This window comes from Lactuca sativa, chromosome 2 (assembly GCF_002870075.4).
Source record: "Lactuca sativa cultivar Salinas chromosome 2, Lsat_Salinas_v11, whole genome shotgun sequence".
In the NCBI taxonomy this organism is placed as follows: Eukaryota; Viridiplantae; Streptophyta; class Magnoliopsida; order Asterales; family Asteraceae; genus Lactuca; species Lactuca sativa.
Genome location: NC_056624.2, coordinates 222,490,345 through 222,562,433, shown reverse-complemented (window position 1 = coordinate 222,562,433; position 72,089 = coordinate 222,490,345). Strand labels below are relative to the sequence as shown.

The 72,089-nt window shown below is 33.7% G+C and overlaps 4 protein-coding genes across 7 annotated transcripts; 2 read left to right on the top strand and 2 right to left on the bottom strand.

The window, feature by feature from the left end:
- The first annotated feature begins 12,210 nt into the window (after positions 1 to 12,210).
- On the top strand, positions 12,211 to 17,462 carry LOC111883998 (potassium transporter 2). 4 transcript variants are annotated; one of them, XM_023880323.3, is made up of 10 exons: positions 12,211 to 12,644; positions 13,887 to 13,948; positions 14,053 to 14,287; positions 14,386 to 14,631; positions 14,722 to 14,775; positions 15,232 to 15,492; positions 15,622 to 15,674; positions 15,769 to 15,886; positions 15,967 to 16,221; positions 16,304 to 17,462. In XM_023880323.3, the coding sequence occupies exons 2-10, from the start codon at positions 13,910 to 13,912 to the stop codon at positions 17,386 to 17,388; spliced, it is 2,346 nt and encodes a 781-aa protein (XP_023736091.1). In that variant the 5' UTR covers positions 12,211 to 12,644; positions 13,887 to 13,909; the 3' UTR covers positions 17,389 to 17,462. The 4 variants fall into 4 exon arrangements, with proteins under 4 accessions (XP_023736091.1, XP_023736094.1, XP_042755529.1 ...); XM_023880326.3 differs by lacking the exon at positions 12,211 to 12,644 and adding an exon at positions 13,197 to 13,504; XM_042899595.2 differs by lacking the exon at positions 12,211 to 12,644 and adding an exon at positions 13,598 to 13,620.
- A 125-nt stretch (positions 17,463 to 17,587) lies between these two features.
- Positions 17,588 to 19,464, bottom strand: LOC111883999 (phosphoglucan phosphatase LSF2, chloroplastic). Its single transcript, XM_023880327.3, has 4 exons — positions 19,085 to 19,464; positions 18,293 to 18,498; positions 18,036 to 18,206; positions 17,588 to 17,919 (listed from the first exon to the last, which is right to left on the bottom strand). Exons 1-4 carry the CDS (start codon positions 19,377 to 19,379, stop codon positions 17,716 to 17,718), a joined length of 876 nt encoding a protein of 291 aa, XP_023736095.1. The 5' UTR covers positions 19,380 to 19,464; the 3' UTR covers positions 17,588 to 17,715.
- Positions 19,465 to 24,178: 4,714 nt separating this feature from the next.
- On the top strand, positions 24,179 to 25,063 carry LOC122196652 (uncharacterized). The gene has a single exon (XM_042899801.1). It carries the CDS (start codon positions 24,179 to 24,181, stop codon positions 25,061 to 25,063), a length of 885 nt encoding a protein of 294 aa, XP_042755735.1.
- Positions 25,064 to 55,909: 30,846 nt separating this feature from the next.
- On the bottom strand, positions 55,910 to 58,110 carry LOC111883988 (adenine/guanine permease AZG1). Its single transcript, XM_052768708.1, has one exon. It carries the CDS (start codon positions 57,767 to 57,769, stop codon positions 56,033 to 56,035), a length of 1,737 nt encoding a protein of 578 aa, XP_052624668.1. The 5' UTR covers positions 57,770 to 58,110; the 3' UTR covers positions 55,910 to 56,032.
- Positions 58,111 to 72,089: the final 13,979 nt, after the last annotated feature.

Here is a 72,089-nt window from a genome sequence, read left to right as displayed (position 1 = left end):
TTTAAAAGTCTATTTATTTATTTTACTTTTTGTCGCATTAGTTTTCAACAATTTTTTTTTAATAAAAACATTTTGTCAAAAGCTCATTTCAATTGTTAACTTTTCCTAAAAGTGTTTTTTAATAAATTAACTAATTTACTATTTATCTATTTTATCAAAAACCTTCTCCAATGGTTAAAATTGACAAAAACTATGTGAGTACGTGTTATTTTACTTCCAAAGGTAGTTATTAATTTAGTCATATCGGTGAGCAAAAACCGAACCGAAAACCGAAAAAGCCGGAAAAACCACAACTGAAAAACTGAAACAGGAAAAAAAAAAAAAAAACCGATGATGCGGTTTAGTTTTGCAAAAACCGTCAAAAACTGAACCACACCGTATATATATATATATATATATATATATATATATATATATATATATATATATATATATATATATATATATATATATATATATATATATATATATATATATATATATATATATATATATATATATATATATATATATATATATATATATTTGCCCAAAGTTCAAATTTATGTCCGTTTTTACCCAAACATTTTCGAAAAAATGTTCGGTTTTACCTTTTTACCGGTGATAACAGATTTTTCAGGTTACCATTATATTAAATTCGCAAAAAACTCTTAAGTTTACCATTTTTTTTTACGTTTTTACCCTTAAGTTTATAATTTTTTTTTACAATTTTACCATAAATATATTTTTTTTTCATAATATACATGTTCATGTAGAAAAATCGTATTTATATACGAAAAAATATTTAACTAAATATTGTATTTATATTTTTTTTAATGTTATATATATATATATATATATATATATATATATATATATATATATATATATATATTTGTTTGTTTGTGCGTGTGTGTGTGTTTTTGCATGGTTATACCATTTAAAAAGATAAATAATATTTTTAGAATTATGAATATGTGTTTTATAGATATAGTTTTTAGAAGTATAAATACATATTTTTACATTTTTATATATTAATATGTATTTATACTTCTAAAAATATATTTATACTTAAAAAAACATATATCAAAATACATATTTACACTTCTAAAAGTATATGTATATACTTATATAAACATGTTTATGAATGAACACGTTTTTATTGATATATAAATTTTTAAATACATAAAAATACGTATTTATATTTCTAAAAACATATTAATTTGTTTTTTTTTACATCTTAAATGGTTTATCCAAGAAAAAAAAAACTCATACACACACACACACACACACACACACATATATATATATATATATATATATATATATATATATAACGAAATAACATTAAAAAAATGTAAATACAATATTTAATTAAATTTTTTTCATTTATAAATATGTTTTTTCTGCTTGAATACGTATAATATGAAGAAAAAAAATGCAGAGGGTAAAAATGTAAAAAAATTATAAATTTAAGGGTAAAACGTAAAAAAAACTGTAAGTTTAAGGGTTTTTTTTGCGAAGTTAATATAATGGTAACTTGTTATCACCGGTAAAAGGGTAAAACTGAACATTTTTTGGAAAATGTTAAGGTAAAAACGGACATAAAATTCAACGTTGGACAAAACCGACAAAACCCTGAAAACTTTGAGGGTTTATATATATATATATATATATATATATATATATATATATATATATATATATGTTCAAATGTTTATAACAACTATTATGTTTTTAATGCACCAATCAAAATTTAGCAAAAAATTAAATAATCAATTTAACTAATATGAGTATTTTCGGGGTTTTGCATTTACAATTATGAGTATTTTTGGGGTTTTGCATTTACAATTAATGATATCATTAAATTGTAAATGCAAAACCCCAAAAATACTCATATTAGTTCAATTAAGGAAAGAAAATAAAGACCTAAACTTTCTCTTATAAACGTTTGTATTGTAACCCTTTCGTTCTCATCGGCAAAAATTTACAACTTTCATAATGTTCATTAACCCTACACACCCACGATTGAAGAAGACAACCACCAACGATCGAAGAGGACAGGAGGGTCAGAGTTGGACCCTTTTGCTGGCCAACACCATCAAACACCACCGAGCCACCATCGCCACCTAACATCGAGAAAGGCTTCAACGATATTTTACAAAATATGATTGTTCACTGTCGACTTGTTTATCTGCAAATTCTAATATAAGACCTTCATCGATGGCCACCAACATCAAAAGACCCTTCAATCAGGCAAACACTTCTTCCTCCTCATCTCCGTCACCGGTTGTCTTCCTCCTTGTATCCATTGCCCACTTCTGGTCCTGTTAATCTAGTTCAGGTTTGTTGTTTACAATATCAACTTAATGAGATGTGATTTTATATTGCAATTGAATATAAATAATAAATCTCTTTTTTTTCTATGCATGCTAAAACAATTGTTGCTACAATAACACCAAAAAAAGATTGATGTGTCATGTGTGTATGTGTGTTTAAACATAGATTGGTTCAAGAAAATTGTTTAAAAATATAATTAATTTGTCTGCGTATTATCTTGGTTCAATTTGTGATTTTAAATTCCAATTTCAACTCTTATTGTAATTGGTTTTTTGTGTGAAATTTAGTATAAAATACAAAATTTAGGTAGAATATATAATAGCTATTGTTATGTAAATAATGATCCGGTAGAATATATATATATATATATATATATATATATATATATATATATATATATATATATATATATATATATATATATATATATATATATATATATATATATATATATTCGTTCTTATAGAATAAAGTATATGTATTTTTATAGAATAATTTTATATGTATTTGTTTTTTGTTCGTGTTCAAGGTGTATATTCTAGTAGAATAGAGTTTGACATTTAATATGTATTATGTAATTAGACTAGCATCTATGTTACATGATAGTCTGTTAGAATATCTTAGTTTATGAAGTATATATTCTAATAGAATAAAGTTATTTTGATGTATGTATTCTATTCTATTAGAATGTATAAGTAACTTTAATATATGATAGTATTCCGTTAGAATAAAAGAGTACATGTAGTGTCATTTATGTATTATGATTGTGGTTTTTTTGGAATTCATTGTATGATAGTATTCTGTTAGAATAAAAAAGTATATGTAGTGTCATTTATGTATTATGATTGTATTCTATTGGAATAAAAGAGTATATGAAGTGTCATTGTAGTAGCATGATTGTATTATGTTAACATACAAGAGGCTATTTAATATCATTTATGTACTATGATTGTATTTTAAAGGAATAATATATGTATTTTCTTTTAAAAAGTGTGTTGTTTTATAATGCTAGTCGATTCTTTAAGAATATGTTTAATGTATTCTTAAGAATACATGATTCACGCTTTTAACTTTTTTCATGTTCTTAATATTTTATAAGGTGATTCGTAGCAATAATATTTTTTCCTAATTAATTACTTTTATGTTAGATTTTGGTATATATATTTCTTTTTAGATTTTAAAAAGGCTGACATTAATGTGGAAAAGAAAGTAGGACATGTAGAACGAGAATGTATTCTACCAAAATATATAAAATAATTCTTAATTATAATATCTTTCAGAATGAATTATTGTTTTTGTTAGATTTTGATGTTTTTTTTTTAACCAATGATAGTTTTAATCTTTAAGAATAAATGTAATTCTTAAACATTATTAGTCATATTTTTGTTTTCAGGATGAATGTAGTTATTGTTTATAGTTTTATTCTTATTAATTAATGTAATTAGTGATTCTTAAAAAATAAGATATGTTTCATATAAAGTTTATATTATTTAGAAATTGTTATTTTTGATAATATATGTTATAGAGTTCTTAAATCAGGTTAATTATTAAAAATATCTTAAATGGAACTATATTATGTAAGAATAAAATCGTAAATATCTTTATTAATTTTATGTTTGACATTTTGTCATTATGTTACAATAAATTTGGTTATTATATAAAATTGCGTTAGAATTAAAATTAAATTAATTTAAAAAGTTCAAAATTTTAAAATTAGGAAAACTAATCTTGGTCTAAGCCTCTAGGTCATATAATTCGATTCCATCTTAATATATATAGGGCGTGTTTGGTACGGAACTTTTGGGAGCTTTTAGCTTTTAGCTTTTGATAAAACGTTCTATTTAAACAAAAAGTTTCGTTTGGCAGTACGAGCGTTTAGCTTTTAGTTTTAACAAAACGCTCCAATTCTAAAAGCTACTTCATGTAGTGTTTAATAAAACGCTATTGAGTTTTTGAAATCAATTTCCATAATTACCCTTAAAAATATATTTATATATTTGTTATTTTTAATCAATTGTCATTTTATGTAATTTTATATATTTCAAAAGTTTCCAGCTACTTTTGCCAAACATGCATATAACAAATAAAAGCTACAACTTCCCACTACCAGCTACCAGCTACATGCTACACGCTACCAGCTACCTGCTACCCGCTTTCAGCTATCAGTTACTTTTGTCAAACACGCCCATAGGCTGCGGACAAAACTTTATCTAAAATAAAAATGTGCATCACCATAATAAAAAATGAAACCAATAAAGGTGAAACACAAATAATATTAAATTGATTTATATTAAATTGATTTACCAGCCTGACCATTATTAAATCTATAATAAATTAAAAAATCATCCCTAATAAATAAATTTTTTTTGTCATATGTCACACTCTCATTGATTTGGTCACATATCATTTTATGGTTATTTTCAATTAATTTTTCTCCACATACATGACATTTTATGGTTTTTTATTTTATTAATTTCCATATAATATTTAAATGTAATAATTGCAATAAATGTAATAATAAATGCATATCAATTTCATTTATTGACTTCTTTCTAGTTTCAAAATTTTTAAATTAAAGTTTCATACGTTTCCTTTGATATTTATCTAAATTATTTGTTTAATTTAAAAGAAAAACAAACAATTTAATTTTAATAACTCAATATTTTTTTATTTTTTTCTTATAAATTTAAAATTTTTAAATGTTTAGAATTTCATATTTTTCTATTTAAAATAAACACATATAATACATGAGTTTTACACCTAGTTTAAGAATGAATATATCAGTTTTTAATTACATTAATTGGCACGATTTTTTTTAATTACATTAAATTTTGCATGATTTGCTATTAATTATATTAAATTTTCTATCATTATGTCAATATTTTATTATTATGTATTTGAGTATGTCATGGATCCATCATCCTACATAATACATATTGTTAAAATCGAATGGTGTGTTAATTTTCACAATTTTCCTTTGAATTTAATTAAAATCTTAAAGTAGACCTCAGCTTTGTTATATCATATTTTAAACTTTAAAGTCATGTAACTCTATAATTTTTGAAAAAAAAAATAGCAAATAGAAAATGAGTATAAAATCTTAAAAATATATCATTAAAACTATCTGGTGAAAACGTTCTAATGAACTAAATTTAAATATTTCTAAGTATTATTTTATTATTCATAAAATAACATTTTGTTGTCAACTTGTTGAACAAGAAATACAAATTTGAAACTCTTGTAGAAATAAAAGGGGTATAAATGAAACTTTGATTTCAATGAGTTTCTATATATAGATATCATTGGATCTTTCAAATTTATTTGATTTTGAAAGTGACTTCATTGTCATTGTAAAAGTAATTGCAAGGTGGGAAGAACAAATGTGAGAGGTACAAATGGCAAAAGTTGGGAAGAACAGATTGGAGTTTATGATGGATCAGAGGTATTTTTACTTATCATTTTCATACTGTTTTTTGGCTTCTATTAAATTTAATTTTTCTATATGTTTATTTTAAACAAATGATATTACACAATCAAACACAACTGAATGTAATAAAAATAAACGATTTGCTTTAATGAAATTAATTATTTTGTTACGACGTTGACATTAACTTATATGTATAAATTTCATTTCATTAGTATACGTACTGCTTTAGCAAGGTTATTATCCAGTAAATTTATGTCTTTTTATTAATAATATAATTTTCAAATGTTCGAAACTCGTAAAAAATATGGATGCAAAATGTGAGACGTACTATTGGTTATGTTATCATCAAAAAAAAAAAAAAAAAAGTCCATGCGTAACTGTAATATTTTACTTCAATTTGATTGTGGAGGTTCACATAGTTCAAGGTAAATCTTCATAAGAAACACTTGCACACAAAATTAATTGTTCAATCAGATCGGAAGAAAAATATTTGTCAAGAAAAACTTTGATTTTCAGATAGGATTAAAAATTAAATGCAAGTCGTTATAGATTTTCTAGAGCGCAATGATGATTGTTTGTGTAATTCTAACAATAGGTATATGGCCTCTAACGGATATTGTTAGTTTTGATAGATTTTTAATTTATGCTTTTGTTTTTAATTTGTTTAAAATTCTATTTCTGATTAGGTGTTGATATTACGAAGCTTAAGGTTCATGGAAGACTTGGTTTGATGTGTCATGTTGTTCTTGTGAAACATTCTATTGATCTGATAAGGAACCCAGGCCATGAGTACAAAATGTTGGAGTAAGCTTAATTAATTAACTCTTGTTTGTTTTAATTTGAGGAATGATCGATCAATTTGTGTTAGTTTTTGCAAGAATCAAAGAACAAATTAGTTTCTTCGAAGTTTTAGTACCAAAGACAAATTAGCGGATGAAAAAGGAGCACTTGTAGCATCAAAGACAAATTGATTTAAGTTGAAACATAAAGAGGACTGTTTGGTTCATAATTTTCAGATGACAACAAAGACACTTTTTTGTAATATACTCTAACTTTTAGTCGAATTTTAATTTTACAAATGTCACGCTGACACAAATGACCAGTTAATTAGTTAATTAGGTATAATATAATTGTAATGATTTCCATAAGTAAACAATAACTTTTCATGTATATGAGTTGGAGAAGCATAATTTTTTGGGTAAATAGCAAAAAAAACATTTTGTTTACACCAAAATTCTAATTTGACACTGTGTTTTTTTTTGTCTCAAATTTGACACTGTGTTTTCCAATTTGTTATAATTCTGACCACTTGACCGGTCAACCAGGTTACACGCTGACATGGCATGATGACGTGACATGCAGACATGATATGCTGACGTGCCAAAATTGAATTTTTTTCCACAAAAACCCCTAAGTTTTCACTTTTTTTTTTCGATTTTGACACTAAGTTTAATTTTTTCATTCAATTTTAACACTATGTTTTTTTGTTCCAAATCGAACATCATTTATCAAATTTTGTTTAATTTTGACAATTTTTCATTTGAAACCGTATATATATATATATATATATATATATATATATATATATATATATATATATATATATACTAGTTGTTTACCCGCGCCAAGCGTCGGATGCAAATATTTTATTAGTTTTTTTGTGCAAATAGTTTAAAATATACATTTAACGATTAGGATTTATCACATAAACATATTTGTTATCCAATGTTATCAAATCTTTACCTTAATTTAGAAAAAAAGATAGACAAAAATTAAATTATAATAATTAATAATTTTATTAACTAAATGGTTTAAGTAATAATAAAGGTATAAAATTCCGTAGAAAACATTATAGTTGTTTTTTTTTGGATTTAGTCATTGAGAATTTGTTTTTTTTTCAATAAAAAAAGAACTATACAATTTTTCTGTGATTAATTGCAAAAAACTTTTGAAGGTATATTTTTATAGTTGAAGTTGTATTTTTTTATTTAATTCGAAAATTTACTTGCTAATTTGTAAAAAAATTAAATGATTAAGCCAAACAAATTTTTAAATCATATTGGCTGTTAGACCCGTATAAACAATAATTATCTCATTATCTTATTCAAATATAAAGATAATAATAACCAAGCAAACTATCTTTTACATTCTTTCCTAGTTTCCTTATAAAAAAAATCAACAATTAAAAGAATTTAAGCATTTTTTATTAAGACGAACTCGATCCTTAATATATAATAAATATAAATAATATTCTACAACATGTCAAGTGCCCCACTTACAATGTTAGTTTGTGAAGACAAAATATAAGTGGTGGAAAATCAATAAAAATACAAACAATAATTATTTTATCACTTGAATCTTCTTTAATTTCATTAAATAAGGCGATGAGTCTAAACATTTATGTAGTATGCCACAACCAAATCAAAGACAAAGTATTTTCCCACTGCAACGTTCCACCATGATTTCCTTTTCCAAAGACGAATTCCTTTTTCAGCTGCAAGCGAGAAGTGTGGATCTGCTTTTGACAATCGATCGGAAAGGAAGTGATTTTTTATATAAATTAAATTATGATTTAATATGATTAACTTACCTTGCATGATGATTTGAACGAAAAAAGAAGACGAATATCTTTGTCCATCATCTACAAAACTAACCACCTCTATTCAAATATTTCACAATTATCGTTTAAAAAGATTACTTGAAAACCTAGAAGCACCATTTCAATTTCAATCTTATACAAATTACATAAATTGGTTATTTTGAGACACATATACATAAACAAATGCTCCAATATACTTTTTTTAATTTTTTCATTAGAGCATCATACTTTCGTTATTTTCCATTTTACAAAGAAATCATACCTACACGTACAAACACAAAAGAGTTAGTCATCACCATTAAAAAGAGGGAAGTTCAAACAATGAAGCATTGACATGTGAGAAGATATTATTCTTCGTATAATATGAGGAGATAGAATTTTTAACAAAAAAAAACTCATTTAACTATTAAAAGTTTTTGGTTTTTGGTGATGCAAAAAAAGGGATCTAGGAATGACTCATATAAAAATAAGTATACCTTCCTCCATTGGTATCCTGACTCCTAAAATATTTCTTTTGAGAAGATTAGTGTCGTGAGATATTTCTTCTAGGGTTAATACTTTAAAAGCCATTATTTATACATCCTCGTTTCGATTTAACCCCAATTTTATTTTTTGTTCTTCATTTGCCATTATATTTTAGAAAACGTTTCATTTTCGGGTAATTGACCGGTCACCAACAGGTCATGATGAAGTGTCGGTTTTGCATTTTCCTCAGTTTGCATTTAGCCCCAACATTTACGTATAAGTTTTTAATTTTTTTTTCAAAATTGAATTTTTTTTCCACAAAAACCCCTAAGTTTTTACTTTTTTTTTCGATTTTGACACTAAGTTTAATTTTTTCATTCAATTTTAACACTATGTTTTTTTGTTCCAAATCGAACATCATTTATCAAATTTTGTTTAATTTTGACAATTTTTCATTTGAAACCGTATATATATATATATATATATATATATATATATATATATATATATATATATATATTACATTTTAAACTGTGTAAATATATTTTTTTCGTTTAAAAACCACATTTTTATTTAAATACAAGGTATTTTTTTTTTCATTCAAAGCATAATGTATAAATATGTATTAGTTGTATCATGAAAATCAAACTAACCATAAAAATTTCATGGGTTGCAAACTTGACATACTGGTTTTGATCGGTTACACGTCTCCAAACTCATTTTAAAGTTGCGAATTTAATATAAAATACGGTTTTTATATAACTAATATATATTTATACATAAAATTATGGTTTGAATGTAAAAAAAAACTTGTGTTTATACAAAACTATGGTTTTTAATTGAAAAAAAATATTTATATGGTTTCAAATAAAAAATTGTCAACATTGAACAAAATTGGAAAAAATGATGTTCAATTTGAAATAAAAAAACATAGTGTCAAAATTGAAAGAAAAACTAAACTTAGTGTCAAAATCGAAAAAAAGTGAAAACTTAGTGTTTTTTGTGGAAAAAAATTCAATTTTGACACGTCAACATATCATATCAACATGTCAGGTCATCAAAACTGACACGTCATCATGTCATGTCAGCATGTAACCTGGTTGACCGGTCAATTGGTCAGAATTATAACAAATTGAAAAACACAGTATCAAATTAGAATTTTAGTGTAAAAAAAGTGTTTTTTTTTTCTATTTACCCTAATTTTTTAATGATAAATATAGCTGAAAGTAATAGTTACATATTCAAAACCAGGTCCCACTTTTAATTTTGACGGAGGTGAAGTGCACGAGGGCCTCAATTTATGATCCAATATTTGAGCCCAAATTTATAAAAAAAATTATATATAGAGAGAAAAAGACTCAAACAAATACAACAGTTTGGAACTGGTTTCAAAATTCAAATCTATGCTAATAGTTTTCACAAATAAGTTAATAGACTATTCTCATAAAATTACATAATTAAATAATAACTAGAATAACATATATACCAGTGTAACCGTCATATCAATGCCATAAGTAGTGGGAGTCTTTTGCGATTTGTAAAACTTATCTTTTATCTTCAATTTGAACTTCAAAGTTCAAACAATTTAGTTCTTCTGTATCCATACGTTACAGATATAACTACATCACACCCACTTTTGTAAATATAGCTACAACGAACTTATATGCCAAGTAAAATTTAAAGTAACAACAAATATTTTTTATTTAAAAGAACTTATGAGAAGTTAAAAAAATGACCTTTAAATGTAAGAAATTGTAAGCACTAGGAATAATACTCCTAATTAGGGATATCATGAGACCAAACAAGATGAGGTAACATGGGCATCGCCCTTCCTGGGAGTGGATTGAATAGATGATGAAGAAGTGTTGATCGTTGCGTTCTTGAATGTTTCCTTAGTGCACCACAAATATCACATGACACGGTAATTGAAAAAACAGTTACTTCAGAGTCCAAGTTTCATGGAATTGGATGAAATAGATGATGAAGAAGTTGTGATCGTGATATTCTTGAATGTTTCCTTAGTGCACCACAAAACCCGATGGATTAGAATGAATATCAAATCAATGTTCTTCCTGAATGATTGTGGCTTATGTTTTTTGGAAGGAAAGAACTACAAGGGAGGATATAAGAGAGAAGCTAAGGTGTTGTTTGTTTTTTCAAACGTCTGCAGTCTGTAAGTAGAAAACTTTTATTTTTTAATGTTTGTAGACTGGTAAAATAAATTGGAATTTTATTAAATCGATTTTTTAAACTTAAAAAGTTTTTCAACATGAAAATTTGAATAATTTTTATTTATAACATTAAAATATAAATCATACAACATTGAAATATAAATCAAACATCTTAAATCTTTTATTTTCAAATCGTACAGCATTAAAATATATATCAAACCTCTTAAAATCTTTTTGATAACACAAAAAAAGAAAGTTGCAATGCTTTTAGCAAACAAAAGGCAACTGATATACATTATTAGTTATATTAACTAAACAACAATATATAACATAATAACAGAATGGTTGATAAATAGATCAAACCATATTTGTACAACAACTAAAAACAATTCTAAATGGTTCATGAATCATTTATCATATTCGTCTTCTAATTTCACATATTATACAAAAAAGATCAAATAACTCATTTGATATGTATTACAAACGTGGTATAGTAATTGGAGTCATTCATCGCACCAACATACACAAAGTTGATTTATAGACAAATATTTTTAACTTTTAGTCATCTCTACACATGAATCACATTTAATGTAACCAGCTTCAGCCATTGCTCTCTCAAGCATTTCATCAAATAGATTTCATGCATCCATCAATCCCTTATGTTTATAGAATGTGAGCCTTCCTTTTGCCAATGCTACTCTTCGCTACAAATCAATTAAGAACTCAGTGCAAGGAAATCTTTAGCCTAATACTTCAAGGCTATAATTCCAATGAATTACAAAATATATGAATTATAAGGAATAAAGCATCGTATATGAATACTATTCCAGTAACAATAACAAATAATAATGTGATTTCCATCAAATATATACTAGAATTTTAGTTAATAAATGCAATTTACAGCAACAATAACAACTAACTTCAGTTAAAATGTGATTTTCAACAAATATATACATCTAATAAGTCAATAACAACTAATTTTAACAAATTGAACAACATTTATTTTTTCATGTTTCAGCAAAATAACAACTAATATCGTTTTTTTATAGAATTAAATCACATAAAATGTCTTCTAGTATTTAAAGAATTAAAGTTATAGACGTCGACGCCATACGCTTTGGGTTAAATATTAATTTATCATTTATATTATCCGATAAAAAAATTATATACGGATCGTGAACCATCGTCTACATCCACCCATCTGAATAAAGACAATGCTATACTCGACATTCGACCCGACACTAAAATATTCCCCATTTGAATACACAATATTCAAACAAACTTCAATCCTTATTCAAATCCTCTAATGCCTTCACAACCACTTCACTTTCACTCATATCATATATTTATATTTATATTCACTTCACCTAAAATCGTTCCTTCAATATTCCCGCCCATCTATTTCTTTATGCAGATTGCAGATACAGTCATACACCAGCATCCGACTTTAATAATATTCCCCTTTCCTCTTTGCCCACACACCATTTTTCTTTATTTTGTTTTTCTCTCAAGATCTATAATGGCGAACCCATCTCCAGTTTCCAGATAGACGCTGTTTGTAAATCAAGAGAAAGTAACCGACTTGGCTGTTATTGAATGAATTTGGAGGGACTATGGAGCTTTTTGAGTTCATTAATGGCTGAAAATGGGATTTGGATATCAGGTTCATGTGTTATCTTTTCTGTAAACTAGAAGTTCATCTCATGTTATCATAGATAAAGACTGGTGCTTTTGATGTGTTTGTTATGATTGATTGTACTCATTTGGATTCAATATTCATTGCTTTACATACAGCCTCAAATCTCAATAATGACTGAGAACACGACAGGTAGGTGACCCCCACTATCATTTTCACACATTTTTTGAGGGGTTCTTGAAAAAAAAAAAAAGATGAAACCTTAAAAACTTAAACGTTGAAGCCGTGAGTACCAAACAAACAAGCAAGGGTTAGGAGAGAAAATAAAGGAGATATTTGGCGAAAATTAAGTCACGATTTCATAAAGGGGTCCATGTTCTAGTCACGTGCTCATGCTTCCCTCTCCCATAAACCATAACTCCCACCCCACCCCACCCAAGAATCTCATTCTTTATATTGGAAATAAGGGTTACTTTTTTCAAATCTTGATTTGATTAAGCCTAATAAAGATTACCAGTTTCAGGTAATTACTTGATCATATCAAGTGTTGGATTTCATTTTAGCATGATTTGGTTTACTTAAATGTGGAATTTTTGAAAGAACATCCTGCCTAATTCTTGACAAGTCCCCATTGAAATCTTGATTGTGTGTTTAGATAGGTTGGTGGGAGTTTGGTATCTATCATGAATTATGAGCATGCCTAAGTGAGTGATAGAGAGGGTAAAGTGGTCCTTAAAAGTTTTGAATCTTGTGGGCTCGATTTTTCTGTGACTGATTAGATGATATCATAATGCAATTGTCGTTGAGTCATGTGATTGTCATCTCTTTCCTAATTTATTCTATTCTCTAAACTTTTTAAACTCATGTTACTTTCCTGCCTCTACATGGTAATCTCATTTATAAATCACACTTGATTATTTAGGGGTTAAATTTCATTTGTTTAAATTCACTGTTCTGGTAAAGTTTTGTTGCTAAAAGTAGGTGCACATTGGGATTGAGTGAGGTATGGGTTCCATTCCATTTCTCACAAGAAAAAAGAATATCTTCTTGGGTTATGAAAAAGTTCTCAAGTCTTTATCTTTTTCAATTCCCTTGATACTTATCATCTATTCTGCATAAACATGGTGTCTTTTGCTTCATATCCTTCGCCTTTTCACTTTCAATGAGTATGGGGCACCATTAGAGTTCTTTTAGCAAGTGGGTCACTCTTTCTTCATTTCCAAAATACAACTGTGAAGTAGAAGTCTAAGTTTCTTGTTTTTCTTTCAGCTGGGATCTTGCAATTCTGAAGCATGGATCTTGAATATGGAAATTGTTGGGCCAATTCCAAGGTATCAATCAAGAGCATTGAAGAAATCTTTTTTTTTTTTTTTTTCCGGTTTTCAATTTCTTTCTATATATGTAATATAAAATGTTTTTGTTTAAATTTGTTTAGAAGGATTCATGGAGGACAACTTTGCTGTTAGCTTATCAAAGTCTTGGTGTCGTCTATGGTGACCTCAGCATTTCTCCACTTTACGTTTACAAAAGTACATTTGCAGAAGACATTCATCACTCTGAAACAAACGAAGAGATTTTTGGGGTTCTTTCTTTTGTCTTCTGGACATTAACCCTTGTCCCTCTTTTCAAATACGTGTTCATAGTCCTCCGAGCTGATGATAATGGCGAAGGTAGTAAACTTCATATATAATTTCTAATTATTTGATTTGATTTCAACCCAATTAAAATCAAATTAAAAGTTAAAATTTCTAATCGATTGATCTTATAGGTGGTACTTTTGCTCTTTATTCGTCGATTTGCCGTAATGCTAAAGTGAGTCTGTTACCAAACCGACAAGTGGCTGATGAATCGTTATCTACATATAAACTTGAGCAAACTCCCGAGAGAAAAAACAACACAAAAGTGAAAATGTTGCTTGAAAAATACAAGTTTTTGCATACTGCTTTGCTAATTTTGGTTCTTCTTGGCACCTGTATGGTGATCGGAGATGGACTCCTTACACCGGCAATATCTGGTAAATATAAATCTTGTTTAATTTACATTTCCACCCTTCGTTTTTAAGTTTATTAACAACTATCGTACTGTGTATTTGTTTGTTTTGCAGTTTTTTCTGCAGTTTCTGGGCTTGAGTTATCTATGTCCAAAGATCACCATCAATGTGAGTTTAAAGCTTTCCGTCTTTTAGGGGGTGTTTCAGTTTGTATGTACGTTAATAATTAATTTTTTTTTGAGTGTTTGAGTACAAGTTATTATTATTCTGAATTTCTGATTGTCAGATTATTTAATGTTAAAATATGTAGAAGCCGAGTAAAAAAAAATTTACAAAAAAAAAGGATTATTGAGATAAATTCAATATTTTCAAAACAGACATCTCCACACCCAACTTTATTATAAATGCAGCTTTTTTTTCATCATTTTGCATGATTGTAGGTTGGGGGACCCTTCATTTTGTTAAAACCATGGTCTCATGGTCCCTTCTTTAAACTTATACATGTTCTTTCTTTCTAAAAGCGTTGTAAATTTTAATTGGATGGAAAAAAATGTTTTTTTTTTTATGCTCGAAATGTTTTCTTATAAGAATTAAAAATAAAATATTGTTTTGTTATATTTGCAGATGCAGTAATACCCATTACTTGCTTCATATTAGTGTGCCTGTTTGCACTACAACACTACGGGACACATCGAGTTGGGTTCTTTTTCGCGCCCATTGTGTTATTATGGCTTATTTGCATAAGTGCCCTTGGTGTATACAATATCATTCATTGGAATCCAAAAGTCTATCAAGCTCTTTCACCTTATTACATGTTAAAGTTCTTCAGGAAGACCAAAAAACAAGGCTGGATGTCTTTAGGAGGGATTTTACTATGCATAACAGGTAAAAAAAGTACAAGTCTTTTTTCACCATTTGGTGTCAAATCAGCTGTCTTTATTATTACATGTTTTACCTTTAAAATTGATTGAAACTTTTTTGATGACCCCAAAAGTCAAAATTGAATCAATGTAGGCTCGGAAGCTATGTTTGCTGATCTTGGTCACTTCTCTTATGCTGCAATTCAGGTAGATTTAGACTGTTACAAAGGTTATCTATATTTTGACACTACGTGTTTGATATTAACGGGTATTTTGTATTTTTCCCATTTTGCCCTTGCAGATCGCCTTCACTTTTCTGGTTTACCCGGCGCTCATACTTGGTTACATGGGTCAAGCAGCCTACTTATCAAAGCATCACGAGATGAACGACAACATCAGCTATTACGTTTCGGTCCCAGGTATTTTCAATTTTGTTTGTTGATTAAAGGGCAAAATCGTAAATTAGCAAGTGGTTTTACGTGATCCCATTTGATTTCAGAAAGCTTGAGGTGGCCGGTGCTTGCAATTGCGATTCTTGCTTCTGTTGTGGGAAGCCAAGCGATCATCAGCGGGACATTCTCGATCATCAACCAAAGTCAATCACTCGGTTGCTTTCCAAGAGTCAAAGTCGTGCATACATCCGATAAAATTCATGGTCAAATCTACATACCGGAGATCAATTGGATACTCATGATCCTATGCATCGCTGTCACCATCGGTTTTCGTGATATCAAACACATGGGAAATGCATCTGGTACACCCTGTTATGTCATGTCATAACATCAAACACAGTACAATCTGTTTTATCTAAATGTTCGTTTTTGATGTGATTGCAGGATTGGCGGTGATGGCGGTGATGCTTGTGACAACGTGCCTCACATCATTAGTAATCATTTTATGTTGGCACAAACCGCCAATTGTCGCGTTATTTTTCCTATTATTCTTCGGTTCAATCGAGTTACTCTACTTCTCGGCTTCCCTAGTCAAATTCCGCGAAGGTGCATGGCTACCGATCCTACTCGCCCTCTTCCTAGTCACCATAATGTTCGTTTGGCATTACGCGAGTGTTAAAAAATACGAATACGACCTTCACAATAAGGTCTCGTTAGAATGGCTCCTAGCCTTGGGTCCCACTTTAGGCATGTGTCGTGTACCCGGGATCGGGCTCGTGTTCACCGATTTAACCTCGGGGATCCCCGCAAACTTTTCGCGGTTTGTCACAAACCTTCCGGCGTTCCACCGTATTCTAGTGTTCGTCTGCGTGAAATCGGTACCCGTCCCGTTCGTCCCGCCGGCCGAAAGGTACCTATTAGGGCGTGTGGGTCCCGCGTCCCTTCGAGCTTATCGGTGCATCGTGCGGTACGGGTACCGCGATGTGCATCAAGATGTGGATTCGTTCGAGTCCGATCTCGTTAAACGGTTAGCCGATTTCATCCACTATGATTGGTGCCGACCACGGGCGAGCAGTGCTGGTGATCACGCGGGGGCTTCCGATCGGTCATCCGGTGAGCACCGACTCGCGGTGATTGGAAACTTTGATGTGGATGAAAACATGCAACAAGAAAGTGTGTCACTTGGGTTCCAAACGGTTGAGAGCATAGGGGACATTATTGAGATGAGTTCACCAAAAGAGAGACGGGTGCGGTTCACGGTTGATGATAATGATGAGTCGGAAAATTCAAGTTCACCGGATGTGCAAATGAGGCGTGAGCTTGAAGATTTGTTGGCGGCTCAACAAAGTGGGACCGCGTTTATTCTCGGGCACTCACATGTGAAAGCAAAACAAGGATCGTCTGTTTTTAAAAGATTAGCGATTAATTTTGGGTATAATTTCTTAAGAAGGAATTGTCGGGGACCGGATGTGGTGTTGAAAGTGCCTCCGGCGTCTTTGTTGGAAGTTGGCATGGTTTATGTTGTATAAACTTAGTTTGTGTAACTAGTTTATGTTGATATATATCAAAATATGGAAGAAATGGAGTTCCCAAATTGGGTAAATGTTTGCTTTTCACTTAATAGAATTCACTCAAATGTTGTTTCTTCAAATATTATTTATCCAAACACAAGTTTATAAAGATAACACTTCATAGAAAAACAAACAATATATGTACAGAAAGAACGACTTAATAGAAAAAGTCAGTAGTTTATTTACTGAACCCCATCACACGACAATTCCCAGAGTTGAAGAATAGAAATACAACATTTATTAGTGAAATAAACTAACCTCTTTTCTTTCTTACTATAATCTTGTTCAAGTTCCACGAAGATCATGAACACGATTCTGAATCAGTTTCCTCTCCCACTCCGCCACATTCCCAAACGCATCTTCCGGAAGATTCTCGAAAGGCTCTTTCCAAGGATCATTTTTAGCCAAATCATAAGTAGCACCTCTTATCGCCTTTTTATTCGGTCCACATGGTCTTATTGTAGTAAGCTTATCATATGCTGTATTCAACTACACGCAAACACAAATCCAATCAATATAAAAATGTAAAATTGCATTGACATCGGTCTGAGTCACTGTCCAATGCAGTACAACCTTATGTTATGTTGAGAAAAAGGTTAACTTACATCCATGTCAAGGAACCAGAACATGTAAGCAATGGAAACAGCAGGAGCCCGACCTAAACCAGCTGTGCAATGTACATACACCCTTCCTTTTCCTTCAGAAATGGCCCATTCTAGTGAAGAAACAGCTTTTGGTAACATGCTCCTTAAAGAATCCGGATCAAAATCTCTTGCCTGCACTTTAAGAAAACACAAGACTTAAATTCTTGTGATTTGATTTGATTTGAGTTATTGGTGATTAGATAAGTTGTTGTGCTTACGGGTCTTCTCATATGGCGTATTCCAAGTTGTTTACATCTTTTGACTATCGACTCCAAATCTATTCCCCAATAAGCAATATCGCTGTCCTGTTGTAAGTTAAGAATGTATGCCACATTTTGTTCGTTTTTAAGGTGGTCGATATCTTCAGCTTTTTGAGGTTGAGATCCAACGATAAGATTTTCCGTTATCAGATTATAATTCATGCCTGAAAAGGCACGCCAAATATTGTCATAGATACTATCAAGAATCAAAGATATAACCTTTTTTTAATCTTTCTTTTTTACACCATAAAAGTGAAGCTTTTTGTAGGTACTTTACAATTTACAATTTACATTTATGTATCCTCTTTTTCATCTTTCTGTAATTGACTTTGACTTTTGGTAGTCAAAGGAATAAAGGTAAAATCCATATCGTAGATTCGTAGGTTTATGTTAAAGACTTCCAAAAGCCAAACACATATAAAAAAACCCAAAATAATAACACAAAGAACACCTTATCAATTGATTTGAGACTCTAGACACATGCAATAAACAATCTCCGAAAGTAGAAGAATTTAAATTTGTCAATTGTTGATAGTCACTACAGTAATTGAAGTATTCGTCGCAGATATCAATCAAATTGAAACAAATTAGTTTAGCCAGATTAAAGAAGTACGTCCAAGATCACATGAGGGATTCAATAAAACCCACAAACCATTACATGAATTCGTCCAAACCCATGTAAATATTCATCGGTAACATAACTATTTCATTCGAATCCAAATAAAAAATAGAGACAAGAGAGATACTGACCAAGATCATGGTGATACTCATAAGGGTTTCTCATCATTCTCTTCATGGCAGTGTTGTAATCCTCCACTTTGTGTGTTGTTGAGCTTTGACGACTCTTGCTTGGTGGGGTTTCATCGATCTCATTTTGTGTTGCTTTACAGGAAATTGTGTCTGGTTTGAGGTTCGTAGGAGTGAGATTGAGATTGAATTGGAGTTTCCTATTGTTCGGATTTGAGAAGAGAAGTTTGATTTCGAGGGGTGAAGATGCAAACATGAAAGATGAAGAAGAAAAGGGAGAGGGAGCAAGAGATTTCATTTTCACACTATCTCCTCCACTGTCATGTGTTCCTCCTGTTTTTATGGTTTGTGGCAATTTCAATTCCTGTAAAACGCTTCTTTACGCAAACAACAACCTATATAAAATATAAATTTCATAAACATAACTAAAATGGGTAGAAGTTTTTGACCAAGTTGTTTTCTATATAAAACATCACATATTTTGTAACGGGAACAAATTACAATCACAAAAAATCTTATTTTTCTAATAAAAAAAAAAATCATATACTGCTGGAATATATAATTATTCAGAAAGTTTCATATTTCTTGTCTATCTCAAATTAAACATATTTATCCTAAAGATCATTTTCTTCTATTCAACTTTGTTAATACAATAACAAAGATGATTCGAGTATTTCAAATCAAACATCTTTATCCTAAAAGCATCTTTAATTGGTGAAGCCAAATTGGTTGTAGAGGTATATTAACTGCATTACCAAGTTATGGTTTTACTTCATGTTGGGATTTTAGTTCTTTACAAAAATCGGGATACCATGTCCAAGTTGAAGAAACCCTTCGGATCACTTCCTTTGTTGTATTAACAACGATTTCGATAGGATCCACGCTACATTAAAGGGGTCACAACTCACAATGACAATGTGATACCATGTCCAAGTTGGAGAGCTTTACACCTGAAGAACTCCATATAACGTAACAAATAGACCATATTTGGGATGAATATGTATGATTTGAAACACTGTTACCGAATTAACAAATTGAATAACATAAAAGAGTTTTTGTGACGAAAATTCTTGATTTAAACAAAACAAGTGTCACAAATCGATTTTTTTTTATAATATTGTGGCTTTCATGTCATATGGCCATGCTACGCCAACACCGTACTACAACTCAACATGACAATTAGGTAACCGAGATCCTAATGAAATGGTCAACATTAAACGAAAGTAAAAAAATATAATATTGGATTTAAAACAAAAAGTAATAAAGTTTCTAAATTGAAGAAAAGTATTAGTCAGTTACTTTTGTATTATTATCCCTTAAGTTAATTGCGCATGTTAAAATATATTTAAATTATAGCCCTATAATTTTGTATGTGAGGATAATGATATCGCATAATTTTAGGACCGGCCCAAAGGCCGGGCGAGCTGGGTCATGGCCCAGGACAGCAACAAATGATGGGGCATCAAATTTTATCTATTCTTTATACGTATGTCTTTTTTAGCCCAAAATAATAATCACAACATAAATCTAAGGGCGTAGGTCTGAGAAGGCACGAGAGTCGCTAACAAGAAACAAGTAGATGCCTTCGTCTTTTTGGGGAAAACAACCTCCACGCCTAATTCAAGGAGTCCGACAGAATTGAAGAAGATGAGGAGACGGGGAGGAATTGATTGGATCAACGCTAACTTGCGTCTTTACCTGCTGTGATTCCCTAATAAATCAATTAATCAAAGATTTAACTATTATATATTTCCCATATGTTGTCCTCTCTATTCTGTATCTAATATGTAATCTCTTTCAAGTTTCATCTCTAATCTCTTACTTGTTACTTCTTAGATACTTTCTCAATCTCGTTAATCGTTGTTTTTAGTTCTATCCTTCATTGAAGCTGTGGCATAGCGATGTATGGCTAGTAGCTCGAATAGGACCAAGTCCATCAAGTATTTGACTAATTGGCTGTTTGAGTATATGATTTGTGAATATTGTGAAGCAATAGTTTTCTTGTATAAAGTTTAAGTACAAATTTTGTTGTTTTATAATTTATAAACGATTTAATATGTCTTCATTAATTAAGAAATAGTCATATTGTTTGAGTAATTAAATGATTTGTCTAATTGCTCTCACAATGAACCAACACTAGTTAATAGAATTTGGGTGCTCAATTGTTTCGTTAGAGAGTACTTTCGTGTGAGTTTGTTTGAATAGGATTAGAGTATTTAGATGTTTATTAAAGTGTGCTAATTTTGGTTTTAATAAAACAACAATTTGTTAACATGCGTAGAGTTTTTACATTGTTTATTAGAGTATTTTAATGATAATTTGTTTGATTTTGAGTTGATTACTGTTTATGTTTATTACAGTATGCTTTGTGCCTTTATCCAATAATTTACATGTTTATTAGAAGGATTGAAAGTATAATTTACATATCACAGGAAACAAATCTACTTGTTGCAATCCGAAGCTTTGTCCATCCATTGTATACCGTAACAAAGAAGTTTTTTAAAAAATAAAAATTATAGAGGTTATATATGCAGACTAAATGGCGTAAGAAAGATTGAATCGTTAAGCATAATTGATATTTTTATAACAAATAATATACCAACACAAATACATCAATTTAGGTGATGTTAGCAAGTTTTTGTTTGTATGTATACAAATTTTATATATATATAAATGATTTTTATTTTGGTTTTATTACTCTACGTTGTATACAGGTTCGGTACAAATATAGGGGCATTAATAAGTGTTTTTGTCCGGGGTATGAAAAACGCATGGACCGGCCCTGCATAATTTATATAAAAACCATGTAAATGCCTTTAGGAAATGCCCACCCTAATTTCCTAGAACCGTAATTGAAACAATCGGTTTCAAAATGTTGGAACCAAAATCACAATTAGTTACACTGGTTTCTAAGATATTTTTAGCAACATTCTTTTTTTTTTTTTTTTTTTCCAATTATGAGACATGGACTAGACATTATGATGTGAGTTTTTTTTTTTTTTTTTTTTTTTTTTTCTTTTGAGAACTACACTTTTATGTATCTTTCTTCAAAAAAATCGAGAGGTTTAAACTTTTAATGCAAAAAATAAACAAAAAAATTGCAAATAACACTAACAAATTTCATCCGCTGCCTATAAATCTCAAAAGAAAATATACATTTTTACTATCTTTTTCATTTTTGCACGAAAATAAATTCTTGTAACCTATGTTAAGGGCACGTGATAGGCACGTGGTAGGCACGTGATTGTTAGAAAGAAATGAAACAACCCAAAACAACTTACATTTGTTTGATATATATTCAAAACATATGTTTTGATATGTATGTTTGATAATTTCTAAATAAATTTTGTACAGTAGCTTTTGATAATTCGTACATACGCGCTTGATGGTTATAAGAAAAGGTTTTATAGATCAGAACCAATATTATTAATATTTTAATATTTAAATTTTACGGAATATATGTGTGCCATGCACATGATTTAAAAATTAAAGCTATTTTTGTTCTCCAAAGTTTCATTAGAAAAAGAACAATACACCATCAAGATTATATCAATTTTGGATAGGTCCGAAAGATTGACACAATCAAACATATCTAATAGGCATGCATGTAGTAGGAAAGGTCACAAACCGGTCTCAAAACTAGAGGTGATAAAAATTGACACGACACGAACCCGACACGAAATAAACGGGTTTTGGTAAGATATTTCAACCCGTTTAAATAAACGGGTTGACATGACACGACACGAAAATTAAATAAGTAAGGTTAAGGTTGAGAATTTCAATTCGAATATGACACGAAAATGACCCGTTTATTTATATGCAAGTTTTTTGAATTATTTAAATAAACTAGAAAGATACAAAACCAAAGCATAAGTAAAAGAAAACCTTCAAATTGAATTGTTTTTTAATGTTGAAATAACTTAACCGTCTAGATAAAGATTTCATTTCAGTTTTTCAATTCTCTCCCAAACTACCCAGTCTCTTTCACCACTCTCACATCCTCATAAGTCATGACTTTGTCATCCGCCTCCCCAACTCCCACTCTTTTAATTTTGTCATCTGAACTTGCTATGATTTCATGTATTTTGTCTCCAAACAATTAGTTTTTCTTTTACGGCTACCAAACTCCTATTCTTTCAACATGCTCAATCTTTTAACATCACATGACACGACATATTTTAAGGTATATCCCTAACCCGAAACCCGACACGAACTCGACACGAAAATAAATGGGTTGACACGACACGACACGTTAATTAAATGGATCGGGTTATGGTCAAGCACTTTCAACCCGTTTAGTGCTTCGACACGACATGAACCCGACACGACACGACACGATTGCCACCTCTACTCAAAACTGAACCAGTCCAAAACCATCGGTACAAACAAGGTCTTTCATTTTGCTGAACAGCTAGTCACTGGCCAGTCCCGGATCGGCATCCCTGACAAATCTATTGCAGTCTGGGTCGACCCCATATTGGTCTTCTGCTTTTTGCCCACAAATTATAAATCACCCAACTCCAACCTAACTCGGTCATTTATCAAATCAACCAACTCCCTCTTACAACCTACCTAACACAACTCTTTATATATGAATCCGAACAAGAAAAAAATTGAAACGGAAAAATGAAAGAATAGATAGCTAGACGAGATTGGTCTAGAACCATGGCCGATCCCAAGGTAATTCATGCCCGAGGTGAAAAAACAAAATAAATGGTCCATGCATGTTTATACTAATACAACTACAAAAAATCCATTTATTATGGTAAATGTTGGAATCCTAAGTCGAGTAGGACTTGGAGACCAAGTAATAGCAACCTAGTTTTTAGGAAATCATAAACAAGTAGGTTTCTAGTTTCCTAATTGTAATCTAATTACAAGTCGGTAGTTAGGAGTATATATATACATTGTTTTAGGTCGAGCCACGATCATTGGAAAACATTGTAATATCCTGAGTTTTGAGAGAGCTTCTCATATAATTAAAGAGTTATTTTGATTAAAACAATCGTGTTTACATATTCCAATCTTTAATTGGTATCAGAGCTAAAAAACAAGAAGTTGTGAGATCGATTTTACTTGTTGACGAGTCAGGTCAACATGGCTAATGCAGGGGAAGACGGAGGACCTACTCCGGTGAGGACCAATGAGGTGGGAGCGACTTCTGTTGTTTGTCTGATGCTCACACCAACAAATTACACTGTCTGGGCCCTGCGTATGAAGGTGGTGCTTAGAATTCACAAGGCTTGGACAGTGATCGATCCAGGAACAGAAAAGAATGAAGAGAAATATTACCTTGCAATAGGATTGTTGTATCAGGCAATCCCGGAAGATCTAATCATGCAAATCGGAGATGTGGAATCTGCCAAGGGACTGTGGGAATCGATCAAGGCTCGCTATGTAGGAGCTGATAGGGTGAAAGAGGCCCGATTGCAAACCCTAAATGCAGAATTTGATCGATTGAAGATGCAAGAATCTGAAACGATTGATAGTTATGCTGGAAAGCTATCTGGAATCGCGTCTAAATCAGCAGCCCTAGGAGAAACCATTGATGAATCGAAGTTGGTAAAGAAGTTCCTCAAAACACTACCCCGATCGAAGTTCAACCAGATTGTTGCCTCCCTTGAACAGGTGTTGGACCTGAAATTAGTTGGCTTTGAAGATGTGGTGGGACAAGTCAAGGCGTACGAAGAGAGCATAAAAGAAGAAGAGGACGACGGAGGAGAAGATCACGCAAGTGTGATGCTCACGAAATCAGCGTCGTCTGGCAATGGTGGGTCTTTTGTATTTCATGGAGGAATGACAGGGAAGGCAAAGGGAAAAGGCTCGTCAAGTGGAACTATTCATGGAGCAACCGGGTCGAATGGTGGATCAGGCCCAAATGTGTTTAAATCAAAACAGGCACAAGATGGGCAACCCAATTCTAATTGCAAAAATTGTAATTGTTGTTGTCACAAGAATCGGAAAAATAGGGAAAAAGACTGATCTAAGGTAATTTGTTTTCGGTGTGACAAACTGGGTCATTTTGCTTCTGAATGTCCGGAACGACTCCAAAAATTACAAGAAGGTGATTTTTCGGAACGTGACGACAGTGACAAATCCGTTTTTTAAATACAGATCGGGGTTGAAGAATTCTCTAGAAGGACTTAAAGATTCAGGGGTGATTGTTGGAATCCTAAGTCGAGTAGGACTTGGAGACCAAGTAATAGCAACCTAGTTTTTAGAAAATCATAAACAAGTAGGTTTCTAGTTTCCTAATTGTAATCTAATTACAAGTCGGTAGTTAGAAGTATATATATATATATATATATATATATATATATATATATATATATATATATATACATTGTTTTAGGTCGAGCCATGATCATTAGAAAACATTGTAATATCGTGAGTTTTGAGAGAGTTTCTCATATAATCAAAGAGTTATTTTCATTAAAACAATCGTGTTTACATATTCCAATCTTTAGTAAAGCTATAGTTTCTCAATGTATGAAGCAAACATGTAATATATATACCATATTCATACAAACTTATCGAGAATAAGAATGTCCAAGATCACAAAAAACTTTCTTGTTCACCAATCACCAACATTATCTCACTTATTAATCAATGCTCACCAATAGGCAATAGCTATAGACAATAGACAACACACCTTTTATTCAAGGCTTTTAAAATATACCAAACCAGACTTAGGTTACGTTGGATTTGGGGGCGATTAAATTGAAGCATGTCGCACCAAGAGGGCCAAGAAGTGGCAGTGGAAACTGGGTGACCACTAGTGAGACCGGTGACTGAAGAAAGGAAGCTGCTAAAACCAATTTCACAATCTAAGGGGGTGTTTGGGAAAACTTTTTAAGCCTAAAAGATCTTTTTTGTAAAAGTTCTTTTTATAAAAGTTCTTTTGAGGAAACAAAAGCCAAAAGTGAGTTTTAAAAAGTGTTTGGGTAGTATTTTTTGACTTTTGAGTGTGATTTAGCTTTAAAAGTTCAAAAGTTACAAAAAGTCACACTTTCTTGACTTTTGAAAATTCACCATTTTCTTCTTTACAAAAAGTTATTTTGAAAAGAACTTTTGCATCATCCAAACATCTTTATATCTTTTTAGAAAAGTTAAAAGACAAAAGTCATTTAAAAAGTTTTCCCAAACACCCTCTAATTCCCAATATATGTCTTCAAAAAACATTAGAAACAAATTAAGAGACATTTAAAGGCCATGTACAATTTTTAAACTTTTGGCCCAAAAATCTTTGAATTCAAAAATGTATACCAAAATCAACCTAGCTTGGCAAGTGAAATACATAATACAATAAAAAGTTATGATCGTAGTTCCAAAAACTCAAATCTTGAAAACAAATGATGAACAATTACTAATTATCTAACAAAGAAAAACAATTAATTACAATATTAGTATCAAGTACAAAAACAGTAAAGCATAATATTTGTATAGTTCATATCAAGTTATCCAATTATAAAGAAAATACGACACAAATAATGAACAACTAAACATCAGGTAGTTTAATATATATTGTTCTACAACTCTTTTATCTTTTTCTTAAAGTAAATTTTGTAATTTAATATGGTTCTTAATGAACTCTTTCTTTATGATGATAATATCCATAGTTTATTGGCCATTTCAAAATTAGTTTGGAACCTCTGTTAGAGAGGCAAAACACATGCTCAATTATATTAATGAAAAAAAAGCAAAAGATTCCATGTGGTTTAAAGTGCTACATCCATGACATTTTTGCAAGGCGATTTTTTTTTTTCATTTGTTTAAACGTTTTATATTTTTTTTCTTTGAATTTCTGATTTGTTTTTCTGAAATTTTGTTTCATATTTAGTGGGTGTTTGGGATAGTTTTTAAAAAAAGCTTATTAGTTTTTTAGCTTTTTAAAAAACTAATAAACTAAAAAAATGTTTATCTATTTAAAAAGCATTTTTTAAAACAGTTTTTTGGATGAGAAAAAGTAAAGCTTTCAAAAAGCTGAAAAATCCTAGCTTTTTAGCTTTTTAACCATTTTACTTCTGAAAAAACAGTTTTTCGCATCCAAACACTTTTTTAAAACCAGCTTTTTCTAAAAGCTGTATAAGGTAATAAACCATTTTCTTAAAAATCACTTTTTACATACAAAAAAGTTAACCCACGCATACCCGATTTCTTCCCACCCCCATATGGATAAATTTGGGCCATCTATGATTTTTGGGCCCAGTTCAACCGGTTACACTAACTAAACCTACTTATGACCAGACCGGGCCTGATATTACTATATAAACCGGACGTGTAGTTGCAGTTTGCAAAGTAATGCGACGTCGACACGTAACTAATGAAATGAAAGAATATCAAGATTTGGAAAGTTAAAAGTTGGTAGAAAGAAAGGAAAATAAAAAACATTGTGGTATTATATTATATGCCCCAATCAGTAACGGAATTTTTTAAATATATGTATAATAATAGCAATAATAAAGGCACAAAAAAGACAGGTGTGTGGTGGTATAATAAAGTCTTCACCATTTATTTTCGGTGGGGAAGGTAGCTCAAAATGGTCTTAATTTAACAAATATTATATTATGTAAATGTAATACGACCTTACTCATTTATATTAATATTGTTAAGATCGTAATGGATTATATGGTTTTACAATTGTACAATAAAAAAGGACCCCATAAAGTAAGTACGATCGTTCTTAAGATCGCAACTAGTATCATAAAACTGTATTTAATATAAGAAACATTTTAAATATTAATATCTTAATAAGAAAACCTAATATAATTGATATTTAGATTTTATCCTTTTTGGCTTTTTTATTTAATAAAACATTTTTACTTTTCAAGATCACGATCACAAGATGTGATCGGGAATAAATATTTTTACTACCATGACTAGTTTGTTTGTTTTTTGTGTATTGGTTGTAATTAGATATTAACTATAAGTCAAACTCAAAAAAAAGATTTAAACTGCAACATCAAATTTAAACGATCATAAGTCAAAATTTCTAATATTAAAAGAAGGAAATGGGTTTAAGTCAAAATTTCCAATATTAAAAGAAGGAAATGGTCCATTTGGTTTTCAAAAAAGTGAGTTGAATCATTAACTATTTTTGCCTTTATGGATGATTTTTATGCTTTGCAAACTTTTAATGGATGATCTTTTTATCAAATTGAGGGAAGTTAACAGCTCCAATTTGACGGGTTCATCCAAAAGACCATCAATTAAAATTTTTTAAACCATAGAGATCTATCCGTAAAGAAAAAATAAAAATAAAAATTGAACTTAATTTTTTTGGAAACGAGATGGACATGAAGATTTTCCATTAAAGAATAAAAATACTCAAAACAAAAAAAATTCATAAATGCGGAATCTTCTCTAATAAATGAAGGTTTTTTTGCCACTTGTCACTCTTATATTAATTTGGACACATGTTATTTTTTGGTATTTTTGAATAAATTTTTTTTCCATTTGTCATTTTGTCATTTTTTATCTTTTCTTAATTAACAATCAAATTTACACACCAATTGCTAATTGCCTTAATTAAAAATAATCAATAAATTACAATATTAGTACTTATATATTGTATTTTAATATGTTTCCTTTTAAATTCAAATTTTAAATTTCAAATCTAAAATTTCAAATTTAAATAAATTTTTTTCTAAACATTTATATATATTTTTTTGTTTTACCAAACCCGTATAACATACGGGTCTTACAACTAGTTAGGTATTAATTTAGAACATTAGACTTGCTAGTTAAAAAAAAATTATTACAAATGATACTTAAATATCACATTTATATATTAGAGTGGAATAAATATAAAGTTTCGATTAAAATAAAAATAAACAAGCCACGGTGGAAAGAATAAAACCTAAATATTAGTTATATTATCCTTTTTTTTATTAAGATATGAATATATTTAATATGTTATTTTTGATTAAATACGAGTTCAATTAAAAGTAAAGTTACCTATTATTTTATTTATTCTTTTAAATTTTTTCTAATATATAAATATTAATAATGATCCTACTTCGTATTCTTATGATTCTACTAATGGTCTTTAAGATTTTATCGCATTTTATCGCTGTTAAGATCGTTATTGATTTGTGTGGTACGATCATAAGATTTTATGGAATGGGATCAATGGCAGTTGTAGGTGTTTGTGCCGGGAGCTGTGTTTCAGGAATTTGATCTTTTCAGTTCAGTTCGACATTGTGAGGTGAGTTCTTCTCACTATATCAACATGGTCGAAGGCACCAATGCTGGCCCTTCTTCTGCATTGTTATACAAGTTATCGCATAATGATATGCTTAGTGACGTGTTAGGTCGGTATCCTGGTATATAGGATGATGTTATGTTTAGTGACATGTTAGGTCGGTAGCTTGATATATAGGATGATGCTATGATTAGTGATATGTTAGATTGGTTTGACTGTTTATACATGCTAGCAAGGTTGCAGAAAATGCTCGACGGTAGACTGTAGTCAAGGGATTAACCAGCTAGGAGGGGATTAATCGGGACCATTAATTATTAAAAAATTAATAAAATATAAGATTAATTCTAAGAATATAAGTAAACACATTAACAAATAATAAATATGTAATACATAATTTGTTCTTCTTTTCGATTTGTAACATTCTTCATGGAAACTAACAATATACATATACCAACAGAAGCCTCCCTTCTTAACAACTATATCTTCAGCAAAACCGAACACATAATCAGGTTTAGAGATGATCGTCCCTGTCCGATCCAAATTATCAAACCAGCCATGGATGTTTATGAATCCTTTCTCTGAAACAGTGTGGGGAAGAAAGAGATGCAAAATTGGTTACAACACTTGAAAACCTCACTTAGACATTTTATCGAACACTCGGTGGGCAAAAGAATAAGTGTTCGAAGCCTCACATAGAAGCTTCAGCAGGCGACGACGAACTTCAGACAGACCGGTGTGCTTTAGACGACCTTCAAACGAGGAAGATGGTGTCGTCGTGAAAGAAGAGGAAGATGGCGACGCCGTGAAAGGAGAAGAAGATGGCGGCTCGTTCGTTCGTTCCTTCCTTGAGCCCGAAAGAGAGAACTTCGAAAGAAAAAAAAAGATTGAATGCAATGGAAAGGGTAATTGGAAGGAACCCTACGAATCAATTTTTACATTTTGACAATTTAGCCCCTGAAAGTTTTGAATTTAAGTTGACATTCGTTGATTGATTAGAGCGCCAAGACCCGCCTAGCTCCGATAATCTCCGTCTTTGACCGACTTTGACCACGTCCGATTATAGAGGGCGATTAGCTATAAACGTCTTCAGTTGAGGACCGCCAAGCGCCTAGGCGCTGATTAATCGGCCGCCTAGGCCGATATTTGCAACACTGCATGCTAGCAATTGTTATCTATGTGATGATTGTATGCTTGGGGGGGTTGAGGCGGACCTACTTTGTGTTGTAGGCCAACATACCTAGGGCGGCCCGGATAGACTGCAAGCCCAATGTGGCATACCAGTCAGGACGAAGGCTCAAAGAATGGTCCAAACAGGTTGAAGGTCCGGTAGGGCGGACCAGACATGCTGAAGGTTTTGAGAGTGGGCCAGACAGACTGAAGGCCCAATGAGGGCGGTCCAGTTATATTGTAGACTCTATATGCATGTTGTTTGTTATGATATGGTTATGGTTTGTATGTCGTTGGTATTTTAGGGGAACTCACTAAGCTTCGGGCTTACAATTTTGGATTTTGTTTCAGGTACTTCGGATGATCGCGGGAAGGCGAATGATTGATCATGCACCTCCTCGCATTTTATGATTTTGATTTCTGGGATACTCTGATATGAAACTATTTTGAAAACGTTTTGTAATAAATAATGGTTTTGGATGTTTGAAAAAGTTTTAAATTTTCATGAATTTTGTGGATGTTACACAAGATAAAATACATTTCACTTTTAATTACCTCTTTTCATTAATGTCTTTATGAGAAAGTGAATTTATTTTTGAAAGTTTGAGGCTCACTTTCAACCATATATGCGTAGAAATCATCTCCAAATAATTTCTCATCTCTTACCCTTTGACTCCATCATGATTTGTTTCTTTTTCATGAGAAATTTTTTTGTACCTAATTGTTTTTGGAGCACTTGCTTTTGCTTTATCAAGACATTGAACCACATTTGCAAAGCATGATGTATTTGTTGATTCCATTATCGTGCCTTTATGAATATCTGATTAGAGTCGTGTACAAGAAAACAATAAGCACTATTGTTTTATGCATAATCAATAAATGCAACTAACAAAATAACTTTCAATACTTACAATCTTGGGGCTAAGTACAACAACCTTTGCGAGATACCCCTACATTCGAATGTATTTTTAAGATGGTTTTATACCCGAACATAACTTGTGTGGTGTTTTATTCGTTTTCTTTTGGGGTACCTTATTTAAAAGGTAATTAGTTGATAACACAACTTCCTCTCACATTGAGGGTGGCAACCCAAAACGTAACAACATGACATTAATCATTTCCTTTAAGGTACGATTTTTCTTTTCTGTGATGCCATTTTGTTGTGGCGAATAAGATGCAATCAACTCATGTCTTATACCGTGATTTTCAAAAAATTCTTCAAATGGTGATACATATTTACCTCTACAATCATTGCTTAGTACTTTAATACTTTCATTGAGTTGATTCTCAACTTCACTTTATACACTTTAAACTTGTCTATCGTTTCATCTTTACTTTTAAGTAAATTTACATAACAAAGTTTATTGCATTCATCAATAAAGTGATTAAGTACTTCTTTCCACTTTTTAATGGATTCTACTTCATGTCAAACATACACACATATGTACGAATTAATCCAAGTGATTATGTTGTCCTTGTAATTGAATTGAATGATTGTTGTGTTAACTTTGATTCAACATAAGTGTTTTGTTTATATTTCGAGTCTATATGAATGTAAGGGATGTCTTAAAGTTTGATTGGCCACCTTAATGTGTCAAAATTAACATGTATATGTAGCATGTCACACATTAGAAGAATCAAACAAATAAGTGGAATTGTTATTCAAGTCATTGATATTAGGCTTATTAGTCATTACATGGAATGTAAACATTCCACCATCCTCATAGCCCTTAACCAAAAACATACCCTTTTTGGTTAATACAAACTTATTACACTTAAACACCAAGCAAAATCCATGGTTGTTCAACAACCATCCAAAGACTAAGTTCTTCCTAATCTTTGGGACATACGACAAATCATTAGGTGTTAGCTCTTTTCTGGGTGATACCATTTATGGAATATTTTAAACACTGTGTTTAAGTGTTTAGAATCATAATTTTCAAATAACTTTCTGCCTCAATATGGACAAAATAAAAGATATGCATAACTTTGAGGTTCTTAAACCACTGCCTCTTTGAGCTACACATAACGGATTACATTTGTATCAATCCACCACTCATTGGAGTTAACATCCATAAAGTTTGCTTTGGAAATCAATCCAATCTGATGGTGACATTTCTCAAATCATTTAAACACCAAATGTAATGGTTTAGAACTATAATTTCCTATAAAATATTTCTTCCTCTTGCTTGGACATAACTCAACAAAAATCCAAATCTATATTTCAACAAATTTGAAACTTGATTTTTGATGCAAAAGTGATGCAAAAATTATGATGCAAAAATTTTGAAACTTTATTTCTGTTTTCAAAAGTGATGAAATCCTTCTAATATAGAAATTCTGGAACTTGATTTCTAATATAGAAAACTGATGCAAAACTTCTAAAACAAACTGATTTTAAATTCTAATTTTTGAAACTGATTTGAAATTTGGAAGCAAAAATTGATGCTTAAATTCTGATTTCAGAAATCTGCTATTATTTTTCCTGGAAACTGATGTGTAAATTGATTTCTAATAGAAAACTGAAACATAAATCTGATAAGTAATTCTGATGCAAATCTGATAATAGACTTCTAAAAATTGATGCAGAAAATCTGAAGCAGAAAAACTGCTACTAAATTCTGAAGCAAAACTAATGCTTAAATTCTGAAATAAGGAAAATATGATTTTGGAAATCTAGAATCTGAAAATTAAAACATGATATCTGAAACCAGGAATTTACAAATTCTAAATTCTGAAATTAGAAAGCTATTTATGAAATTATAAAGGCTTCTGAAATTCTATGAATCAGAAAAATATGCTTTTAAATCTGAAATACTAATTTTGAAATTCAATAATTTTAAATACGATTTGATTTCAAAAAATTCTGTAATCTAAAATATTTTTCAACAATTTATGTGAGAACTATTTTTCAGCAAAACTGTAACTAATTTCTAGTAAATAATTGTGACATCCTCTAATTTTAGAACCAATTAAAACTTTTCTTTACACTTTAAAAATCATTTATTTATATTTGCGGAAAATCCCAGTACAAAAGATCAATTTGATTACAAATGTTTATTTCCAAAATTTTAAAACCCTAAGGATGTCATAATCAATACAGATACATAAGTTACAGCGTAAAGACCTGATGATCCTGAATACTTTTCTTTACGCTTTAAAAATCATTTATTTATATTTTCGGAAAATCCCTGTAATGCTTATGAACTGAGTGGATCAGGTAGGGGAAACCTGGTGAGATACATAGAGATTTCAATCCCACAATATTGAGATGATAATATTTCATAATTATTAGACCTGCAAACCAACCATTACCATAAAATAACCATTCCTACATATTCATTCCTACTGATCCTCACATATCCAAGACTATCCATTTCTATCAATCCTCACATATTCTAGACTATCCATTCTATCGATCCTCACAGATCCTGAATAAGGATTATTAGAGAGAAGCTTTTCTTGCTTGATAAAGTGTTGACTGTACAGCTAGGGGCTTCCTTGCTGTTGTAAGTCATAAAGGCTTATGAGCCATTAGAGTATTTGATGAATATGGTTTTCTAATCCATCTATGTTTGTGAGTAATATGTTCACATTAGCAACGTAATTCACAAGACCATATAAAATGATCAAGTGTTGTCACCTACTCTGTGGGGGTGACCAGCCATACCGATAACAGTTTCCTGATCGAGGCCCACCATTTCTGGTCATCCTGTACGGAGATACCGTACATCAACACTTGATAGTGTCATGGAACAAAACTTTACTCTCCATTCCTAGGGTACGCACATTCTCCTAATGAGACTACCTAATATCAAACTTAATTAAGATAGGTATCTTCCATAAGTCTAAGTTTAACCCTACACTAGATCACAGTGCCTATAACCAACTTTTAATACCAACTTTATTCTTGGGTGACATTAACCTATCTCTAGTGGATTTATATTCCCTACAGAGCATTAGGTATTATTATTCCTTTATCTTCTCAACAAAGCTACTTTTAATACTATTATATGATGTTATAGATTTAAACCTATCATCAAATTGAACCATATCTAATTTGCACATAACACATGTAACGACCCATTTTTCACGTCCAAAAATTTCATTTTCCAATTAATATTTAGTAAGATCATTTGCAAATAAACATAGTTTGATCAAACCATTTCATAAACATATACTATGTCTGAACACCAAAACATGTGAACTATCAAAACATCAGAGTACAAATCCCAGAACAATCCCATGAATACGGAAAACAGTGTGTGTGTATGATGTGCCGCTACCGCGCCAGCTCCTTCCCCTTCGACGAAGAGGTACATGAAACCAAAACTGTAAACTGTAAGCACGAAGCTTAGTGAGTTCCCCCATTGTACAACATACCATACTATCACATAACATACATACTGCCATGCTATTTTGGGGCGCCTGACTACCCGGTGCGGCCATTTTGGGGTGCCGACTACCCGTGCGACCATTCTGGGGTGCCGTCCTACCCGTGTCAAGTCGTTCTCGGGTGCTGACTACCCATCGGTCCTAACAACCGATCCTCGGGGACTATTTCACCCCCTACTGCTACTATCACATATATCATAACATAAACATACTATCAGACATATCTGGGGTGTCCAAATTACCCTTCGGTCCTAACAACCGAACTCGGGGACTGGTCCCCTCCTACTACCTCTATTGCATAAAGCATAACAAACCAGCATGCAAACATATCATCACATACTGTCAGACCTGTCTGGGGTGTCTGACTACCCTTCGGTCCTAACAACCGACTCTACTACTATCACATACAACATATCATGCTAGCACATAACATATCAGGTAGTAGAAATCCTAGATGATATCACAAAGACAATCATCTATCATACGAACCCTACTGGTGGGCCGACATTGTGGCAGTAGACCCACCGCCACTGGAAGGTAACTCACCTCAAAGTAGCTGCTGATTTGAGCGGGAACTGACTGTCTACTGCTGCTGTTCCGGAAGTCCTACGACTATAATTCCCACAAAACTCTCATTCAAACATTGCTAGCTGAACCTAGGGTAAAATGACCATTTTACCCTTGATTAGGTCAAAGTCCAAGTCAAAGTCAACTTCCAGCTGACTCGACTCGCCGAGTTGGCTTTCCAACTCGTCGAGTCCCTACCCATACGATTGTCCTTAATCCCGCCTCTACTCGTCGAGTTAGGCATTGACTCGACGAGTTCTCCTTCTAAACTGAGGTCCAAAGGTCCTTCATCCTACTCGCCGAATTGTATGAACAACTCGTCGAGTTTATCTTCATCCGAAGAACACCCCATGCTGAGACTCGCCGAGTTGTATGAACAACTCGCCGAGTATGTTCTTGAGGCAGGAAGATTGCCTTGGACTCGCCGAGTCAGGGCATTGACTTGCCGAGTCTCTCCATGGATGAGTCCGGCTTCCGACTCACTGAGTCCACCCATGACTCGCTGCCACTCAGCATACACGAAAATGGGGGAAAAATCAGGGACTCGCGACTCGACTCGCCGAGTCGCATGCATGCAAGAACTGTACACTCGATTCTGCTTGAATCCAGTGCATACCATTCACAGATCTAAGTTCTTAGGGCTTGATTAACATGTAAAGTTTCCAACTTTACGTGCAAATAAACACCAATGAAGGTTTTCGGGCTCAAAATGCACTAAAAGAGTAGATCTAGGGCTTTCATGCAATATGGCTCCATAAAGGCAGTAGATCCGAGCTCCTGGAGCTCAATCATGCCTAGATCTAAAGGTTAATCAACTTATCATAAACCCTAATTCATAATCAAGCTTGGTAATGGCTCAAGAAGGACTTTAATGGAGCTCTAAGGGACTCTTAGCATGAAAACAGAAGGAAACTGAGTTATACCTCAAGGAATCTCTGAAATAACACCAAGATGTCTGGCCTCCTTCTTCTCTTCTTGATCTACTCTCCTTTTTCTCTCAAAATCTTCAAGAAATCACACCAAAGCACTTCAATCTCACAAGGAACGAGGTTAGGACGATATAGGGAGCTCTGAGGGTGAAGGGGGCGAGCTTGGGGGCGCATATGATGGTTTAAATAGGGTGCAAACCCTTGAAATTAGGGTTTCATCAGACAGCGAGGACTCGCCGAGTCCAGAATATGGACTCACCGAGTCGCCAACTTAAACGTGTTCCATAACCCGACTCTACTCGGCGAGTCTGGCCTACAACTCGTCGAGTCCAAGGCTAAAAATGCAAATTACTTAGGTAACTTTTACATACTAGGAACCAGGTGCTACAACACAGTATATATCCTAACATTTAATCCAGACAATAAGCACATAATTCACATACAACTTCCATCAGATATTTAATATTTTAATTAATACTTGTATTAAATTGTGTTCATGAAAGAGACTATGTACTCACCTGATAAAATGGGTGACTGGTGATCTGGGCAGAGCTTCGTCTAACACCTCAGATATTCCTTGAGTTGACCTATGTATAATTACTATAGAGTTTTAGTCTAATGATCCTGGAGACTAAGAATAGTCTAGATCCTCACTAATCCCAATGTCTACTTCAGGATCTATCAAGTAAGGATCAGTCAGGCAAGATAGTTGGGAGGCAAGATCATTTAGGCATAATAGATTTTCTGAAATCCAACAACCAAGCCAATATGGCCATTCTAGACACCTCTCCCATAAGTAGATCAATCAATATAACAACATGGAATTACTGATAAATCTTATTTATAGTTTTATAATAATGACTTATGACTATAACTATATGTTCCATAGAAAAGACTAGAGTTTAGCTTAACTTACTGAGGTCCTTCCTGATAAATGTTAGAAAATTGAACTAGCAGAGATTCTACTCGTTAGCTACTACTTCTTCAGGGACCACAGGGATTCGTCGAAGGATAAAACAAAGGGAAATAGGATAAAATCGATAGAATTCGAGAGAGAGTAGGATGGGGAGTGAGGAAGTAAATGAGCAGCCGAAGTCTATTTATAGCACAACAGCGTTTCCGCACATACTATGTGTGTCATGCACACCATAGACATCACTCCTATTCTTTTATGTCACGTGTCACAAATATGGTGGTACATGCCCTACCTTCTAGAAGGTGCGCACTGCACAACCCACCTACATGTGGCACTTATTGGAAAAATCAGAAAATCGTATCTTCTTCATAGGAGCTCTAATTTCGACGTTCTTTATATCCTTGGAAAGCTCTCAACGAAATCTACAAATTTCGTTTAGACTCCGTCGGCTAATTTTTGACTTTATTTTTAAAGTTACATCTTTAATAGGCTTAGACTGTTAATGTCTGTTAAAAATTCATAACTTCCTCATATGATATCCATCCTCGACTGTCTTTATATCGATGGAACCATATGGAAGAGATCTTCTACCCTCATTGATATTTGTTATTCCTAACAATCAACCGATTTCTACTTCGGTTTCTAAGTCATATACTGCTACACTAAACTTCTAAAATTCCTAACTTCCTCTTACGAAGTTAGATTGGGGCGTTCTCTATATATACGCTTTCGTTTTAACAACTACTACGACTTTCGTTTAGATTATTTAACCTAAATAATCTTTTTTATGATATCTTATTATCATTGCGACTAATAATTATCTCATTTATTCTTTAATCATCTAGCCTTATCTTACGGGCATTACAATTATCTCCCCCTTAGGATGATTACGTCCCAGAATCATCAACAAAACAAGGCTTATATAATGGCTCTGCACGTTACCTTTCCATCCTAGGATGTAATCGTAAGTCTTATGTTATTTTTATTGAGTTTCTAGCTCTTAAACTTCCTATGCGCGATGTAGGTTTACATGCAACGTAGAGGAGTCCATGTCACAATTCCTACTTGCTAACTATGACATAGCATTGTTCACACCATACATTTCATTAAGTGCTTAATACCTTAAATCCAACATTCTAAACTTCCAGATGTCATTAAAACAACAATTTAATGAATAAATTTTGCAACTTTATTCATTTGGATAACTCTAAACATGAGATCTCAAAGCTATGTCAACAATGGTAAAAAAATACAACCAAGACATGCATGATACTAAATGGAAAATATAGTCCAACTCTGTGTACCACAATGGGTTCAGAAGACCCAAATATCTAATCTTTAATCTTGGAGCTGTCCAAACTCTAACTCAAATACATAAAAGGGACCAAAACATGCATAAATCCCAAGATTCATAATGCTAGAACTAGTCAACCTCAAATTGTACCATTGCATATCCTTACGGAAACACTAATGTGAAGACTATATTCAATCACTAAATTCCCACCCTAATAATGATACCTAACAGAACATGAAACGAAGAAAGCGTACATACCTATTTCTGAAATTGATCCATAATTGCCAATCCTTGACAATATATAATCGATCATTGTTGCGAGGTAACCAAACTCTCTAAATCCAATACACAACTTGAGTGATCATTCGGCTTTCTTCACGAAAAATACTTAGCGCTTCAAAAAGTGACTATTGACCAGAGTGAGTCCCTTGTCCCACAGCTCCTATGATGCAAGGACAAATCATCCATCCCTAAAAACATAACCCATTTGGCTTCCCCGGATATACGCATGATCTAATCGACTCTAAAATTCCTTATGGCGCTTTGTAGGCAATCTGACGAATCTATGAGAAGCACACTGTGAAAACCTCATAATCATGATTACTCCAGTGATATATTGATTCCCATCCTTCTAGTAAGAATAAGCCTAAGCTAAAACATCGCATACTCGAACCACATATTATTTGACCCATGATGCTGAAACCAAAAGTCCAACTATCCTTTGATCCCCTAATCTGAATACTCAACTCTCCCGCACTTAGGGTTCAAACTTCCTTTGTTTTTCATCCTCAAATAGCAGGGCCCTGAACTGGCCCGGAAAAACATACCATCCTTGATCTAAAATGACTATGCTTAATATGAATCCCATTGTCCTTTGAGTAGTCGATTCTGTCTTAAAACCCTATCATACAAGAATAGGAAGTGAAGCTGAGTCGAAATTCTAAGCCTATGTAATTAAATTTTGCATAACCCCTTGACAACTAAAGAAAATTTGTAATTTCCTTACTACCCTTGCAACAAACAATTGACCTAAACGAATAGTTGACTCCACCTTAAAACCATATCATACAAGAATATGAAGAGGATCTTAGTCGAAATTCTAAGCCTATGTAATTAAATTTTGCATAACCCCTTGACAACTAAAGAAAATTCCTAATTTCCATAATAATAACTTTGATGCTCCTAAAGTAATATTACTTCCATTTCAATAAACAATCGAACTAAATGAATAAACTACTCCCCATTTGACAAATCAAGACAAGATCAGGGCTGGTAGAATCATACCACCAACCCGAGCAACAACATAATCGCCATAACGAAGCAGAATATATGGGCCACCACAGTGGGCGTTGGGTCTCATAATATTCCTCTAGGTCTTTAGAGACAAACATCCTTGACACATAAGCGTGACAACTCCTCCACGTGTCTTCCCATACCTGTCACATCAATTGCGACTTTCCTAAACTCATGACGATCATTAATAGACTCAGATCCACTAACTTCTAATGGTTCCTGATCATGCACTATCCCCTTCGCCCCCATTGGACCTCAAGTCTAAACTTCAAAATCATATACTTGAACTCCATCAAATATACACATTCTTCCCTAGATTGGTTCGAAGACTAGAGTTGCAACACGGTCTCTACCTTTGCCACCGAACCGACGAAAAAAACAATTTTCTATCATCCCCTCGCTGTTAGATGAAAACGACACGCGGCGAGTCGGACATTACCTCTCTGGGCAGAAATTGGTGTGGAAAAATACCTCCCCTCTCTTCTATATGTTGACTGGTAAGAATTTGATCTCTTCTCCTTCGATTACAGAAGGCTAGAAAAAGAATATAAACCCATCGTAGCAAACGACAACACAAGCCATTGACTAACCATCCTAAAAACGGTTGCAATCCTCAAGACGATCATCACACTTGCTTCCTTCATGAGTCTCGTGACTCAAAATGTCACTACCTCAAATAAGACCCTCGATAACTTAGAATCAACCAAATCATGCGTGTATACACCTTTCCAACTGTTGGAATAGTGTTCAAGGTCATTAAGTATCGGTAATATTTCTAATAATAGCAGGGTCCTTTTGGGTTGCCCTCAAGACCCAAATTGAGTAGAATAAATAAAGGAGAAATTAGTTTATTAATTATGATGGTTAATAATTAATTAGAAACTAATTGGAAATATATTTTGGGAATTAATTAACAGTTTAATTAATTAAAGGGTTGAATGTTCATTAATCGATAGTTGGTTAATCAGGAATGTTCCAGAACCTTATGGAATTAGGGTTGGAGGAAAATCACTCCATCCCACATGGGAAAGGAGTGAAATTTCATGTTTAGGCCTCCATCCCACATGGGAAGGAGTACTAAACCCTAGGAGGCATCCAAGGCTATAAATAGGGCCTTAGGGATTTCATTCCTCCTTGCACCTTGGCTTGAAGTTTCGCCAACCCTTCTTCCTCCCCCTCTTAGGTACGATTTCTAAACCCATTGGGTTTATGAAATCGACCCTTCTCCTAGTTATTTTTATTCCACTCTTTAGTGTCACTGGGTGTGATACCATTAGAGGGATTCTGGTTTGGATCCTTTCATCCAAGCAACTTCATGGAGGTTCAAGATCTCACGCATGGAGATCAAGGGCTACATAAGAGGTATGTTTTCTTACTTATGTTTTAGTTTTTTAGGGTTGATGTAATTAGCATGAAGCCATAGATCCATAGTATGCATGTACACTTAGGTATATCGTTGTTTCAATTTTTCCGCTGCCTAGTTTTAGAGTGTATTTGATGCGTAAAAACCCAACAGTGGTATCATAGTCATTGGTTCATGGTTAATTTTACCCTAGATCCATGTTTTCTGTAAAAACTTGTTTGAAACTGAATGGAAGAAGAATAATTGAAAATTTCATAATGTGTTAAAACCATAGTTGCAGCTCACGACGTGAGCTCAGCAGAATTTAGAGTTTCAGATTTTTTGCCATTTTTCGAATATGTAGCTTTGATAAACATGGATAAATACCTAAATTTAAATTGTTTTTGAATCTGAAAATTGGATAAATATTATTTAAATATGATTATTTGAATTTGAATATTTATTTGATAATTGATAAATATTATTTAAATGTGTTTATTTGAATTTGAATATTTATTTATGTATAAATAGTGAATTTAAATATTTTAATATTATTTGTAATAGAGACTATAAATTTGAATATTACCCCTCATGATTTATTAATTGTTACATTGCGTCCTCGCAATTAATTAGAATTAATAATAGACAACTAAATTTAAAGAGTTTTAAATTTATCCATTGTATTTAAATATATTAGAATTGTGTCTATTATATGTATAAGAAAGTAACAAACTACGCCTTTGCATGTTTAAATATTGACATTGTCAGTCTTACCTCGACTAGGCTCACTCGTTCTAATGTAAGGGTTTAAGGAGGTCTCTATGATTCCTAATGAGGTCGGTTTTTAATATGCTTCGCGCTTACCACCATCACCGCCCTATTGCATTTTGAAAATGGAGTTACCGAAAGGGTTTGATAGTGATAATGGTCAATCTAAAAGTATTCTAAATACAAGTATAAAACAAAATCCCGTTTTATTAATAGAATGTGAGTTTATATTATCCATGAAAATTGCACATTCTCTTTATATTCTGTTGGTGGAGCTCGTGTGGTTAACCGGCACATCAATCTAGGATATAGTTAAGAATGATATGGAACTCGCGAATCTCAAGCGTAACTAGAGCCGGGGACCATGCGATTTTGTATGGTTAATTCTCAATCTGTTTAATGTGAATCTTATGTTATCCATAAAAGTTGCACATTGTCTTTATATAACTTGTTGATGGAGCTCGCGTGGTTAACCGGCACGTCAATTTGAGAGTATAGGTAGAGAATGATGTGGAACTCGCGAATCTCAAGAGTAACTTGAGTCGGGGACCATGAGATTTTGTATGGTCGATTCACCATCTGTTCAGTGATCCGCAGCAACCCCGTCATTGAATTTTAGATGAACATAATCCGAGATTTACATGCCATTGATAGTCGATGAATCTCAAAGATCTAGGAGTTTCGTAGTGACTAAAATTCGCAAAGGGCTTTGCCTACCTAAATAACTTTATGGTGTGTTTACGGCATCTGTTTACACATCATGGAGCCTAATATGGATCCTAGACTTCTAAAATAATTTAGGGTGATTATTTTCTAAGGATAAGTAAAACAAACTATAATGGAATTTTATTGAATGATGTCAAAAACCTTATCCACTAAAATCTACTGCTATAAAACCTTTGAAAGGATTAGCTATGAGGATGATCAATCTTGTCAATTTCGTAGTTTGGGAATAGTTCTCATAAACGAAAGGAAGGATCACGCCTTTGTTAAAGCTCTTCCTATGTTACTTCAAACAGTGCATTCTAAATTGTTAGAAATAGCAATTATTAAATGTACGTTGTAAATTGACATATTGAAGTAAAACGGATTTTCCTTGAGTTAGGAGTTGACTATGGTTAGTCGACTAGCTAACATGTACATATGATCAGTTCATTCTGATTTTGATATGAACAACTTGGAATATCCATTAAGGAGTTGTGTAACATGTTAAGGTTTCCTTTTGGAACTAACATGGCCAATCATAGAAACTCATACTTCAAAACACTCCCATATTTTACTATCATGAATAGAAGTGTCAAGAGGAAGAAAGACAATTGCCCATGGTTTAAAAGGAAATTGGTATACCTAATCTAGGCCCAAATACCTAGGACAAAGGAAGGCTTATTCTAAGACATGTTTTGTTAGCTGCTTGTTTCCATAACAAGAAAAGGACTAAGAAATCAAACTTGCCCAAGTGTATATTTGAGGTGAAAGGACTGGAACATGAAGAAGTTAAATTTGATCATGGATCACAAGCCCGTGCTACTTTCCATTGGATCAGAAGATAACTAGTTCTTCCATGTTTGTTATTCAATCAAATATATGGATTTATAATGTCATCAAAACATTACTTCTATACCTTGAGTGTGTTGCTAAGGATTAGTGCTGACATTTGCAAGAATGTGCAGTCGCTAAAATGAAGTAAGAAGACTAAAACATGGAGAAGATAATTTGATCATGAATGCCAAGCCCTTGCTACATTCATAGGATCAAAAGATAATTCTTGTCAAAATGTTTAGTCTATGGTATTATAATTGAAATTGTTTATACTATGATTCATGAGATAGTTCTGACTTATTTAAATGTGGAGCATTCTAACATGTTAAAAGAAATTCATGAAATCTATGAATCTAGTATAGTAGCAATAGTTCAAAATTGATTCGAACATTTGAATAAGGTGTATTATTGTGAATATCTGTTGATGTTAGTTCAACTAATGGATTGTTCAGATTGACCATAATAAGTACTTATTCAAATACATCCAAATGTTTGGGTGAAATGTATTTGTGGAATCATAGTATTGGATACATAAATGAGAATGCATTACCAAGTATCCAATTGGATCAGATTTTGGATACCATTTGACCTCGAGTCTTATGATAAATGCAAATCTTGTTTATCAAGATAGATGATGAATGCGTTACTGGGTGATGTGAGTATCTGTTGGAATTAGTTCACACTAATGGACCGTTTAGATTAACCATGATACATAGTGAAACCAACTTCGTATGAATGTGAGTCTGGAACCTCTCAGGTGTTCAGAGCTCTCATATAGCGAAGTTAAGAATCAATTGGGCAATAGGATGACACACTCATAGTTAGAATCTCAGTCCAAACTTTATCGATCATCTAAGTGATCGTGAATGAGTTTCATGATCTATCTCCGCCCAAAACACTAACACTAGGAAGTGTTAGTTGGATAGAGAAACAAATCGTTCATTGATTTTGTACTAGATGAGTCGCACTGTGTTTTCTAACAATTCGTGGATTATACCATAAATAGTGTTACAAGAAATCCTTTGGTCTTGTGCCAACTAAGTTGGTTACTGAAACACTCTATGATATGTGAAGTGGGATTCTATCCTCACTGCCATATATGTAAGTCTACGATTATGAGGCTTACACTTGTCGTGAAGCGCTCGACAATCTAGGACTTTGATTAAAGATGTGTTATCTCGTTGGAGAGCCCATCAAGCATTTTGGATAATTGTTTAACAATCCCTCTGAGAAAAAAGTGTATGTTGCTCAAACGGAAGTCTTCCAAGAGAGGGAGCTGATTTTTAAAAGAGCTAGTGGGAGCCACATTGCTCTTGAATTGATCTGTGAGTCAACCAATGAGAGGCCTATAGTTGGACATAGCATTCAATCCAGGATTGAAAGAGCTATTAAGGAAACTGACATACCTCCACCACTTCCTTATAGATCTTATAGATAACATCATATACTAGTTATATAATAGTTTATATTACTAAGGTATGTGAGTCACTAGTAGATAGCAATCAAAGTGTACCAGCTATCGGAAGCTATGGTAGGCCCTAAAGGCTACAACATAGAAGGAGGAAATGGAAAGAGAGATTCAATCCATGTATGTTGTAATTTGGTAGATCAAGCACTTGACCTTAGCCCTTAAGTGCAAGTGGATCTTCAAGTAGAGACAATCATAGATTGGAACAAACACATAATTAAACCAAGATAGGTTTTGAAGGATGTGTAAGCTTAACAAGTTCATTTATGGACCGAAATAAGCATCTCGCATATGGATCATTATTTCAATGAGAAAATTCAAAGAGTTTGAATTTGAGAAATAAAGATGAGCCATACATATGTCAAATTTAGTGGGAGTAATTGGAATCTTTGTTTCAATGAGAAAAGTTCAAGGAGTTTGAATTTCAAGAAACATAGATAAGCCATATATATTTCAGTGCTAGTGGGAGTCCTGTAGTCACCCTTTTATTGTACATAGACAATGTACGATTTATAGGAAACTATATTCTAACTTAGCAAGTGTAAAAGCTTGGCTATATATGGGAATTGCTTCGCTATGATATACATGGGAGATACAACACACGTACATAATAAGGATTGGTGGTTGTCGAGGCCAACACAAATAATAACCCTAAATATTACACACTAAAATAGTGTATAGTGGTAAAGGGATCGAATCCACGGAGATTGGTTCAATTTATAACTCTATGAAAAATCTCTTTGTAAAAATACTTGTAAAATGATAATAAAACTAAAATGGGGGGTTTTGGTGTTTTGAAATACTTGAAACAAACTAGAATTAACTATGATTTAAATAGACAAATGCAACAAAAATAAGAGTTTGATGTAAAATCAATAAGGGAGAGATGGTTGACTTAAAGTTTCCTCACTTTGACTTTTGATGAACATATCATTAGAATCCAATGGTGCAATACTTTGATTTAAATCCTTAATTTGGCTATAGTAATCCAAGGAGCTTGAGATTACCTAGACTTTTCTTAATTGTTGAAATGGCTAGAGAAGTTCATAACAATTTCCTTAGTCAAAGTCACTAATTCCAAATAGCATGTAATTAGTGAAAGTCAACTAGCATTAAGAACCAAAAAGTCACCAAATCCAAGAGGGGTCAAATGCTTTCACCACCATGTTGGAGGAAATGTTTTTATGATTGTGTGAAGCAAAAACAACACAAAAATCATTTGTTGCTTGCTAATTTGAGGATCCTTTACTTAATCAAGAAATTAGCCAACTAATCACCACAAACACATTTAAACTCATGAACTAAAACATACAAGTAGTGATAAGATGTTAAAACACAAAACATTCCCATAAAGATTTAAGAACATGTTCATGGATTCTTCAACATTCAACAAAAGTTCAAAGGATTAACCAAAAGTCAACCAAAATTAGTTTAGCCAAGCATGGCTAAACCCAAAGAAACAAAGTTAGAGAAAATTGTACCAAACATTAAGCAAGAATCAAGAGGTAAAAATATGATGTTCTTCAAGTGTTCTTGGCCTTCAAAAGTCTTCAAAACTCCAGAGAGAATCTCCAAAAATCGGATGTCTAAGAGTCTCTAAAAGATGGGCACCAACCTTCCTCAAATAGCTCTCCAAATGGATTTCCGAAAATGCCCCTGCAGGGAGTTGCGCGACCCGCGTGCTGTTGCGCGGGTGGGTTGCGCGGGTGGTCCCTGAATGTAGCATCTTTGAGGTTTTGGGCCTCCATAGCTTAGCCCACTTGGCCCAGTGCGAGCCCAATCAGCTCCTAGCCCATTTTTCTTCAAGTTTTCTTCAATTTAAGCCCAATTTGGCTTCTCCAAATGATTCATAGCTCGTAAACTCGCCCGATTAATAATCTATGCATGCTTGAATACACTCCCGCATCTTGCAAATTTAAATGTTTATTTCTCTCCAAGCCTTCAAATGATCATCAAGCTCGCTCCATGCATCATCTCCACCACCCATCAAGCCTAAGATCCTTGTTTTCCACCAATCCCCATCGCTTTCCATACGTCCCGAACATTCCCGCTCCACTAGTCTCCATGAAATCTGCAATAAAGCTCACGAAACTAGAAAGTGCCCGAAATAGTCATAAAATAACAAAAAGGAAAATATGCATGAAAATTAAGTAGATTATGGATGAAATATGCTAAAATAAACTATAAAAAGAAGTAAACAAAGCTAACTATCAAATCACCCCAAGCTTAAACCTTACTTGTCCTCAAGTAAGACAAGACTAAAATGAACTCGGGATGAACTATCCTAGAGAAAATAAAAAGAATGGATAGAGCCGCAGAACCTGATCACCGTTAGTCAACATGGTCAGAATTGATCTTGCTATTACCTCACGAATTTTTCATCCGATGACAAAGGGACCATAAACCACAACCAGGATAACTCCTTTAGGTGAGTGAGGAGGGATGAGCAGTCGCAGCCTCAATGGAACATGCATACAATGAAGAATATCTGTAGTAGGGAGAAAGCAGTTGGATGGGCTCGGGTGGAGCTCTTCTGTAAGTGTACACTCTGATCTCACGTTTGCCGGTTTCTCTCATGTGTAACTAGGTTTAATCGCTCGGGCACCGTTGTAGGAATCAGATCACTTGGTGTTGGCCCAAACCTCCCGTAGTATCTGACTCGACAGTCTCCCTAACATCACCAATTTGCGAAAAACAATTCGATCTATATACAATAAAACATACCTAAATAAATGAATATCAAACGTTGGGTGACCAAAATGTTGGAAGATTTAGTTCAATAATTGAACCGGTCACCCTTCTCAGATTTCTGCAGCTGGGAATTTGCCTGCCCCTTTTTTTTTGTTTTTTTTTTGTTATACTTGAAGGTAATGTAATAACAGCCCTTTGACTCAAAATTTGGTTCCTAAAGTGTGTAAGTGGAACCGAAAGGGTAGTAATATAATCCGAATGGTCTAAGCGAGAAAATGACCATGTGTGGAGCATAAAGATATAATGTAAGCTCCTCTTCAAATTTGTGATTTTTTTTTTCAAAAATAATGAAAATGTCCACATGCGGACTAAAAAAGACTTCTCTAAAATCCTAAGAAAATCGCAAAAAGATATGGTGATGTAAAGAGACCGGATATGGATTCTACTCGGGGACAAGCACTAGTGCTTCATCCTAACAATTCAAACATGATCAAGTGTGATCCTCTCGGCGGTAGTGACCGCAAGGCTAAGACATCCATTGCTATAGTATATCCTACAGTCATTAGTATTGTATGCATAATTCTTCATGAAAACTACCTGACCATGATCACTTACCCCTTTAAGCTACCAGCATCTGATCCCAAGTATGAAATCCCAAACTGCAGCTAATGGTCCCGGTTCGATGGGTGAGATAACAACAAGATCCTGGACCAATAATGATACAATAACTGTGAACCTATTCCATGGCATCCAGGGGTGAGAATAAACAGACAACAAAAATGCATGAATGTTAATGCCTAAGCTAAATGTTATGCAAAAATATGAAAGGTGATATAACACATCATTTACCTATCTTCCAGCTCCTTAGTAACCATGTGACTCATCTTGATCTCCCTATGTATCCTTTTCTTTCGATAGTAAGAGCCCATACTACTTTCCATACATATCCGCAGTCATCCTAAGCATTTCCCCAAAGTTCCATAGTCACCAATACTACTAGCCGTCGTAGCATACACGAACATGCCCAACCAACACATACAACTACTCTTTCTAGAATTTCCCTTCTAGGATGCCTCCCACCCTTGCTCTCCTACCACTTAAATTCTATACTAATTTCGCTAGTTATCTCGTGAATAGAATTCATACATAATTAAGGACAAGATAGACATTTGAACGAATGTCTCCACCCTAAGGCCTTTATAAGAGAAAAACACGAAATAAAGTTGAAACAAGAATTCTAAATCTATCTAATACTAATTATGTATAACTATAAAGCATTCATCTAACAACAAATAACATTAGCATGAACATCAAATCGCACATAACAAGCAAACTTTAAGGCAATAAGGCATCATAAAGGCAATTCTAGCATGCAATTCTTGAAAAATCCTTAGCCTACACATTAGCATGCATTTCTAGCAGTTCATATATATATATATATATATATATATATATATATATATATATATATATATATATATATATATATAGGGTTAAGATCAAATGTGAACTACAAATATTATGTGAGTGTATAACCATTTTTTGTTCATTGGATTAAAAGAATGAATGGTTGAGATATGATGGTACATATTCTTAACATGTGCTAGCATTTACTATATAATTGCATTCAATTAAATGTAAGGGAAAAATCATAAAAATGGTTAAAAAATATATATGGAATATGAGATTTTCATGGGGACGTTAATTTCAATATCATTTTCAATTTGAATTTCAATTATAATTTCACTTTTAATTTAAATAATGCGATATTTTCTTACCGAGTAGTCACAAAAATAAAACCTATTTCATTCCTTACGAATTAGAATTTTTTTTACTACCTGCAAAGTTGATTTTTTTTTTGTGATCATGGAAACAATTAAGAATTAACTGTTGTGACTTACTTTATGTTATTCTTATGCTTAAGATTTACTATCTTTTACCAATTCTAATGGATGATGATAATATGATTAAGAATGAAATTCTCGTCAATCATTCTTGTAGAATAAGACATTAATTAGATGACCATAACTAACATTCTTGATTAATATTTTAACATTATTGAAGAAGAGTTTAAATTTTTTGAAGAATAAAACATTAATTTCAAGTGCATAACCAATATTCTTGAAGACTAATTCAACATTATTGAAATAATAAAGGAACATTCTTGAAGAATAAGACAATAATAAAAGAATATTCTTGAAGAATAAGATAAAAATAAAATAAAAACATAAAATTCAAAATATAGAAATATGAGATTCTCATAAGAGTGTAGATAGTTTACAATTGCAAATGTAACATCTTATGAGAATGAAAATTAAGTATAATTGCATAAATCTTATGACTTTTTGTACAATATAGGAGTTGACTACAACAATAATGAAGATGTTATAGGTCTTTGTTGCTTCCCATAAGTTGGATAAGGAACCAGAAGGTGTGTATCTGTTACTTGTTTTGTAAAAGGAGCATGGTAAGATGATTCTCTAGTGACCTTGCTTGAAAACTCATGTCCTTGATCAGCATGCTCCCCTTCATGTAGTAATTATCTCTACTGTCTTCTTGCCCTTGATGATAAGGAGTAAGAATGCATAAGTAAGAATAAGAATAAGTGAAAATTGCAAACAATTCTACTAGAATTGAACATGTTTATATTAGTAAAACAAACCTACATTTATGATGATTCTAAAAGAACACATGAAAATAAAAATAAAAGAATGAAGAATGAATTACAATATGTAGTGTGATATTTAGATAATTTTACTTAAAAGAGTTTACACACAGGAACACATTATTTGCAAAAAAAAAAAAACAAAAAAAAAAAAAAACAAAAACAAAAAAACTGCCAACAATCAATTAGTATGCAGCATCATATTAAAATAAACTTTGTTACATAGATGCTATATCTCAGAGAATCAAAGATTCAATATCTCACAGAATCAGCAAACATAACCATTTTTAGTAAGATCTATAAGTAACGGGTAACAATTTCCCTTCATCAAAGTTATAATTTCTTATGTTTCATTCAAGAGATATTAGCATCAAACCTTGTTTAACATTAAGAAAATCATGAGTTGATACTACAAAAACCCGCAAAAAAGGACACTTTATTTTGACCAAACGTCATAGGTTACTATACAAATAATTGTTTAATCTTATGCATAATAATTTGGATTTTTCATGATTCGTCTTATAAGTATATGTGATTATGTGAGCATTAGTAAAGGGGGGAAAATTGAAGTGGAAATCAATAATTTTTCTACTTTAGTAACCAGGAAATTTGAAGCAACACAAAGTATAATAACAATATTTTTAACCGAAGTTAGTTTCTAGTTCATAGTTATAAGAAAAAAATTAAAAGATTGGGATGATGATGATTGATTTTAAGGGTAGTGTAATACCTGGAATCAACGAACTAGTTGTGGATGGCTTATTCTTTGTCTTCATCTCCTTAAGCTCTAGGTGAGCTTTCATAAACGAATTCAAAATATTCCAATGTTCGATGACAGAATGCGAATCCAAATCCATACTAGGCCCCTCGAGATAGAGGTTGGACGATCGTAATGTAGGCATACGATCGTCAGAGGTAGGCTGCAATATTAGATATAAATTACCTAAAATCTCGTTGAAAGTGGTTGCCGAAGGTGGGTTGCGATATCATAAACCCTAATCAAACAGAAATCACGATTGTAGTTTATTGTAACCGTAAACAACGATTACTTACTTTAGTCGAGTAATTTTTCTCTCTAATCGCATCATTCCATAAATCAGCTACAATATATAAATTAATTACAACAAATTACACTACTAACTCATATTGGTAGATAAAGAATAAAAAAAGAATTAATAGAAAACATTGTATAATTGAAATTAAGTGAAAAGGGAATTGATATAACCTATGAGAAGGTGGATTATGAAATCAAATGTTGAATCGATGGAGATCATACGCCGATCAAAATGTAATACGAAAAATCTAAAGCAGAGGGATTATATATTATTTATATTTGGTTTTTCCTTAATTATAGGTTTCTTATTTTAATATATTAAATATCATTAATTGATGTAAAAAGTCAAATTACCATCTTGCCCTTATCTGGATATTTGAAATTAATGGACGAGATTTGTTCATACGTTCACACAATAGATAAGGTTTATACATGAACCTAACTCTCTCTCTCTCTCTCTATATATATATATATATATATATATATATATATATATATATATATATATATATATATATATATATGACAAGTGAGGATATTTTAAGAACCATTTTTCTGTTTGAGCTCCGACTGAATACACGTTGCATCTTCTTTTTCCTCTTTATTGTAATTCATTTAAAAATGTTTATGAAAATTCACAGATCCTAGTTTGAATTTGGAGTCTCGCAAGTGTTCATCCAAATCCCTCAAACCATGGCTCTCATACCAACTTGTAACGTCCTAATTTTCATAATAGATTTTTTATTTTTAAATAAGATAAAATACCCATATCATAATATTGATAAAAGTCATTTGTTCAATAATCCACAAACCCAAAATCAGAGTATAATAAAATAAACGAGGAATCTCAAAAAATGAAAGTTGCTGATGATTGTATATAGTCATGCCTTCGCCTTTCCACAAACTGATGAGTACATGAAAACATTTAATCCACAAACTATAATCCAAAGCTTATTTAGTTCCCCAAAATATCACATATAACATATATAACTATTCATACCAGTAATGGGTCTATTTCAACCCAACATTTCTGTTTCACCCGAACATGTTTGTTTCAGACCAATAAGTTTATTTCGACCGAATATGTATGTTTCAACCCAACAGGTCTGTTTTACCCGAACGGGTATGTTTCAACCCAAGATGTCTATTTCAACCGAACAAAGCATGTAAACATACAAGCAACAAGCAAAACCCTAGTAGTATGGCTAATCATAGTATCATATCATAATAATTATATCATACGTAACATAGTGAGAAAACTCACTTGAAGTAATAACTAGAATCTTAGTATTCTAGAAGTCTAGTCAGCTACAATGAACAACTTAGAAATCACATAGAGGTTTTAATTCACCATAAAGCTTAATTCTAACAAGTTTGACCAAAAGTCAAACTTGGTCAAAAAGTCAAAGTCAATAGTCTAGGTCAAACTTCCTACGCGTAGCATAGAGGTGTCCAGGTTGTGATTCCCACTTGCTACACAGGACGTAACACTATTCAGAACATACTTTCCATTAAGTGCTTAATACCTTAAGTCCAACATTTTAAACTTCCAGATAACATTAATACAACACTTTAATGAATAAAGGTTGCAACATTATTCATTTTCATGACTCTAAACATGAGTTCTCAAAGTTAGGTTAAAATGGTAATATATATATATATATATATATATATATATATATATATATATATATATATATATATATATATATATATATATATATATATATATACAACCAAAACGATGCACGAAACTAAATGGAAGATGAAGTCCAGCTCTTTGTACCATAATGGGTCCATGATACCTAAAGATCCAATCTTTAATCTTGGATTTGTCTAAACTCCAACTCAAATCCATAAAAGGGACCAAAACATGCATAAATCCTAAGACCCGCAAAGCTAGAATCATAAAGTTACAATATTGAAGACTTACAGGGCTACAAAATCATAAAAGAAGGGTTAGATCTTCAAAGAATCAAACTTCTAAGAACCACCAAGGTCGTTCTTCTACTTCAACCATCACCAAAAATAGGGTTTAACACTCAAAACTCAAGAACACATGTGAGAAAGGGTAGGGTTTCGTTCACAGAGGGTGGAGGCTAAGAATGGCATAAAACCCTATAAGTTAAGGCCGTTAAATAGGTCCCAAATGCTGAAATTATGGTTTTCATGACAACAGCAGTTATACATGGTATAGCTAAATCTATATGCAACGTAGATCTATGCGCAACATAAACCTACGTAAGGTGTAGCTGAAGCTATGTACAACATAGATACATAATTATGAATTTCCAAATTTACCACAAATGATGATCTAGAAAACCGGTGTTATAACTCTCCCACGTTTAATAAGATTTTGTCCTTGAAATCTATCATTGCTAAATTGCAGAAGGCAATCCACACCCAAATCCACTACCTTTTTTTCTACATGCCAACAAAAGGTTCATCAGACCAAACACACATGTTACCCCAAATCACAGAGACCATCATTATAATTTACTCTAAATTATATTTAGCTTTTATCATTTTACTGATGTTATATTTAATCTCTCTCTCTCTCTCTAATAAATCAAAAAAAATTTGCCGCATATCCTCTTCTTTATTTTGACAAATGGCATTTTCTAAAATTTTTAAAATTGTTATTTTCCACTTGTCATTTTTTGAGGATTTCACATTTCTTAAAATAAATATCCAAAAAATTCTAATAGGTTATATATATATATATATATATATATATATATATATATATATATATATATATATATATATAAGGTTATAATTATATTAATTTGATAATAAATAATAAATTTTCATAAATGCTCCAAACGATTTGATTTTTTTATAAATGCTCCAAAAAATTTTGTTTTGTTATGGAAAAACATTATTTTATAAAATATTTAATGTTTATATATATTCATATTAAAATTTTATTTTTAATAACATGTGTAATACACGGATCTCACACCTAATATATTACTAAAAAATAGTAATATAATTGATATTTAGGTTTATCTTGGAACTTTCCAATGTGACTCTTCTTTATTATTTTAATAAAACATTTATATATAATTTATTTTAAAATATAAGAATGATATCGATAGTTCGATACATCATTTGTCATATAGTTTTGGTTTCAAATTTATCATTAATGATTTAAGTTTTTATGTTTGCGAACATATAAATATAGATTATGAGATGAGCTTTTCTCGTTGTGCTTTTATTTCTTTAATGTCGGAAACTTGGACCTATAATCCTTTAAGAACTGAAGTTCAAATTCAAATTGTTTTCTGTGAATTTGATGTATAGTTCATTTTTTTTATATATAAATTACAGCTAATAAAAAAGAAACTATTCATTGTGGTAAAATTATTTTGATCCCGATACGACAATCACAATTTTCCAAATTAAAAACGAAATATCGTTCTAGAGAACCTTGCTTAGCATAATCAAAGTATGTTATATTCTAGTTATAGTGGTTTAAGTGAGAATTGAACGTATGTGCATCTATAACTAGTTATTTCAATTTTATTATTGTTGGTATTAGTTAGATTAGTGCTTCAAACTATATGTCTGGAATAAGCGATATTTAAACACACACAAAGATACAAAACTTAACGAGCTTCAAATTACATACATAGATAAAGAGGTTATTTTTATTCATGAGCTTAAAAACGATAATACAATAAAATCCTAACTATTAGTCGTAGTTATATTATATAGACAAATTACATAACGTAACCCTAACTAGAACAAGGTCGGACCCAACTACACATATCAACAACAATAGGGCCGGGCCTAATAGCCCTCGGCCTACTGCAAACAGTTATTCTGATGATATTGGGTGTCAGTTTTTTTACTTTGCTCGTGCGGGTCGGATATTAATTTGTGCCTTCAATTCTTAATTAAGTCACATTGAACACTATATTATATAAAATGTGTTTTATATATAAAATTATGCGTTATAAAATACAAATTAAGAAAATTAAGAATGGTGGTGTAAAGATAATAGGACACAAGTGGAATATATAGGACAATTTGATTGGGTGTAGGATGTATGTTTCCATAACCACGATTACATGCTATTGGCATCTCTAGATTCATGCATGGTTTCTAATGTAATTAATTGGATATAAAACACGATAAAGACGAAGATACGCTAACCTTCAAATTTGCTTCCAACAAGAAAAACATTACCATGGGAGATAAAGCATGATAGAGACACATTATGAAAACTGTTTAATTTTTTTTAATCATGTTCATCTTATTATTAAAGGTTACAATTGCGGTAACATTCTTTTGAATATTCTAATAATCTTTTGTTGATACATCATACATATATAAGGTAACCAACCTTTTAAGTTAAGTATTTAAAGAGATCAATTTATTTGTTATAGAAAGACGATTTTGTTGAAGTTGCAAATTAATACCATATTTTTTTACAGTATAAAAATAGTAATATTTTGTAAACGAATATACCGGTACTTGTACTTGTATGTTTATTAGCTAAGCGCCTAAGCTAATTGACTTGTGTCCGAATTTAAAATCCACATGATTTTCACTTTTATAAAATAATATAATAATAGTAGTAATAAATATTAAATAATCCATGTTACATATTAAAAAAGGGAAAAAAAAAAAAAAAAAAGTGGAAAATTCAACCTAAACCTCAAGTGCCTTCCTACTTTCCACCACACTATTTTCCTTAATTACACCATTTTCCCCTAAACTACCATTAATAATAAATTCATTACTCCTTACCCCCTTAAGAATTCCATATTTACTCAATAACCCCTCACCACAATCCCACAAATTCAGTACCATGTACGTTCCTATCCCGCCGATCAAACCATACGCGATGGAGTACGTCAATGGCATCAATATCAACGTCATGAACGCAGGTATCGCCTGCCGCATATCGTCCCAATCAATCTCCACCACTGATTTCATCATCAACACACCCACCAGAATCAACGGCGGACCCACCGCCCATGCCGGAATCGATGCCAGCAACGGCGTAAAGAAGAATGCCAGCATGAAATACCCTGCCACCGTCAACGCCGTTATTCCGGTCCTCCCCCCTTCCCTTATCCCTGTTGACGACTCGATGTACGCCGTTACAGGTGATGTACCAAGTAACGATCCCACCACTATTGCCGACGCGTCGGACATGAAAGCGAAGTACTGTCCTTCGAAATCCCCGTCTTCGTTGCTGAATCCGGCGAAACGTGCCATGGAATATAGGGTTCCGGTGGTGTCCAGGATGTCGACATAAAGGAAGGTCACTAATGCTTCCCAGAAATAGCCTTTGTTGATGCTTGAAAAGCTTAATGCGCCGGCGGTTGATTGGATTTTATGAACGTCGACTATCTTTTTGAAGTACTGAAATGAAGAGTCACCGGTCGGAGTATCTGGAAAGACAGTTACTTGCGTATTACGGAACCATGAAACCGCCGTCACAAATACGATGCCGTAAATCATTGCTCCTTTTATGTTTTTAACCAAACAATAAGCTATAATTACGAAGCCGACCACACCAAGCCACAACGTTGGGCTCTCCATTCGATTATTGACACACATGATATTGCCGGAGACTGAGCCGCCGGGGAGCAGAGAAATAGTGCCGTTTGGGAAAGTGATAACCGGAGCTAGTGACGCGCGTGAAGAGTTTGGACACGCGCCTAACGTAACGAGCGTGGAAGCACTGTACCCGATTAAGCCGATGCCTTCGTTGTTCTGCAGACCGATAAACGCTAAAAACAATCCGATGCCCGCGGAGGAGGAGATCCGGACTGGTTTTGGAACTAGCTTGGCGAGTTTAGCTCGTAAACCCACGGCAGAGATTAATAGAAAAATCATTCCTTCGATGAAAACGGCGGCGAGTGCGCTTTCATAAGAAATGTTACCGGAGCCGTGAAATCCGACGACGGTGTAAGCAAAGTAGGCGTTAGTACCCATTCCCGGAGCTAAGGCCAAGGGTAAATTAGCGAAAGTTCCCATGATCACGCAGCCAATGAGAGACGATGCGACGGTAGCAACAATGAGGTCTTTCCGGACTCTTTCTAGACAGGCGGTGTAACCGGGGTTTACAGGCGGAAACTTGCAGGAGATATCGGGTTGGATGAGACGGAGATTGGGACCGGTGCAATTGGAGGTGAAAGAAGGGTCGGAACAGAGAGGGATGCAGTCGGAAACCGAACAAGTTGCGCCGGAGTCTGAGAGGATGGAGGCGTTAACAGCGAGGATATAGGCCATGGTGAGAAAGGTGGCGGTGCCTGCGCGGAGCTCTGTGGTGAAGGTGGTGTTACGTTCGTCGAGTTTGAAGCGTTTTCCGATTCGGGATCTGGCAACAAAGGTGTTGAGACGAGTTAGCGGCGGCGGTGGGACGGCAGTCGCCATTCGAGTTTGGTAGGGACTAGAAAGAGCAAATACCTGAGGAGGTGATCATGGCTTTTGCCTTGTGTTGTGTTTGTTCCAAAAAGAGAGTTTTATGGAGGGGAGATTGGTTTGAGATTCCATGAGATGAATCTTTCTCAAATTATATATATACCAGGTGAGTCGCATTATGCCAAAAAATATATTAGAAATTTCTACATCCAATCGAAATATCCAAAACTAACAATAAATAAGTAATCATATGTAAATAATAAGGTTTTAAACAAAAAACCAAATGAAATAGCATAACTGTCTATTTAAAGTTAAAATCAATTATATATAAACACAATCAAAGATTAAAAACAAAATAAAATATAATTAAATGAATTATATTAACATATGATATAAAAAAGTTAGAACATAATAATAGTTTGTACATATATTGAGAAACATATTATTATTTAGGGATCAGCATATGAACCGGCGGTACCGGAACCTGAACCTGATGGAGCCAGTTGGGCCGGAACCGGAAAATTATTTTTGTAGATTTTTGTAATCGGAAACTGAACCAGTATCAAAACCATATGTCGCTATTTCTTGAGGACCGGATCCAACATTGAAGACACGACAAGAACCGGCCGTCCGGTTTAATTCTTATTTTCCACAAAGTTCCGTTCCCGGGTCGGTTCTTTTACTCATCCATATTATTATTTTTCAAAAGAAAAAAGTAAAACTTGAATATGGAAAAAGATAATATTTAATATTATGTGATATACATTAATTACCAAGAGTTAGAAATTTTATATTATTAAAATAATACTTTAACTTATATAATATACTGGGTGTAAGACCAATGTATTACATTGGTTCATTTAAAAAATTTATATATAAAATTATAAACATTAAGAAGTTGAATTTATAAGAAAAATAGAAAAAATATTGAATTATTAAAATTAAAATGTTTTTTCTTTTTTAAATTTAAACAAATAATTTAAATAAATATAAACAAAGAAAATTAATGAGCCTTAATTTAGAAATTTTGAAATTAGAAGGAAAGTCAATTAATGAAATTGAAATGTCTTTATTATTATACTAGTTGTGAGACCCGTATATTTATACGGGTTGGTTAAAACAAAATGTTAAATAGAAACGATTACATCGAAAGTTTATTTAAATTTGAAATCTAAAATATGTGAAAATTATGAGAAAAAAACATGTGAAAAATAAATACATTAAAATTATGTGCTTAGTTGTCAGACTTGTATATTAAACGGGTTAATTATAACAATATGTTAAATATAAAGGTTTAAATTGTAAATTATTTGAAATTGAAATTTCAAATTTGAAATTAATAGTAACTATGGTAGGTTTAATTTATAGAAACTAAATTAATGATATATTGAAATGAAAAATAAAATAAATGACAAGTGGAAAATAAATATATATCTCAAAATTATAACAAAATGACATGTGGTCAATTGAATGAAAGAATTGTTGGAATAGTGTCTAAGGCTGCAACTATATTAGGCAAGTATTTGACTCGGTTGTGCATAGTCCTTTTGGGTTGCCTTCACCATAGCAACTTGACAGGATGATTTATTGTGAGAGAAGAAATATTATTAATATATTATGAGAATAATATAAGGAATAATAATATTGTTATTTGATTAATATAAGTCATAAATTAATTAGGAATTAATTTGGTGACTTAAAGAGATTAATTAAATAAAGGGGTATAAACTGTCAATTGTATGATAGTTAGACTTTTGGCTATAAATCCCTTAAGGATAATAGTGGACGATTTCTAGGGCTTAGGATAAGCTTAGAATTCGTCCAAGGGGTTATCTATTAGGGTATTGGATTGCTTAGGGCCTAAGTTATCCAATTAGGGTTTAAGGGTGAAACCCTAGGAGCCTTACAAGTATAAATAGACCCCAAGGGTCAAGGGAAATCGGCACTTGTACTTAGAGAAGAAACCCTGGCCGATTTGATCCCCTCTCCTCTCTCTCAAATCATCCCCTTGCTAGTTGGTGTTTGTAAGCCATTAGAGGAGTGACAATTGTGACTCTAAAGCTCCAAAAACAAGAAGATCAAGCAAGTGATTCAAGGTAAACTTCTAATCTCTGATTTCATATTGTTATTATACTCTATTAGCCATTAGAAGTCTTGGATTCAATGTATGTTCAATTAGAGAAACCTAGATCCAAGCATTAGGGTTGCATGTGCACATAGGAATGTTCATATGGCTAAAATCCATCAAGAATGACATTTGAAAAAATCATTCTTATTTATTAGGGTAGATTAATATTTGAGTAAATTATTGAAATCGTCATTGTGGTTTGATCAAAATTATACGTTTGGTTCGTAATTTTTATTTTTGTACTAAGACCATCTTTATAGTTACTATGATTTTATTGCGGTTTTGGTCCGAATGCAAAAGAAAAGTTAAGAACTAAATTTGTAATTTTAAATAAACCACATGAACAATTTCAATAATTTACTTTTAATATTTAAAATGTAAGGCTACCCTAACCATTATTCTAATACTTATTTTGTTAAATGTAGAAGTAAAATTGAGAAGTGAGAGGAAAAATTGTCATAAAGTTCTTATATATTAGTCACATAATTGATTTAGTTATTATATTTTTTTATTCATTTAATTCCTCAAAAATCGGTAATTATATTCAATTTAACTATTTTACATAGTCAACAGATCATCCAACTTTTAAAAATTACATTTTCGGCCGATATTTCAAAATTTATTACAAATTTGGTCCAAAATTTACACTTTTAGCATAGATTTTAAATTTTATTACAAATTTGGTAAAAATTTGATCCCTTTTGCCCGAATTTTAGAATTTTGTTATGAATTTATCATAACTTTAGGTTTTTTTACAACTTTTTTTCTCAAAATTTTATTCCGATCATTTTTTTCTTTATTAAATCATATTTATATATAAAAAAACATATTTTCACATAAAAAAATCTTATATTTTCTATATAAAAGCCATTTAAAAAAAAAACTTTTTTGTATACGAAATACCTATTTATAAAAATAGGTATTTATCATGTACATAAATATATACAAATCCATTTTTATAAAAAAATATATACAAACATGTATTTTAAAAAAATGCATACAAACACTGTAACGCCCCGGTTTTTAGACATTTTCAAAATCATTTCTTGGTTTTAAAGTATGTCATTTTGGTCCTTGTTTTGGAAGGAAGTGGTCGCAAGAAGCCCCAGTGGCAAAATCATAATCTTGGGAGAAGGAGTGGTACGTTAAGCGTACATGTGAGCATGTTAAGCGTACTAGGGTGTGCCCTAGTATGCTGGGCGTACTCTTGTCCAAAAGAAACCCTAAGTTTTAGGGTTTATGGGGTATTTAAGCACCTTTATGGATCATTTAGCCTCATCTTTTCAGCCTCCAAGCCCTTTAGTCGTTTTTGGAAAACCCTAACCCCATAAGAGAGTGTCTTGTGCTAAAAGTGTGTTCTTTGTATGCTTAATGAAGAAGGAGTTGCATTAAGGAGATTAGAAGTTAAGGCAAACTTGTGGATCCTGGATCATCACCTTATTGGGACGCTCCAAAAGGTAAAAAGTTGTTACCTTTATGCCTTGTTTGCTTGGATCTCATTTTAGTAGCATAATGATGTTCTTCTTTTCCTAAAAGTCCCATTGTTATGCATGTTTGATTTTGGATGTTTTGGGTTGTTCTTTCAGACCTTGGTAAGGGTTGTAAGCCATAAAAATGAGGTCCTTAGCTAGTTCGGCTCCATGCTACTTGTAGAAGGTCTTAATGGATTAAGACCATGTATTAAGGACTTTATGGACGTGTAAGGTCATAAAGTTGGAGACTTTATGACCCTAGTATGCCTATGGACCTTGGATCTAAAGTGTGAGCTCATGTGCTAAATCCATTAAGCACTTATGAAGAAATTGAGTCTTGCGAGTGTATGCGCCGCTTAGGGAGGTGTACGCCCCACGTACCCAATCTGCCACCCCGATGATGGACTCTGCGCAGCCTTGTGTACGCTGAGCGTACCTCTGGAGTACGTCACGCGTACACAACAGTTTGGGGCCTCTTTGTTTTGGGCTCATATTGTCTTGGGCCATGTTGGGCCATCTGGATTTTATGGTTTGGGCTTTTGTTTTGTTGGACTTTCTTGGGTGAAGGCTCACGAAAGGAATTAGGCCTAATTTGGAAAATTGGGCCATATTTGGGCCTTATATGTCTGTTTTGGATTTTGGGCCTTTGGTCATCTAGCTTGGGCCTTAGCTTTGGGCCAAGCTTGAGAAGGGTAAAAGGTATGTTACCCTAATTTGGACTCATAGCGTGAGTCAAGGGCTAGATGTTGATGGGTTTTCTTTGTGGTATTTGATAGTGTGTGGATCATAAAAGATCTGCAGTAAGAGATTATTCGTGGGATCAGCTACGATGAGGCGTTGTCTTGATATTGGCGGTTCGGGGATCTGTTAGCCAACAGCTAGGGATCGTATGTATGTTTCGGCAGAGCGAGGTGAGTTTTCCTCACTTTACTTTCGAGTCGAAGGCACCAAGGCCGGCCTATTATTTTGATAACCTGATATTGTTGATATGTTGAGTGTGGGATATATATGCATGCTATTTTTGATATGTTAGTATGGTAGATCTGTAGGACTACCTGTGTTTTTCTCTGCGTAATTATCTGTATATGTTTGCTATCTGTCGGCATATTGTATTGTGTTTAGGTTGTACTGATTCGTGTTGTAACCAACAAACCATGGAGCATTCCATATATGAGCTGAGGGCCGAGTAGGGCATCCCAGACTCATATTGATGGCTCAGTAGCATTCCAGATACAAGCTGAGGACCTGGTGGTATGCCAGACTCGTACTGAGGGCTTGAGGGTATTGAAGCATTCCAGATATGAGCTGAGGGTCGGGTAGGGCATGCCAAACTCATACTGAGGGATTAGTACCATTCTAGATACAAGCTGAGGACCGGTTAGTATGCCAGAATCGTACTGAGGGTCGAACATTGGTATTCTAGTCTGATGACTATTTAGGTTTGGAGCAAGTCGGTCATAAGTTGTGGGCCCCGGGGGAAAGCCAAACTTATGTTATGGGTTCAAGAGCAGGCTAGATATGAGATGTGGGGTCGATAGGCAAGCCAGACTCATACTGTGGACTCATGGGTAATCCAATATTTTAGCTGTGGACCAAGTGCATGTCGTTGTTGTATATATGTTACTTGTTTGTGTGGTTGTACTTTGGGGGAACTCACTAAGCTTTATGCTTAGAGTTTTGTTATGGTTTCAGGTTCTTCAGATGATTCGTGGCTAAGCGAAGGCGTGACCATACATATCCTTGGTTTTATAATGGTTTGGATCTTGGGAGACTCTGATTCTAAATCATGTTTTAGGAGACAACATTTTGTAAACACTTTTATTAATAAATGGGTTGTTTTGAAAAGTTTTAATTTATTGAAAATTTTGGGATGTTACAAGTTAGTATCAGAGCCTTGGTTTGAGTGAATTGGAGGAACACTCGTGTGAATCCAGTCTTAAACTAAGGAGAAAGGGTTTTAAAAATGATTTTCAAAGTAAAGGTTTTAAAAATAACATTTAAGTTGCTTTCAAAATAACCAAAAGAGGATATGATGTGTACGATCGGCCGGAGCCAGTAAGTTGACCCCAAAGTACCACATTGTTCTTTGATATTGTGATCTGTTAGAACACCATGCCAGTGATGGGTTAGGGATCTTCAGGAATTACATGATAGAATTGCCTGATTATATGATGACTGATAGCCTAGGGTTCTTCCTTATATGAAATTGACATCCTTATTGTAGTTGCTTAGTGTATGCATCATAGTTGTACATAATTAAGATTCTATAGCCTGAGAATGTTTGATTTGGCCTTATTTCCTGTTCTTGTTTGATGAAGGGCTTAGGGTAGGATTAGATATTCGACTGACTATAGGATCCAATGTGATGTATGGCTAACATATACAAGTGTTGCAAGGTTGGTGGAAGTTTCATGAGTGGGTGCAGTGTATAGTGGGTCAACGATAGGAATGATTAGCCACTTTAGGGAAAGTGAGAGCAGGGCGAAGGTGCACCCATGGTGCGGAGAGTTGAAGATCGAGAAATTCATTTGATGAACTTTATTGTGTTTTAGTGCTAGTCGGCTTCTCTACTTGAATGTTTCTTGCTTTGTGCTTTGTGGGACCCTTGTTGATGAGCGTTAACCATAAACGAATACAATAAAATTACATGCTATGAAGGTTAAATAATCTTAGAATGAAGGACTCGGACCTATTGTGCAACTCTTGTTTGAGTCCAACCGTTATAGGGCTGAGTCCTTTAGTCGAAGGATTATTTAAGCCTGGTTGTATGTAATTATGTTCGTGTAGTGGTTAGCTTGTGTTAGTAGGGGTTCTTCAGCAACTAATGGAAAAGAGTGTGTGGATGAACCCTAGGATAGCCTAGGGAGAATTTAACACGATTGTTTCGCCAAGGAGCAGGTTTCAGGAGTATTTTATGACTAGGACTTAGAAAACCCAAAATGGTTCTTGAGTAAAGTATGGATAGGTGTGGAAGGTAGTATTAGGCCCATACTACTTGAAGCATAGGATCCATACTCGAATCAAGGAAAGTTTTGGGAATTCTAAGGGCTGGTCGGGGAAGATAGCATGGTTGGATACCATGATTCACGACAGTGTTTTTGTCCCAATTAATCTATTGGTTGCGGTTGATCAAGCATGCAGATGGTCCTGGTAAATGTATTGAGCCCCGATGATGTTTTTGATTTGGGTTGTTTGGTGCAAACCAAGAGAGCTTATTGGTTTAAGGCCTTAGAGGTTTAGTTTTGCTCGAGGCTGGATATTCGAGTCGCGGGACTCATGAAGGGAACGATGATTATGATCAACTTGGGTTCTGTAGCTAGAAGTGGGATGGTTGATTGTTGGATTGGAATGTCGTCATCTATGGAAGAGTGAGCAGACTCGTAATTTCCATAGTTAGGAAGGATAGTATATGCTTATGCAAGTTTGAGTTATGATTTGGTTTTAGCGCCAACAAGTGGTAGTTCGAGCCCTAAGTGGGGTAGAACCAGGATTCTCGGGTTGAGTATTATAGCTGTTGAGGGATTACCAGTTCGTTGTTGGATTAATGTTTTTGGATTAGTTGGGCAAATTTTAATCGGTGGAACTTTTCTATAAGCGGGTATGTTCAGTTCCATGTGGATCTTGATTCTCTGGATTAAGTGTCAATGTGTTCTTAACCACTGGTTGTGGGGTTCATCATTCAACGGAGGTTCTCTCGAAGTTTAATTGTGTCAGCCGAGATTTAGTGGTCGGGCCAATCTGTCATCAAGTTTAGTATGCTCTATGTTCTTTAGGTCTTCAGGTAGGTTTACCCTCAATGGTGGAGTGGGAACTTGGTTCATGGTAGACTCAGGTTTTGGTAACCTTCAGGATCACCTTGGAAGTCTTATCAAGCTAGTTGCGTATTGGTGGAATCCGTTTAGTCTCAATCAAGTAAGGGATCATGTTTTGATTGACCGTGAGGATGTTTTATGTTATTGATTGAGGTGTTATTTCAATTATATTTGGTGTTTCTTCTCTCTTTGGATGAGATTATGGGTGTGGTGGTATTTTATGTGAGTTGGGCAAGATAACTTTGGAGCCCTTGTTTCGAATTAGGTGCATGGTTCTTTTGGGTTATAGCCTTTGAATCGAACCAAGAGTGTAACCATTTTCCTATCTGTGGGTTGCGTGCGACCATGTTTTATAAGATTTACTTTGGTAGCACCTTTGTTGTGATCCATTGGTTTTGTGAGGGAGTTGATTAGGTCCCTTAAAGGTAATAGAATGAGGTGGGTATCTTCAGGCCTGGAGTGTTAGGCAAATGGTGCAATGACGACAAAATCGGTGTGATATTAGGAGCATTCCAGACATGGGCTGAGGGGCAGGGAGGGCATTCCAGACTCATGTTGTGGGCTTGGAGGCAATCCAGACCTATGTTGAGGACCTTTTAGATATATTTCAGTCATAGGCTTTAGGCCTAGTGATCATGATTGTTTATTTCTCAGCTGGTAGTACCTTCGATGTTGGCGCGTCGACAGGATTTGGGCGAGCCACCAATCTGTTGGTTGGATAAAGGGAGCAGTAAGGTTTGTGGGGAGTATCAGTCTGGTATCAGAAAGTCTTTTTGGAATGTATGCATTATGATTCTGGTTGCTCGCAAGCAGTTGCTAGGGTTTTAATTTTCAACTTGGGAATTGGTTTGGAAGTCGCAAGTCATAAAGTTCTTTATGAATGTCTCAGGTGGATAAGTATATTGGGTTTCTTCAAAGGATTGTGGAATTGCCTTCTTCGAGTGGAAAATTTTGCTGGGTTCAGTTGCCTTGGGAATCTAATTGTATGATCAAGGTTGTGGTTGTGCCCCTCAAGCTGTCTGGCATGTCGGGGATGATAAGGAATGATTTCGAGGACGAAATCGAATTTAAATGGGGGAGAGTTTTAATGCCCCAGTTTTCAGGTATTTTCAAATTCATCTCTTGGTTTAAAAGTATATCATTTTGGTCCTTGTTTTGGAAGGAAGTGGTCGCAAGAAGCCCTGGTGGAAAAATCATAATCTTGGGAGAAGTATTGGTAAGCTAATCATACATGTGAGTACGCTAAGCGTACTAGGGTGTGCCCTAGTATGTTAGGCGTACACATATGTATGCTGGGCGTACTCTTGTCCGAAAGAAACCTTAAGTTTTACGGTTTGTGGGGTATTTAAGAACTTTTATGGATCATTTAACCTTATCTTTTTAACCTCCAAGCCCTTGAGTCGTTTTTGGCAAACCCTAACCCCATAAGAGAGTGTCTTGAGCTAAAAGTGTGTTCTTTGTCTAATTAATGAAGAAGGAGTTGCATCAAGGAGATTAGAAGTTGAAGCAAACTTGTGGATCTTTGATCATGTAACATCCCAAGTCCAGGTATACCTTGTAACCCTTGATCTTTTGAGTATTTGTCCATTTTTTCCCTTTTAGAGAAAATGTGGTGAATGAGTATGTGGGGCGTATGCGAGTGTACGCTCAACGTACTCATATGCGTGCATTTGACGCAGAAGCCACCTAATACGTTGGGCGTACCAGAGGGTACGCTGGGCGTACTAGGCCCATAGTGGAAACCCTAATTTAGGGTGAGTCCCCTATATAAAGGTTACGATGGCCTCATTCCTAGCCACCATTCTCAGACAACAAACCCTCTTGTGCCCTAACCTTCGTTCTTAGAGCTTGTGAGTGCATTTGAGAGCCCTTGAGAGTCTTTATGTGTTCTTGAAGTGGAGAAGAAGCTTTTGAGAAGAAGGAGTGAGACTCCAGGTCCTTGGATCTGAGCATATCTGAGTTGGGAGCTTCATATAGAGGTATAAAGCTTCAAGCTTTCTTACACTTTTGTTTTATGCATCATAGTAGAGTATTTTAGGGTTTTGTCCCAAAAGTTGCAGACTTTATGAGATATTGAGCTCCAGAGACTATGATCAACCCCCCTTTGAGTGTATTTAGTGGTGTAATGTCATAAAAATCCAATCTTGGACGTTGTAATCAAGCCATGCATGAGTTATGAGCTTTTTGAGATAATAAAGTGAGTGTTTTATGTGTTTGTGACCATATCATCCATTCAAAGGCTTAAAGTCACTGACTTTATGGAGTGAGAACTATTAGGGAGTTCAGGTTTGTGATATGAGCCAAGGTCTTATCTGGTTAAGACCAAATGAGTGAGATGTGTGAAAATGGGACGTACGTTGGGCGTAATCCCAATACGCACAATGTAAGGGTCGAGCATCCTCGATGTCTGCATGGCAGCTGATTACGCTTAGTGTAGAGAGCTGGTACGCGCAGCGTACTCCCTGCCGTTGACTTTTTGGTTGAATTTTAGGGTTTGATCAATTTGTGGACTATTAAGCCCATGGAGGGTTAAAATGGTATTTTACCCTTCTGTGAGTTTTTAGAAGGGTTAGTCTAGCTTCAGTGAGAGCCATTATTAATTAGGGATATTTATCGTTGTGTTAGGCAGAGGCTAGACCGGTTAGTTGAGTTCGAGATTATCCAAGTTCTTACGAGGTGAGTCTTCTCACTATAATTTACCTAAAGTGGTAATTTTTGTGTGACCAGAGGGTCTTATGTGTTTATATTGAGTATTGTGATATCCTGCATTATGTCTATGTGATATATGTTGTGTATTATTCTGAGCTTACTGAGTTAGGACTGGAGGGGGTCCATTTGAGTTAGGATCGGCGGGTCCATCCGAGTTGTGGGACCGGAGGGTCCCACTGAGACACATTGACCAGAGGGTCTTACTGAGTTATAGCCTCGAGTGGCTAATGAGATGTGTGTGGTATTTTGGGGAACTCACTAAGCTTCGTGCTTACCGTGTTATGTGTTATGTGTTTCAGGTACTTCTCAGGATCACGGGAAGGCGTCGGCTTGATTATACACACATAAGAGCTTGATTTATCTTTTGAGAGGATACTGAAGTTATGATTTATACAGTTTTTGGATATGTGATTTGATATATGACATTATGACACTTTTGTGATTTTTGGATTAAGATAAATGTGATTTAAATTGAAAAAAATAATTGGTTTGAAAATTACATCGTTACAGATCATCACCTTATTGGGAAGCTCCAGAAGGTAAAAAGTTGCTACCTTTATGCCTTGTTTGCTTGGATCTCCTTTTGGTAGCTTAATGATGTTCTTCTTGTCCCAAAAGTCCCATTGTTATGTGTTTTTGATTTTGGACGTTTTGGGTTGTCCTTTCAGACCCTCGGAAGGGTTCTAATCCATAAAAATGAGGTCCCTTTAGCTAGTTTGGCTTCATGCTTCTCGTAGAAGGTCTTAATGGACTAAGACCATGTAGTAATGACTTTATGAACGTGTAAGTTCATAAAGTTGGAGACTTTATGACCCTAGTATGCCTCTAGACCTTGGATCTGAAGTGTGAGCTCATGTACTAAATCCATTAAGCACTTATGAAGAAATTAAGTCTTGTGAGGGTACACCCCACATACCCAATCTGCCACCCCGATGATGGATACCGCGCAACCTCATGTACGTTGAGCGTGCCTCCGCAATACGCCTCGCGTAGGCGACAATTTTGGGCTTTGGTTTTGTGCTCAGAATGTCTTGGGCCACCTGGATTTTATGTTTTGGGCTTTTGTTTTGTTGGAATTTCTTTGGTGAAGGCTCATGAAAGGAATTGGGCCCAATTTGGAAAATTAGGCCATATTTAGGCCTTAGATGTTTGTTTTGGATTCAGGCCTTTGGTCATTAAGTATGGGCCTTAGCTTTGGGCCAGTCTTGAGAAGGCTAAAAAGGTATTTTACACTAATTTGGACTCATAGCGTGAATCAGGGCTATATGTTGATGGGTTATCTTGGTGATATTTGATAGCACGTGGATCATAGCGGATCTGCAGTCAGAGATTATTCGTGGGATTAGTTGTGATGAGGTGTTGTCTTGACATTGGTGGTTCGGGGATCTGTCAGCTAGCAGCTAGGGAGCATATGTATGTTTCGGAAAAGCGAGGTAGGTTTTCCTCACTTTACTTTCGGGTCGAAGGCACCAAGGCCGACCCATTGGTTTGATAATCTGATACTGTTGAAATGCTGAGTATAGGATATATATATATATATATATATATATATATATATATATATATATATATATATATATATATATATATGTGTATGTATGTATGTATGTATATAGGCATGTTAGTTTTGATATGTTAGTACGGAAGATCTGTAAGAATACCTATGTTTTTGTCAGCGTGATTATCTGTATATGTTTGCTATCTGTCGGCATATTGTGTTGGGTTGAAGTTGTATTGCTTTGTGTTGTAGCCAACAAACCTTGAGCATTCCAGATATGAGCTGAGGGTCGGGTAGGGCATGCCAAAATCATACTAAGGGCTTAGTAGCATTCCGGATATGAGCTAAGGACCCGGTGGTATGCCAGACTCGTACTGAGGGCTTAAAGGTATTGAAGCATTCCAGATATGAGCTGAGGGTCGAGTAGGGCATGCCAGACTCATATTGAGGGCTTAGTAGCATTCCAGATACGAGCTGAGGACCAGTTGGTATGACATACTCGTACTGACGGCTGAACATTAGTATTCCAGTCTGATGACTGTTCAGGTTTGGAGCAAGCCAGTCATAAGCTGTGGGCCCCGGGGGGGAGCCAGACTTATGATGTGTGCTCAAGAGCAGGCCATATATGAGATGTGGGACCGATAGGCAAGCCAAACTAATATTGTGGGCTCAAGGGTAATCCATTCTTTTAGTTGTGGACCCATTGCATGTTGTTGTTCAATGTTATTTGTGTAACACCCGGTTCCTGGTATGTATTTAAATTCAAGTAACTCCATGTTTTTCTCAGGAACTCGGCGAGTTGGAGGCCCAACTCGTCGAGTAGACTCAAATTTTGATCGGGGGGTTAAGTGACCTACTCGACGAGTCGGGAGACCGACTCAACGAGTAGGACTGTCTGGATGAAACCCTAATATTTGGGTTTGCACCTTATTTAAACAACTTATAACGCCCCAACCCAGCCCCCATCGTCCCTCCTAACCTAGAGAAAACCCCAACTCGAACCCTAAGCCTCTATTGTGTGTTCTAGAGCTTATTGGTCCCTTTTTGTGTGTTTTTTAAGTTGGAAAGAAGGAAGGAAGCTTGGGAGTTCAAGTAGAAGCAAGAAGATCCATAGGTTTTGCTTCATTCTCAGCTCATTCAAGGTAAAAAGTTGGAACTTTGACCATCTATCTCTTAGATCTTGATTATGGGCTATTTCCTACCCTTTTATGAGTTTAGAGAAGCTATAATCGGATTTTGTGTGTGTGCTTGGAGTTGCACTTAAAATCTGGAATTATTGGGGGTCCTTATGGCATAAAGGTGCCAACTTTGTTGCCATAAGCACCCTATGCATCTTGTAGACTTCTTTTTATGGTCTTTTGAGTCAAAAACCCCATGCATGGACGTCAACATTGGAACTTTACGTATGAAATGGACCTTAGGAGGTCAGATCTGTGGTTTTGGTGCATTAAGACCCATTATAATTGACTAGTTTTTATCATAGAGGTACTCGACCAGGCTCTTGGGTGACTTGGCGATTCGGGTCTCATTTTCCCCCAATGTATTCTAAAAGTGGTTTTGGTTGAGTGGAGGGGACACTCAGCCTGTTAGGGGGTTTGTGTTGGACTTGAAGATCAAAGGACTCGACGAGTTCAAGGATGAACTCGACGAGTTCAAGGCAATGTCCCAACCACATGAAGATGGACTCGACGAGTTCAAGGAGAACTCGACGAGTCATAGACTGAACACATTCATATGGATGAATATGGACTCAACAAGTTCAAGGATGAACTCGGCAAGTCTGTTGAAGAAGGTCCTGATGTTTGGTTGAAGGTGAACTCATCGAGCTCTTGATAGACTCAACGAGTAGGGACGAGGTTGTAGCTTTTCGTGGACATGGGGACTCGATGAGTTGGTGGGCCAACTCGACGAGCCAAGTCCACCAGATGTTGACGTTGACCAGGTGATTGACCATTAACCAAGGTGTTGACCTTGACTTTGTCTTGGACTAGAGTTGACCCTTGTAAGGGTTACGAGTATGGATTGATAAGTTAGAAAAGTTCGTGTGTAAGGATCGAGGATTCGAGGAGAGTTGGTTTTCATATCGAGATCAGTGCAGACACTACACGACTTTGAGGTGAGTTTCCTCCTAGTAGGAGTGGGTCTACAGCCACAATGTTGACCCACAAGTAAGAGTGTTGGATAGATGATTGTATTTGTGATAATTATCTAGTGTTGATATGTGATATGATTATTGTGTATGATATGATTATTGTGCTTGATATGTTTACTGTGCTTGATATGTACTAGAAGTAGTAGGGGTGAAATAGTCCCCAGTTACCGGTTGAAAGATACCGAAGGGGAGTGTAGCTCCCAATTACCGGTTGCAAGATACCGAAGGGGAGGTTAGTTCCTGGTTACCGGTTGAAAGATACCAAAGAGGAGTCCAACTCCTGGCTATGCTCGACAGTTACCGTTTGAAGGATACCGAGGATTATGCATTATTTGGTATGGGTATGCTGGGGGACCTCACTAAACTTTGTGCTTACAACTTTTAGTTTTGGTTTCAGGTACCTCTTCATCCAAGGGGAAGTAGCCGGTAGGGTAGCAACGCATCACACATATACACATGACTTTCCGCATTTGAGAAACCTGGGATTGTACTCTGACATTTTACCATTTTAAGTCATGGTTTTAAAGACTTGTGATTTTTACTTGATGTTTTGAAACGATA

Bases quoted from the DNA above. Each gene is read 5' to 3' on its own strand.
- LOC111883998 (XM_023880323.3), top strand. From the start codon at position 13,910: ATGGATCTTGAATATGGAAATTGTTGGGCCAATTCCAAG. The intron at 14,776-15,231 runs GTGAGTTTAAAG...TTATATTTGCAG, and splicing joins GTCCAAAGATCACCATCAAT to ATGCAGTAATACCCATTACT. The intron at 15,887-15,966 runs GTATTTTCAATT...ATTTGATTTCAG, and splicing joins CTATTACGTTTCGGTCCCAG to AAAGCTTGAGGTGGCCGGTG.
- LOC111883988 (XM_052768708.1), bottom strand. From the start codon at position 57,769: ATGGCGACTGCCGTCCCACCGCCGCCGCTAACTCGTCTCAACACCTTT.
- LOC111883999 (XM_023880327.3), bottom strand. From the start codon at position 19,379: ATGAAATCTCTTGCTCCCTCTCCCTTTTCTTCTTCATCTTTCATGTTT. The intron at 18,207-18,292 runs GTAAGCACAACA...CTTAAAGTGCAG, and splicing joins TACGCCATATGAGAAGACCC to GCAAGAGATTTTGATCCGGA. The intron at 17,920-18,035 runs GTAAGTTAACCT...GTTTGCGTGTAG, and splicing joins TCTGGTTCCTTGACATGGAT to TTGAATACAGCATATGATAA.
- LOC122196652 (XM_042899801.1), top strand. From the start codon at position 24,179: ATGGCTAATGCAGGGGAAGACGGAGGACCTACTCCGGTGAGGACCAAT.